Raw genomic sequence first — 72,089 nt, forward strand, 5'->3', positions numbered from 1 at the left:
GTAGAACAGCCAATAGGAACGCTCTCTTTGACCAAAGTCTCCTGTCATGGACTACACTTTCTGAAGCCTGAAAGCAGAGGCAAGAGGAGGTGCAGAAGTCCAATGTTCTCTCTGACAACTAGAACTAAAATATGCTCAAAGGATAATTTGGGACTTTTGCCCATTGAAGCCTAAGTAACACTGCCTACCCCAGCTTTAGTATCATTATTAAAAACACTGCTGAGTGAAACAGCACATTTGCAATCATTACCTCTGAGAGTTCTGGACTAAGTTAAAAGAGATTATTACCAGTCATGTTAGTTCTTATTAGTGGGAGTATTTGCACACAGCCCTTCAGTTGCCTGAGGATGCTCAGAGATGCTCCGAGAAGCTGGAACAGATAACAAAAATCACATAGTTCGGTGGAATTGGACAAGTGAAAACAGACAAAGCAACGGGTGCAGGGACAAAAAAGTGTTGACTGAGATGACCCTGAAAACCTTGAAGTGTTTAAAAAGAAGAGGATGAAGGCTTTCATCTGTTGGAAAAATGCAAAGCAGAATCATCTCCACTGCAATTTCTTTCAATGTGAGAACTCACTAACAAAATGACTTGAGTGAGGCATCCCCATGGCTGACTGCTTTAAGATGTATACCATGCTGTGGCCCTCTGTTTCATAGTCCTCTCTATATTTCCTGTCTGCCTTCATTGTCAAACAGTAAAATGAAGACATGAGCGTCCCCAAAATGCAGAAAAATCTTTTGATATATATATCAAAATATATATATATATATCAGATATGATCTGACCACATCTAAAGTGCTTTACCCGCTCTGAAAGGCCACACTTGACACGTTCCTCCTGGCTGCATCCCACTGCCTGCCTGATCTCCATCCAAAAATGTGGCATCTTTGGTGTGTCTTGACATAATGATTTATACAAATGAGGATGACGCGCACACTTTGGAAACTCACTACTCTAAAGAATTCAAGGTGTTGCTCTTGGTTGTACACAAAAAAAGTGATGGAAGTATTTGTGTGAAGAAGGAAAAACGTTGAATAAACTGGGTGTGATTATCAGATTGTTTGTTTAAGAAAGCTACAAACATTTGCAGATGCAGCCCCCCTATTCGGCCTTGGAAAGGTGGGTTTGGAGGGGTTTTTCACAACATGCAGTTTGCATACTGAGAGCAGTAATCTCAATAAGATTCATTTCTTTCTGGAGTAACTAATCTTCCTTAAGGAAGTCGTTCAGTTTCATTCAAGACAGAGCCAAATCTAGGAATGTAAAAAACATGTCTGAGATATTAAACTTGAGTAAATCTAATTTAAAGCCCCTACAAGGAACTTTCATTTTGAGTTGATTTTGGCGACCCTGTGGACAAAAACGGTAGTGTTTTGCCGGAATGAAGCCTACATTTCCCATGAGCTCTAGCGCGTATTGTCGTAAAGACACTTACCTGGCTCGCACATGTGTTTGTTTTGGGGATGAATGAAACAGCAAGAAGGGAAAACTTTGCCCCCGCTCCTATCGGGGATCCCAGCTCACCTCTGCTGCGCCCCAGCTCCACCTCTCCGGCGTAAGCGCCACTGCCGCTGGGGTAAACGCAGCGGTCGGCTGGTAAGGCTGAAGGCCTGTTTGGCGAGCACTTCCACGGCTTCTTGGACTGAGTATGGAGCGGTGCCTCGCCTCTTTATTTCTCGGCACTCACTGGACCCTGTCGACGCCTGGCTGGTACCTGTCGTCAGCCTGGATGAGGTGTTCCAGCCCCGCGGCCCCTGCTCTCCTCGTCCCCGCTGGCGCGGGGTGAATCTGCGCAACCTGCGGCCTCTGTGTGTGGCTCCCCGGACAGCTAACACCGTGGACCCGCCGGCTCCTGCCAGGATTGGGCTGGTAAATGCTAGATCAAACAAAACGTTTATCCTGAAGATTTCCTGACTTCCCGAGGATTGGATTTTGTGTGACTGAGACGTGGCTGACTGTTGGTGAGTCCAGTGCTTTCACAGAACTTTTACCCGATGATTGCTGCTATTGTAACTCCCGCCGGACTTCGGGTCGAGGAGGAGGAACAGCAACTATTTATAAGAGTCACTATAAATGTAAACAGCTAGGTAAGATGACGTGTGCCGTCTGAGTGCCGTAAATGGTTTCGTCCTGGAAGCGACCTGGGGCGGACCCGGAGACAGTTTCCTAAAGGTATGGATATACACTATATAGAAATAGCTTATCTTCACACCAATGGTCTCATTTGCTGTTGTAGGTCACGCACAGACATCAGCAGAAACGAGAGACTTTTGCATATCCAGTTAAAAGTTCCTTGTAGCAGCTTTAAAAGAACAAAATGCCACCAAAGATATAGTTCTATGTATTTGTTCATTCAAATGACAAAAGGATAAGGTACAAAAATTCAGGTAACACAGCCCGTTGTAATTCTGAAGTCGTCAAATACCACTGCTTTGTCAGGGATTTCAGCGTCTGACACCGCCAAAAGCCACCTTTCGCAACAGTATAACATACCACTGGGCAGTGTCAGTTTTTAACACGGCTGGACAAAATGTTTTGTGGTGTTATGCTGCCAGTAAAGACACAATATAAGGAGCTGGAATGTCCCTATATGGTGAGTGGGAGAGGCGGTGGATGAGTTCAACAAGCCCTGGACTTTCACCCGGGAGGCTGCTGTTTAAATGTGGAGCTAAACCCTGATGTTTTTTGGTATCCTAACCAAGTGCTTTTGTTGCACGCTGACACACCATTCTGGAAGGTAAACAACAAATGCAGGAGGACACTTAGTACATAATATGTAGACATGAATGGCACTGACCAAGCAGCGATATGTGACAAGGATTGGTAGACAACAGCAGCATGTACAGATCAAAGAAAAGTGATACGAGCACGAAAGAAGAACGTAAAATGGGATTAAGTTTTACTTTTCCTCATTGCCACATTGAGGTGATTGAGGTTTGTCCAAAAGCCGGTCACTGTATTCATACCCTTCATCGTAATGACGGGTGCTTCATCAGCTGTGAAGGTGACTACAAACAGAGTTACACTATGATGGAGCTGGAGTAGGAAGGGTCCGGTTTGAGGAAGGCCTTTGGACAAGCAACGTCTCACAAAGGTGAGATTATATGCTTTATCATAAGTGATTCATAGCACCAGGCTTCAAGGATGAAGACTGGTTGTAAAGAGCAGCACGCAGCTGCTTCCCTGAGCTTCTTTATGGAAAGCAAACAGGGCCAGTCTCAACCCATGTCTATGAAAACACTAGAGGTCTTTAACTTCAAATCAAAGCTGCAACGGTGGCTCATGTTAGATTGAATGACATACCATTTGTCTGTGTTGTGCTCCAGACTCTTCCTCTTGACGTATAAAAGCATTGTGCAATGTGTTATTACTTAGTTTCACCAATGCACCTGCAAAGACGATTTGACCTCATCGGACCTCTGTTCACTGCCTCAGGTAGCTGCTTTGCTGTTGTGATTAAATTACTTTTGAGCTTTGGAAACAAATGTAAAATATCCTGAAATCGCTCTTGTCTTTATTGTGTTACCTAACTGAATGTGACGGTGCTGTGCAGCATTATCAGTCCTGTCAGTACTACAATGGGCAGATGCCAGGCTGATAAGGAGTGTTCTCTCCAGCGGTCTGGTTTACCTCATATTTCCATCTCTTGCTTCATCCACAGAAGTCTCTGCCTAAATAATGCACCCTGCTCACTCTCACTCCTGCACATTCAAAAGGAGAAATTGTTTATAAAGTGCTGAAGAAAACGGATTAGATTCCCTTCAACTTAATATGTTTCCATGTGCTTGTCCAACAGCTGGGTACTGTCATATATCACTACTTTTATGTAAGAGTACGCCCGCTGTCTTTGGTTGCTTAAATTCATTGGTTTTGTTTCACAAGCACATTTTCATTTTACTGTAACGTGACCAAAGTGTGACATTTTGATAAGACTGACTGCTGCACTCTGTCTCTTATCCATATTTGGTGAATCTGTCCCCTTTAACGAGTGATGATTATTAATAAGAGTTGGAATATGATGTAGATCTGCTAGTCTCACCGAATGATCGAGTGTGGAAATAATAACATGCACTAAAGATCAAGTCTTTCTGCTGGGGACAGATTCATGAGTTGTCCTCCTTGTGCCAAAGTGATGTGAAGATCTGTGCAGGCAGGCCTTGAATAAACATTTATATTACCCCACTCAGCAAAACACATCTTCCAGACCCTCCGAAGAATTTAAACTATTTCACTCGAGTGTGACGAAGCACTATAATTTCCAAGAAAGAGCAAGTGGCCAGGGCTCAGAGACATACCAAAACTTTACCAGCTGGGATTTTGTTTTATGAGAATAATCCCTATATGTGCATGATATGCACAGGAACCCCGGAAGAATCCTCTCCAATACAGCTTCCTCCGTCCGAGACAGAATACTCCGTCCTCTGGAAAATTCCACTCAGCGGTCCAAGACCATGTCCTGTGATAAGAAACATGTTATTCCTGATGGCGACAGAGAAAATAACAATTTTGATTTTTTTTTAACAAAGCTGAAAGTCCAAAATGAGTTCTGAAGTTTACAAGGTTCTGCTGGTTTTGTTATAAAAACGTGACTGTCCAGCTGTAACTGACAGCTATTTCTCAGCTGGCTCCAAACAGGCGCACATTAAACTGACAGAGCCCATCTGCTCAGGTTTTGTCTCGGTTGTTGCCTCTATAAGTGGTCGGAGAAACACTCCTGAATTAGTCTGATCTTAACACTTTCAAACTGGTAGATTGCATAATAGGAAAATAATATTTTTCAGAGAGGAAGAGTCAGACTTCTGGAGACAGAAGGCAGGACTGCTGTTCCTCAACATCAATTCATTCTTATGTAACAGGTAGCAGTGGAAAAGGGAGGACACTCTTGGAGCATCTCTTTCTAACAAGCGACCAGAGAATGTAGACAGTCTAAGATTGAGATGATATGGATCTCGCAAGGTGATATGGACATTGGTGGATAGAAAAATTTTATCAATCCTATCAATGTGTATATTCCAGTGGAGGAGGAAGTACTCAGATTACTCACTAAAAGGTCCAGTGTGCAGGATTTAGGGGTTATATTGGCAGAAATGGTATAAAATATTCATAACTATGTTTTTATTAGTGTATAATCACCTGGAAATATGAATTATTGTGCTTTTGTTCAGGCTGTTAAAAGTAATGCATCCAAATTCGTACATATTCCACGCATTTCGAAAGGCTGCAATTATGTGACCACTGCGATGATGGGTGTCAACAACACATATTCATTCCAACCTCATCACATATTGACATATGGAATTTCCACGTTCAGATACAACATGCAAGGTACCCTTGACACCGTGTCATACAGCCTCTTTCAAAATAAAAGCACTACGTCAGTACAACACTGCAAATTGATGTTTTTTCCTTCAACAACAAAAGCACATGGCTGGGTTTTGGAAAAAAAGACAGGGTTTGGCTTTATAATCTTATGGGATCCAAACACGCTCCCCTGGGTGAAGGTCGGTGTTTGTTGGACCCATCCAACCCCCTGATCCAAGCCTGATTTATGGTCCTGCGTTAAATTAACGACATCGCTACGTCGTAGGGTACGTGGCTACGCAGAAGGCTCGCCGTAGCCCCCGGCGTAGCCTGACGTGCACCTCCCTAAAAATGTAACTACACGTCGAGGCGACGCAGACCCAGCGCAGACCGAGAGGGCTGTGATTGGTTTGCTTGGTAGCAATGCATTTCCGGTTACGTATTTCCAGATTGCGCCATCCCCGCCATCTTTAAACATCTTCTGTTGCGATGTAGATGTTGCAGTATTAAGGCCCATTTATGCTTAACGTTCAATACGGATATGGACGGAGCCGTCTGTCCGTGCTACGCGTTTATTTCTCTGTGACCGGAAAAGCCGAAAGCTAAACAAAGAATCAACTAGAGATGACGATAGCCATTCAGGAAAGTAACGCAGCCTCCTACCACTCTGGCGGTGAATTGCACCACGACGAAATGGAGTGACAGAGAAGTTCGAAGGGTTCATGACGGCGTCACGGCAACGACGTAGGTACATCGTAGGTATGCCGCAGGACCATAAATCAGGCTTAAGGTTGTGGATGAGTCACAAAAAGACAAGCATTTCCCTGGAGATGCGTGTTCAGAAGTGTGTGAACTTTGGGTGAACTTTGAGTTTTTCAGGAGTATCTAGCAACGAGGTGAATATTTATTTAGGAATCTAAACCATGTTACGATATGTTATAGCTTACCAGTGAGATACAGGTTATCTGTGAGATATATGTTAGGAGTATTTCTAATTGTTTTGCTGACACGAGCAAACATTAGCACAGTAATGCTAAAATAACAAGTTTTATGTGATAGTCACGGCGCAGTGCGGCAAATATAGGTTGGTACGATTATAATATATGCGTTTCCAGAGTGTTCTTCCACAGAACACAGGGAGATGAGGAAGAGGGAGAGGGAGAGGAGGAAGACCAGGGAGAGGAAGGGGGCGAGGGGGTAGAGGCGGTGCAGGAACAGCCAGGCGAAGAGGTGTGTCTAAGGGTGACAGCCGTCGCAGCAGCGCGAGAGGAGTCAACAGATTAGGCTGTAGGCTAGGCTAACCATTTAGCTGTAGCTCTGGGATAATGTTAGCCAAGGCTAGGATAATGTTAGCACGTAAACGTAGCCGTCACTTGAACTTAGACGAGAGGGAAAAGTAGTTGCAAACATGAAGCCAAAATGATTTTAAAATATCAGATTGAATTACCTGTCTAGAAGAAAGCAGGCAACCTCTGCATCCCTTGTGAAATCCTTCTCCTTCAGGAGTTCTTTCCACCTGGAATAAGCAACGCCGATATTCACTCGCGTTTTGTCCCGTCCTCGCTCATCTGATCTTTTTCTTTTATTTGGTGGCGTGGTTTCCCTCTTACGGGGCAAAACATATGTGTGGTCCTCCATTTAAAGTGCGACAGAATCATAAAAGTACAAAGCAGGTTCACGCAGAAGCGCCCCGGATTGATCTTCACCTTAAGTGTCTCCAGTGACGGCAAGTTCTAGGTAAACGCGAAAGGCGAAGCGCGTGTATCCCTTTGGCCACTGTATTCAAATATGGCGACGCAAGAAGGCAGCCTCCAGCAGACCGCGCCCTGCCTGTGTGTATATATAGAGAAATCATTCTAAGCCTATGAGAAAGCTTCCATTTGTATGTGAATTGCATTACACTTAGTAAATATATATTTATGAAAGCAATAGTTGATATTTGCTAATAAACAACCACGTAAATTACACATTGTAACTTTAAGGATGTAATGTCATTTGTGGGGCACTAATTCTTTGAATATCATGCAAACAGTTCTATGAGGATTCATTGTTTTGGTACCTTAGAATTAGCCGGTTGTATCTCCTCCACGGAGTCCAACATATTGTTTTTACAGTGGCCCAAAACAGACAAACCAATTTCTGGCCCTAGATAGGTTCATTCGGGTTTTTGCATTTTGTGTCACCATATTTCATCTACATGCTTGGAACACAGAAGTTTCAGTTGGTTGGCCTCAGCACTAGATGGCACTAAATCTTACACACTAGATATTTACGTTAACGTAGCAACTCTAGGAAACAACTGATCACATGTAGCTGCAGCTGCTTTCAGAAAAAAAAGCTAACATACTGAACAGGCTCAGAATCAACAGCAGACACAGTTATGTTGTTTTCTCATATGAACTCTGGACATTGTCTGGAGTTGACCTTCCCCCCCTTTAGCACACAACAGGAGACTGTCCATGTCAGGTGCCCTCTCACCTACTGGAAATACTCTATTTCGAGTGAAGGGACCGGGGAAGAGCATGTAGAAGGTCGGACATGATGCAAAAAGTACACTGTGGAAATCGCAGTGTTATGGTGACGTAGCTGATTTGTAACGTTTCTTGCCGTTCCTTAGATATGTCTGAAGATTCTAGCGTCGGCCCGAAAGAGCATATAAAAAATGGACATAGCTACTTATATCACCTGTTGATTTATGAACTGCTGTTTGAATCCTTGAGTTTGGCATTTCAGCCGTCTCGAAGCCATCTTGACTTTTTGGAGCAAGAAATGATCATATTTGGATGAGAGGGTGGAGCTGTGGAGGAGCAAGGGTGAATCTGACTCAGACTGTGGTGACGTCTTGCAGACAGCCTGTAACTCAAGCAGCCCTGCTCTTAAGTATGCGTAACTTTGGGCCTCGATAAAATGTAAACGGTTTCCGGCTGTAAACATGTTTATTTCTGCTGTAAATTTGGGCAGTTTAACATGGAGGTTGATGTGTATTTACTCTGTTTTGGAGTCAGCCTCAAGTGGCCATTAAAGGAACTGCAGTTTTTGGCTCCTCAGCATTGGCTTCATTTTTCATTTTTCAGTTGGTCCTTACCGACAGACGTTCCCGAATCTTACAATCTCTCTTGTGAGACACTGTCATTGCTGTCTTTGTGTAGATGATCCTTCTTCTTCACTCTCAGAGGTTTGTATTCTTCTGGTTTCACACCAGTCACATGATAGAAATGTCATCAGCACTCCCACTGACCTGTTCTGTTCACACGTGCGCAATCGGACATTACACGGACTTTGTTGTAGGGAGCTGGCAGGATAAAGTTCGATAAATGTCCGATTCAGCTGACTCGGACATTTGTGTTCTCCCATACAGCTCCTGAGGGTAATGTCTAGATAAGTTCAGGGTTGCAATACACGTGGGAAAGAGGCATTAAAGGGAAATTTTGGTTTATTTCAACCTGTCTCCTATCTTCCTAAATTTGTTTCAAGTGACTAGTGACATAAAAATAATAGTTAGCATGTTAGCTGTTAGCCTAGATACAGCCGGGGTGCATAGTAGCGTCAGACCTGTTAAAACGTAAGTGAATGGGCAACCTTCAAGTGCAAAGTTAGTCCACTAAACAAGCTTTTTTTCCACAAAGACCACCTCATATCGTTAGGATAAATATCAGAGAACATATAGAAAACGACATGTAAACGTGTTGTCTTACCTTACTGGTGTGCTGCCATGTTTGTTGTTTACCATTTAGCTCTGCTTTCCAAAGCACGGCCGAAATCTCGCGAGAACAAGCAGCAGCAGCTGGAAGGCAGAACCGGACAGTAGCCTGAAAAGTTCATTCATTTATTTTATGAAAGATTTATAGAATAATGGCTGACACTTTTTTGCCAGACTTCGACTTTGTGGAGGAGGAATTTGATTTTGCAGATTTTGATGGCCGCCCTTATTTATTTGAGCCAGAATACACTGACGAAGAGCTTTGTGAAATTGAAGAACGGAGGAGGAGAGAGAGAGGGGCGCAACAGGTAGAGGACGAGAGAGGAGGAATGGCTGCTGCAAGGCTGCGTAGCTCTGGAGATTGGTGTCGTACCTGTGAATGCTGTGCCCCAGTGCCCACAGAAGAGGAATGCCTCTGTTGCAAGGAATGGGACCGGTTGCAGCCTTATTTTCAAGGTCTGGATGTGACCGAGGACGAGACACCTCCACCTGGAGTAGTATCCAGCTGGGCTTTATCTAGAGCTTGCCAGATATATTTCGGCCGCACTTTGGAAAGCAGAGCTAAATGGTAGACAAACATGGCAGCACACCGGTAAGGTAAGACAACACGTTTACATGTCGTTTTCTATATGTTCTCTGACATTTATCCTAACGATATGAGGCGGTCTTTGTGGAAAAAAAGCTTGTTTAGTGGACTAACTTTGCACTTGAAGGTTGCCCGTTCACTTACGTTTTAACAGGTCTGACGCTACTATGCGCCCCGGCTGTATCTAGGCTAACGGCTAACATGCTAACTATTATTTTTATGTCACTAGTCACTTGAAACAAATTTAGGATGATAGGAGACAGGTTGAAATAAACTGAAATTTCCCTTTAAGGACCAGCTAGTGAACATTTAACAGTTTAAGAGCCAGATATTTCCCTCAGGAGTTGGTGGAGACCAAAAACAGAGCTAAAATAGAGTGAATATTGGACTCATGTTCATCAGGTGGACAGAAACACGACTCTAAATAAATGCTAATGTTGTTCTTTGTCTTCTGGATGTGTAAAAAACTCTTTGATAACAAATTTGAACAGTACGTATTGAATATACTCTCCACTGCTGTTTTTCAGTGATTGTTGCAGGTCTATTGTCTTAAACCCACAGATAACCCCCTGGGCGGATCATCATTAGACATTATCCTGATCATTATGAGCAGCAGAGGCTGCAGGAATATCACAATAGTGACAGTAGCTGTAGAAGCAGCAGTTGTATCAGCAGATAGTTACTGGCTGATATCCAGCCCCAATAAAAACGGCTCAGATATATCAGCCTGACCTGAGCACAGACTGTTCTTTGTTGACAGTGGAGTCTAACAGCAGCAGAGGAGATGTGTGATCAGACCCAGCCTGTGATAAATCATGACTCAGCAGTGTACCATGATAAGCAAAAGCTGTTCGAACAAGCCCGGATGACAGAGAGATGAGAGAAACTGTACTTCTGCTCCTCCTATCCGTCTGCATGTCTCTTTCTATTGACTGTCTGATCTAATGTGTGTGTTTACTGCATAGATCCATGGATGTCTACCGCTCCATGTGTCTGAGCGTTCTGTTACTCATCTTATCTCTCTGTCCTGTGCTGACTTTTATTGTCAGTCCGTCCTTCACCTGACTGTCACTGCTGTGTCGCTGTTAGACTCTTTTCTGTTTTGACTTGTCTCTTACTGCCCTCTAGTGGACGAACCGCAGAGTGTGTCAACTGTCGTGACTGAAGGACTCCACTGGAGGTCACCTTACTTTGCAGCCTGAGGGTGTTTTCACATGCAGTCCTTTTTAAACAAACGGAACTCAGTGCTCTTAAAGTGCATCAAAAAGTGGACCAACAGAAAAGGGACTCAGTTGTTTTTGTGTTCACATTGTCAGTCCACTTGAAAAAGGACTCAGTTCTCTTTCTGGTCAGCTTCAGCTCTGATGAGTCCTCTTTCTATAATATATATTATCATAGTTTGTTTTTATTTACTTTGACATGGCCTTGCACTGCAGTTATCAAGCCCCTCACTTTCAGATGAACTTAAAATTAAAGGAACACCTTAGTGTTTCTGTGGTGTAGACTGTTGCCATTTGATGTATTCTTCTTTTAACATCAGGAGATGTGCAGTGTCTTCTGTGGACTGAAGTACTCCTCAACCTGCATCCTTGCAAGCACTACAGGCCACCGTAGTTTGGCCCAGTGCAACAGCATGTGATCCAGAGGGCTTAATACAACGGCGAAGAGCAAAGACAACCTGGAACCGAGGTGGTCTGAGTTTGGTTCGCTTCAGAGCAGTCTGAGTTCTCTTGGAGTGTTCACATATGCACAAAAAATGGTGGATCACCACTTTGAGGGCTGAAAAGGACCAAATATGAAAACACCTTTAGAACACAGTTGGCAGATCTGTATCAAATCAACGGAGACAAACTGTAATTAATACAAAAATATAATAATGAAACAATTAAACTGTCCAGAAACGGCCCTGTCTGGGATGACTAGAAGGACTCGGGGGCTCCTCCCAAAAGGGCCCCTCTAGTGCGACCTGGGCATGAAGCATGGAGGTGGATGCCACTGTTACAGTAACAGATTACTTCTGATTCTCGATGTAAAGTACCAAAATGAAAGAGTCAAATCAAGAGTTTAACCCCTACAGTGTTCATTTTTAACCCTCTATAGTACACATTACAATGCAAGTTGGTGATACTTCTTATTTATTCATTTATTCATTCATTCATTCATTCATTCATTTGCCATAACCTCAAAAATGTATACAATACTTATGGAAGGATGGCAGAGGAGATACCTGCACACCAATATAACTGGGCTGCACAATCACAAAAAGGAGCACACTACCTGTAGATATCAGGGAAGCTAGCTCGCTAAATATCTTTAAAAGAAAGCTGAAAACGTATCCGTTCACTTTAGACTTTAACGCGCTCTGACTTCTGATACAGGTCTGAAACTCTTTCTTTTTACGCTTAGCACTGCTGCAACTCTTTTTCTTTCTTCTAATCATACTTGATTTTTCTATGCTTTTATGAATTAGTTAATCCACATTTTAAACTGTTTTAAATGTCCTTTTATGTTGCCTTGTTTGTCTGTTTTATGTCCATTATGTTTTCATGTGAAGCATTCAGTGTTTAAGCTGCCCTTTGTGCTTATTAGTAGTATTATCAGTGCTATTGACATGACCAGGTGTGATGAATCAGTCAGCTGGTGTCACTCTGCCTCTGCTCCTCAGAGCTGATCTCATCTAATTAGTGGCAGCAGCTGACTGATTCATCACACCCGGTAGGAATCTGTCTGTGTCTCTATCTGTTCTGTGAAGCACTCATGTCAGTAGCTCTGATGATAGTCAGGGACTGAAACTGTCTGCTGCTGTTTTTATTTTTTGCCCTTTGAGCACCTTCTTTTTGTGCACAGATGTTCTGATTAAACTGACATTTTGACTTTCTGTGTCTGTCCAGCTCAGCTGTATTGGTGTGCATGTATCTCCTCTGCCATCCTCACTTGGTTGTCCGTTGTACTGATGCACCCAAGATACACTTTTTGTTGCCCCAAGTAGGCGCAGTTTCACAGCAGCTGTAAGACTATACAATATTTGTGGAAAATATTCAAAAAGGAAAAATGGCAGACAACACTGTACCACTGAGGAACAGCCCATACGAATGAATGTGTTAAGAGTGTAAGCATATTTCAGCAAACTTTACATAAACAGTTTATAAACCCAAACTATCATAACCCTCTTTAAATCAAGACAGTGAGTTATAATTCAGTGTTTGATATTTGTTTTGCATTTACATGTTTTCAGATAGATAGAAAGATAGAGAGATTAACGAGACACTTTATTGTCCAACTCAGTGGAAATTTGTCTTTGTCTTCTCACAAAACATCAAAGGTTCATGCAGACACAATACACCATTAAAAACATACAGTTTGACAATATATATATGATACAATCATGCAGATAGGCAGGTAGGAGCAAAGAGTTACATGAATAGTAAAAGAGAGCACATCTTATAAAACAGTAGTGTTCCATGATTCATTCTGTGTTCATGTCCTGTAAGACAGAGGGAATAAAGGACTTCTTATATATGTTTCAACTGCTTCTTGGGACTTCAAATTGATGCCCAGATGGCAGCAGGTCAAACTCTTGAGTGTAATAGATGTGAGGCATCGACAATTAGGTGTTTGGTCGTCCCGCGTACAGCGCTGTCAAATGTATTGCTAAGCTGTGTCTGTGACTTGCTGATCACTTGAGGTTCACTTCTAATGGACTGGTGCACAGACGCAGGCCCGTAACAGAGTCACTGAGGCCACATGAGAAATAGAGAAGCCTCTTGGATGAGAGGTGGAACGTCTTTGAGAAACCCAAGCAAGTCCAGTTGCCTACGATGTAGACAGAAAAAGACGGTTTCAGACCATTTTTGTGGAGAGAGTTGATGGAGCTGAACCATGTGAGGAAGGCCCCTAAAAAGGGAAAACATGGCCTCAAGACAGTCATAATTGAGGATGTATTGTGTGAGTGTAAACAGACAAATATGGGTATGTCAACTTGAGGCAACACGGCACCATAGAGGATTAAAGCATGCCCATGTAAATTCACATTCATTCAGTAAAACCTAGGCTGGTGAGCCTCTTTGTGGCACAATATTTTTGGCATTTTGACTCACCATATTTTCCATCCACTGCCTACAACACAGCCTGACATTGTGCTTGTGTAATAAACTGTAAACAGGAGATAAATCACTTTCTGTTCAGAGGAATTTCCCAGGAAGAGGCTGGCAGAGAAAACTGAGCCTTGTTTACAACATCAAATGGAAAAGCTCTGATGGAAGAATCACTGTTGTGTTATATTGACAGCGTAGAGACATAGTGTAAGAGCTGGAGGGTCGAAACTTCACTGGCTTAATGAGACAGCACGGGCACAGCTGGATGGTTTCCAGCCTCGTCTGTGGCAGATGTCCGTTGCAGAGGAGACCTGTACATCCCTCTTATCTGTGAGTCATTAACTGATAAAAACTCCACGCAGCAGTCAGCACACACGACAAAAGTACAGGGAGCCACAATTCCACTGTTGATAAGGAAGTCAGCTCTCAAAATTCTCTGCAAACACGAGCCTGACTCAAAGGTGCCCTGTTGAATAGGAAACACTGAACAGTGCGGTGGATGGAAAGAGCTGACGCCCCTGCTGCATCTAGTCCTGTGAAAATCCCCTCCATTTTCCCCATTGTAAAATCTAACTGAAGATCTGCTTCATTAACTGCAAAAAAATAGTCTGATGTGATCTAATCTGTAATATATTTATTTCTCACAACACAATAAAGCTGCACAATTATAAGCCTGTATTAAAATAAGTAAAGCAAGTTTATGTTTGACAGCTGAGAAGTTCTTTAAGAAGCTATATGCTGCATCATGAGCTTCCTCTCCCTGTAATATGTTGTAGTTAAGTCTCTCTCTATTTGACAAATGTTCTGACAGCCTGTTTTCATCTCTAACCAGGACAAAACAACTGCTGTTGTTGTTATATCTGGCTGACATGCTGCTAACTTGCTTTACTTCCTCGCCCGTTGCCAGGCAGCCAGCTCTGCATGGGTATGTATGCAATAGGCCTATCTGTTGCATGGCTAACTTCCTGTCGCATGGCTCAAGTGTTAGTGCACATGACCATATTGCTAACCTGTAACTGCATGTATATTATACATAATGACTATTGCATTTTATCTTTGTTTACTGTCTATTGCTGCTCTGCATGTATGAATGTGATGCTAATCTGTGTGTTAGTGCTTCATGTTGCTAACATGCTGTTTGTTGTTGATGTGTTATTGTAACTGATGCTCTGTGGTTGCTTGTTGCTTTGCATGCACCTATCAGTTTCAGGTAACGCTGTCTTTCTCCTGTGAATTTTACCCTTTTATTGGTGTCAAAACATCTCGCAAAAGGACTGCAGTTGAAAATTAGCCAGCTGGCTAACACTGGCACATTTACTGAAGTGTTGATTAATGAGTGCTGTCCTCGTAAATAAAAGAAACGAAATGAAAACATTAAAATTCAGGTTCTGTTTTGTTGGCTTTTACATGTCTATGGCTCAAGACAAAGGAATACTTCACAACTCTATGAATGTACTTTGTGATGTAATGTACTTTATTTATATACAATGACCACAGATGAATCAAAGTGCTTAACAAGAGATTAAAAAACAATTAAAAACACAACACACAACAGATTCATGAATAAAAAACAACTAATAAAAGAATAAAACAATAAAATAAAATAAAATAAAATAAAATAGGAGTGTCACCACATTACTGAGTATTGAAAGTCATCCTAAATAAATAAGTTTTAAGTTTAGATTTGAAGAGGCTCAGGTCAGAGGCAAGACGTATGTCAGTGGAGAGTTTATTCCAGAGCCTGGCTGCGGCAACAGAAAAAGCTCGGTCACACCAGTGTTTGTATTTGTAGGGCTCTTCCAACAAGAGTTGGTTAGAGGACCTCAGAGCCCTGCCACGCTCACGGACAGTGAGCATCTCAGATAAATAAGATGGGGTGAGGCCATTAAGAGCTTTAAAAACAAACATTAAAAGTTTAAAATCAATTCTAAAACGAACTGGGAGCCAGTGGAGGTAGTAATAAAGACTGGGAGACGCCAATATACAGTGCATTGCAGTAGTCGAGTTTAGAACTAATAAAAGCATGAATAGCTTTTTCAAGGTCATGATGGCCTAAAAATGTTTTAACTCTGGCTAAAAGACGTAGTTGGAAAAAGCTTGTCTTAACAACATTGTCAATTTGTCAAATTTCAGTTAACTATCAAACGGCTGCGTAGGAGGGACGGTAAAAATAAAACTTGTAGAAAAGACTCCTGCACTCTGTCTAACTTGCAAAAGTAATGATTTAATGCTGCTGCAATGCAGCCACATTCTTAAAATGAAAAAGCATTTCTGTAAATGCATTTTAATTTTCAAATTTTATATTTCAAATTGAATTTTGGTATCTATTTGCTGGGGCATATTTTGAAAATTAAATCTCAAATATCTTTTTCTTTTTCATTTTAATTACGTGAAAGAATGAGCAGTCTTGAAGAAGAAAATTAAAATGCAAATAGGATGATTGATGATTAATTTTATTTATGAGTCAAATAATGCAGCCATGTTCTTAAAATGAAAAAGCATTTGTGCAAATGCATTTTAATTTTCAAATTTTACATTTCAAATTGAATTTTGGTATCTATTTGCTGGGGCATCTTTTGAAATTTAAATCTCAAATATCTTTTTCTTTTTCATTTTAATTAAGTGAAAGAATGAGCAGTCTTGAAGAAGAAAATTAAAATGCAAATAGGATGACTGATGATTAATTTTATTTATGAGTCAAATAATGCAGCCACATTCTTAAAATGAAAAAGCATTTCTGCAAATGCATTTTAATTTAAATACTGGTCACGAATCGCTTCCATATGTTTCTGTGACAAGACCATCATCAGGAAAATAGTTTCAGAAGCCATCTAGGAGCGGCTGTGAGTTTGCAATTAGTCACATGTGCAGGTTAATTTTTATGTACCTTCAAGATTTGGATATGTATATGGAGTCTTTTCTACAAGTTAAATATCTACGACTGCAACAATTATTTTTCTGCAATGATTAATGAATCTTTTTTGTTGTTGTTGTTGTAATATCCATAACATAAAACACACACCGTGGTGCACACATACATATCTGAGGGTCACAAAGTTATAGCTAAACCTCCCTCTGGCCCCCAAACCAGACTCACCATTGGCATATTATCTAATATACACATATACAATATATACACACACACCCATACACATCCACACAAGTGATTTAATACATAAAATAGGCAAACGCATGCAAATGTGCATTAAATCGGAGCACAGAGGTCAAAACAAGTGGGCAAAAACAGGTGATAGCATAAAAGTTAAAGCAGATAAACAATAATATCAATAGTTACAATAGTTGTAATAGTAATTAATGGAAATATTGATATAAATATATGGTAAATGATTCTTTATTCTGTAATGTGGTCTCATCTGGGCCAAATCAGATCCATCCATCCACCTTTATAGGCTTAATCCACCTCAACAGTTTTATTCCATTCCCATATTTCACTGAGGCCTAGTTGTTCCCATCCCTTTAAGAATTTCAAGGTTTGTAGTCTCCTTCAGATGTTCATCTTTCTATCATCCAGCGTGTTTTAAAATTACTTAAGATATTATAAGTGCTTTGCCAAACACTATCACAATGTTACTGATCTCTGATTTGCTGCTACTTAAGTCCCTTAAAATAACTATTTGTAAGTTGATTGTGTTTAATATTGTCATTTGTCTTCGGCTCCAAACAGAGAGCACTTTACTGGCTACAGGTGTGAGGGAGTTAATCAGCTGTGGGTGTGTTTCTGATATGTGGTGCACAGGCTGTTATCAATTATTGAGAAACACACCCACAGCTGATTAATTCCCTCACACCTGTGCACACTTGAGAAATAGGCGGGGCAGTTTCTATTTAAGCTCAGAGGCCGTTTACACGTACACAGTGATTTTGGTAAACGGAGACATCTTCCTTCGTTTGTGCCCTTCGTTTACACGCAAACAGAGATTTCTCCTCTGAAAACGAGTCTTTCTAAAAACTCCGGCCAGAGTGGAGATTTTGGAAAACTCCGGTTGTGCGTTTGCATGTAAACTGAGATAAACGGAGATAAACGGAGATAAATGGAGTTATAGGCAGCCGACAGCACAGTATGCGCTGGAATTTGCGCCTGTGTCAAAAGTGCGACCTATGTTGCTATGGTGACAATGGATGCATGGAAGGCTTGAGCTTCTCGTTACACTGCCACCTACAGGTTTGGCATGCTCTTGTGTATATATACACGGGTAAGTGTAAACAAAGATCTTTTTGAAAGCGTTTATGAAAATAGCCGGCAACGTGTAAACAGCCTCTCAGTGTTGGAAATAATGGTGATGAACACTCTTGCTGACGGGCCAGGAGGACTGACATGTTAGTGGCACTAATAAATTGTGAAGCTGAGCAGGAGCAGTGTGTGGGAGTTCCTGTTCAATGACTCAAGTGATATTTTTCAACACACCTGCATCTGAGACAGCTGGATACACTAATACTTTTCATCAAACTAAGATAAACTGTTTAAAAAGCAAAACCCTGCTCATGAGTTTAAAAAGACCAAATTGTTTATCCTGCCTGAGCAACAATTAGAAACACAGCAAATCTTCACACTGGAACTAGAGAATGACCAGCATCATTTCTGCTTTATAAGTTAATCACATTATAATTTATTTATTTCTAACTTAAAATGTTAATGCATGTGATGCTTTTGTGATTGAGCCAATAAAACTCACAGCGTGACACTTAGCCTTTTGTGTGAAACACTTTAATTATGCGCTGACAGCAGTGTCAGTCACATCTTTACAGCATCACATGGTGTTTGGTCAGTGAAACAATATGACTTCTCAATATACACACACACACAACAAACATCTGCTCTGTGTATTCTTTCACATTATAGCAAGACTGAGAGCTTTGAATATGTCTACAGTAGCAGCTCTGGCAGGCTCTATGAGGCCGTTTACCCGTGTATATATACACAAGAGCATGCCAAACCTGTAGGTGGCAGTGTAACGAGAAGCTCAAGCCTTCCATGCATCCATTGTCACCATAGCAACATAGGTCGCACTTTTGACACAGGTGCAAATTCCGGCGCATACTGTGACGTTGGCTGCCTATAACTCCGTTTATCTCCGTTTATCTCAGTTTACAGGCAAACGCGCAACCGGAGTTTTCCAAAATCTCCACTCTGGCCGGAGTTTTTAGAAAGACTCGTTTTCAGAGGAGAAATCTCCGTTTGCGTATAAACGAACGGCACAAACGAAGGAAGATGTCTCCGTTTATCAAAATCACCATGTACGTGTAAACGGCCTCTTAAAAGTGGGATTTATACTTCTGCGTCAAATCGGCGTACCCTACGCTGTAGCCTGACGTGCACCTCCCCTGAAATGTAACTACACGTCAGAGCGACGCAGACCTCCTGTCTGTCTCTGTAAGCTGAAACCATTTCCCTCAGTGGAAACAAAACTGATTTACTTTAATTTCACAGATAAGAAACAATAAATTGTGAAGACAGTAAAGCCTCCACAAAAATAGCATTTTAAGTCTTGTGTGTGATTTATCCTGGCTTCATATGAGCAGAGGAAATCTCCACTCGTCACTAGGCTAATTTATACAATGTAAAATGCCATAGGCTTGTGCTAATAACGTTAGCATGTTGTATTTGTGGGGAAAGCATGTGTAGTATAAGACCTTATGAACTGTAATGGAGCCGGGAGCCAGATCCAGGCCTTGTGATGTTTTCTGCTACCTTTTTTTAACCCCTAACCTTTTTTTACATTATTACTTCCTGTCAGCCTGAACCTTGGGCCATCACAAGTTTATAACGAGCACCACCAGGGGCCTGTATCACGAAGCGAGATCAACCTTTCCTGGGTTACTGGGTTGACTAACCCTAACAATGGCAATCAGGATAATCGGTATCACGACGCTGGATATCAACTCGGTAACTCAACCTAGGGTTGCTTTATCAAAAGCCGTGAACGCGCACGCAGCGGACCAATCACAATCATGAGAGAGCGCAGCGTCACTGAGCGTCACTGAGCGTCCAGGCCCATTATCTTTAACAGGGATCATTTCCTCCAACAAAACAAAATGTTGGCACTAATTAATGGTGCTATTAAGTGTCCGCAAATTATCAGTTTCTTTCTTATGAAGGGGTGGGATGAGATTTCGACTTCTGTCCACTCCTTTGTGAACAATCTTTTCATTGTCTGTTGTTGTTGCTTTCTTTTTTTTTTAATGTTCAAAATAAACTTTCAAATCAAAATCAATCAAATTAATTAAACTTCCCATCATGACTGGGCTGCATTTCTGTCAGCGGAGTCATTTTTTCCGAACAGCTGATTGGCCAGTGGGTGGTGCTTTTTATAGGATCAGATTCAACCCTGAACTTACCCTGCTCCAGAGCAGGATAGCCGTTCAGAGTGAGTTACCATGGTGATCTACCCCGATAAGAACTGAACTGGCTTTGTGACACCGAAAACCCAGGGTTAACCCTGAAGTTACCTCTCTAAGACATTAATCCTGCTTCGTGATACAGGCCCCAGCTCAGGGCCGTTTGGTCTCGGGGTCAAGAGCCCCTTTTTTGGGATGCAAATATTATGGCACTACGATGGCATAAATGGTCATACAAGTATGAAATTTGGTGAGGAGTATCCTGACACAAAGGGGAAAGTTGCAAAATAAGATTCTGGGGCTTGCTGCCATTTTATTTAAAAAAAAAATCACACACAGTATCCCCCCAAAAAATTAATATTTTTCATCACTTTGTTTTTAATATCACTGCTTCACTTGTACATAGAAAACTTCCCAAGTTGATAAGCTTCAATTTGAGCCTTTCTTTCTTGGAAGGTACACTTGCTTTGGTCTAAATTTGTTGTTTGTAAGGTTACCTTTGTTAAATGTTGCTGTTGTTTCTGGTTTTATATGAGCAGAGGAGATCTCCTTTAGCAGCTAGGCTAATTTATACAATGTAAAACGCCATAGGCTTGTGCTAAAAACATTAGCATGCTAACATCCGCATGATGACACATTCACGATGACAGTGTTGCAGCCATAATGTTTACCATTACCGCTATCTAAGTTGAGTATGTTGGCAAGCTAATATTTGCCAGTGATGCCAATCATGTAATTTGTTTTGCATGAATATCACTGCTGGACTCTGGGCATGTGCCTGTGTGTGGTTAGTAATTTAAAAACATTACATTTGCTGAGGGGATGTTTGCTGCTAACTGCATGACAATGTCCATTGTTTCACCTGAATCTTTGCGGCTGCACACAGAAGTAGACATTCATGCCAACAGCCAGGGAAAGACGCCCATTCTCAAACTTGGCAGGTTTTCAGAGTTTGCCTTTGTGAAGCAAACACACAATGCATGCTGGTACATGTAGGCAGAGTGGGACAGGCTCTGTGCAGGAGAACACTTATGTTTTATCAATGGGAACACAACAGTACTAAAATGGTTATGAAAATCCGAATGCATAAAAATAAATGTGCATCGTGTCGAGAGAAACTAAACGGAATTTAGTAAACTTGCTTGTAGTTTCTGCAGCGGCTACTGATGGAGTTAAATCAGGCTGCACACAGAGAAAACACTGCATGGTACACATTATGACACACAAGGAAATAAAGGAGGAAATGTTCCTTTAAGTCTGCACTGCGTTGACACAAAAGACCAACGGTGACGACAGGTGAAGCACTCAAGAGTGATATCAAATACTTATGTCACCTAAATAAACCATAAATATGAGCAATGATAGATTTAATTTTGCATATGTTGAGATTCAGGCTTTAAAATTCTTTAATTTGCATGCCTTACCTTTGTATTGAAACCATATTGTTTTATTGTCCTGGACTCAGCCAGGTGCAAGATAAAATAAAAAATAAAAAAAACTCCATGCTGGATGCCCATGGTACTTCCTGTACAGTAAAACCCCAACTGACCATATGGAGGCACTATATTCATGGTCATAAATGGAAACACTGAAGCAGCTCCATGTCTCTCACAGTTGCTGAAGGTTCATATCCCTGGACTCTTTTATCCACACAACAAAAGACTTTTTAAGTGCTCTGCGTCCTGAGTCAAAGACTTGTATAAGCTGGCTTTATTAATGTTTGCTCATTATTATCTACCAGTGAGCGTGGCAGCCACCACAAAACTGACAGAAGAGTTCCTTTTTCTCAGTGTGTTTTCTGCACATTCAACTCAGAATATCTCGCCACTTCCTGTCTCTTTCTGTTGCTGCACATATATTTTAAAAATAAGAGTAGGTCTATCAATAAAAACAAAAAGCCCCCAATCTAATTATCTGTCAGGCTGTTTCTGCATTAGAGCCCTCCAAAAATAACGACGTCATTGCTCAAAAACCAAAGTTTTGAGTCCTCTGTGTCGTTTAAGCAGCACATTTTATTAAAGCGTGCAAAAGAGAGCACACTGGTGATCACTTTAACATTAAAGGCTTTATATATATGCTGCTGGGTACTTTCATCTTTAATAATACATTGTTTATTATTAGTTAATTATATTTTGTTCAAAGCAACTAAAACAGACAAATAAATGTAGTAGAGCAAAAACATTTTGGGTTTACTGCACCTTTATACTTTATTCGACTTAACTCTGATCTGTTGTTCTCGTTCGTGGACACTTTTTTGTGCCACCTAGTGGTAGTAAGAGCACAATACACTAATCCATGAAAAAACAAGATGGCAGCCATCTCTGCCAAGTCAGTCTGCAGCCAATCACAACACGAAAGTGGACAAGGTCCAAAACCTGATCACATGTTATGGTTGAAACTTGTTAATTTAGGATTAATAGTTTGATACAGCAACAAATTTGACCAGTTTTAGGAACAGAAACAAGATAAGACGCTGTTAATTTACACATTCTCACTCCGACCTCATCCGACATTTGGTCATGGACTTTCCATGTCCAGATAAGACGTGAAAGGTACCCTGCGTGTGTTGGTTGTTGACATTCTGGGACACTGTGTCAAGTTCTACCTGTTACATTCATTATCTGTTTTCAAAATATACTTCTGTTTTTACAGGAAATAAATGCACTACATTGGTACAATGCTGCGAGGTGACGTTTATTTTTTCTTCAACAATGAAAACACGTGGTTTGGTTTAGGAAAAAAGAACAAGGTTTGGTTTTAGAAACTTACAGGATGCGAACACCGCTCTCTTGGGTGAAAGTCGTGTTTGTTGGACCCGCCCACCTCACTCAGACTTTCGCCGCCTTAACTTTCGTCATTGTCCCACCGCGTTTCCCACCTGACGCCAGCAGGCACCATTAAACTATAACAGCAACCAGCCGTGTGTCCTGCCGACGTTAAAGGACGCCTTTTTTCAATGGTTTCTGATGCACAAGTCACTGCCCAAGTGCCAGATTTCGACAACTTCAGAGTGAGACCGAGCTCGTTAATTAGGAAGTACTTTTTTTAGGACGTTGAGACTTTGTTATTGTCTTGTCTGGGACTTAATCATTAGCCATGTTTCCATCAGCCTGTTTAGATGCGCATCTAGAAGTATCGCATCGGAAAATTATGATGGAAACGCCAAAATTCGAATTAAAATCCCCTGATTTGCACAAACTAAAATATGCTCGCTTTAGCCGGGTTTTGGTTGATTCGAAAACATGTTGATTCGCAAAACGGGGGATGGAAACAGTTATGTTCGAATTAAGTCTGACGTAGCGCACCTCTCTCCATGGTGATGTCCACACTCCGGGTCGGGAAGGCGGTAATGCATTTACAAGCTGGTTGCCAACCGCCAGAAAACGTAGAAGAAGAAGAATGCGAGACTTGTTTTGTTTCCGGTTCTGCGGAAAACTCACGCGAGTTTGTAGTTTTCACCAAAGTCCGTACATTTAATGGAAACACAGATTCGTATTTCTTTTAATGCGCATTTCCCAATGATTCGAATCACTTTTGGATGGAAACATAGCTAGTGCTGACAATGTTGAGTCTTTCATACTTATTGGGTCCTACTAATCCCACATAGTTAGGAGAAATTAAAAATGCATATCAAACAAAAGGTCTCAGGAGGATAAAGTAGCAGCTGCAAAGTGTTCTGTTTCGACTCAGTACTAATTACTAACAACTACTAACAGATGCCAGAATGCATTTTAAAAAGCATCAAAATAGAAGGCTGTTCATTAAAAAAACAATCCACAGGGACGATCCACCAAGAAGCCCCAAATATCTTCAAATTCTACAAACACCCCTGGCCAAAAATATATATTATAACATCTGTGAAGCTGAATGTGCTCACTATAGAGCAGGATGACAGTGTTTCTGCACAAGGTTGATAAGGTGACCGCCATGTGACATTTGCAGGTGTCTAAGTGGGAGTGAGCTGAGCTTGCATCATCACATTTCAAGTGTTTGGATCCCTGTTTGAAACATTACACTGATCTGCATGCAAATCCAAGCAGGCATAAATTGTGCCACATTAATGTTTAGCTAGTTTATCTCACCTTCGTTATGAAATCACCCGTGACAAAATGTAACCAGGTTCAGTCTTTATCTCGTCAGCATCACAGCTTGGGGAGCTCATGTAAATGTTCATTGACACTATTCGCACCTCAACGAACTGCCAGTGTCGCAATCGAAAGGTAAAAAAACACAGCGAGGTTCAGCCAGGACACAATTAAAGAGTCAGATGGGAGATTCGTTATGAAGCCAGCCGCGTGTTGTGTGGTGCAGCGTGCCTCCAGCTATTCTCCCCTCTCGTTTAAACACAAGGTTGAGTTGACTCATTTGTTTTTAGTTTGCTCAAAGTCTTTTATACAAATTTCAGCACATAAATTTGAGTAGAAAATTGCATAATAAGGTCCTTTTATGCAAAAATGTCTCACATTTTTAGAAAAAGGTTAATTTCTTGGCAGGAAGTCTCAGAGTCTGTTATCAACCAGGGATGCCAACACTCACCCTGCACACACAAAATGCTTTGGTGCACTCTGAGATGTTCCTGCTTGCTAAAATGCTCAACCTGAAACAAAAACAGAATCTGACACGCAGCCTCCCAGTCTCTCCTCCATGCCCCTGATGCTTCCTACCCCTAATCTTGACTGCAGATGCAAATAGTCTAAAAAACGTCCCTACCAAACATTTGCATTTAAACAAATAGATAAAGGTCATTTTGAAAAGCTGCCTCCTCTGCCTGCAGTGTGAGGTGGCATGTTCCATGTGTCCCTGCCCTCCTCACAGCGTAGTTAAAGCTCCCATCGTGGCACGCCACTCAGTATGGTGCTGCACACCGGGATTCAGCTACTGTAGGCAAATACAGCTGAGGGAGAACAGAGAGGCCTCTGTCTGTGTGTGTGTGTGCGTGTATGTGTGTGTGTCAGAGTGCTGAACAGCATCATGGACACAGGTAAGATACACTCATTCATATCCAGGCTGACAGCTGCTCCTGCTGTCAGTACTTTTGTTTTAAATGCTCTAACCAAGATATTTGCTGGGAGAAAATTACTTTTTAAAATCAGCTAAACATCAGCTTTTTATTCTTTTCATGGAGAATGCATGGACAGAAATTTACTACAATCTTTTTTGTTTTTCTGTGTGACAGTGTACCACGTATTGTGACACTTGCTTGCCTTTAAATATCGGATATATTGTTTGCACCTCACTGTGTGCACCTTTGACATTATTTCTGTTATTTGGTTTTACTTGATAGCAACAGTTACAGTCAACTTAAGTTTGGTACTCTTATGGAGTGAGCCATTTTGTCAGGCTTTTACCATTTAAAAGAAAACACAGAGCATGGGGTGTTTTGCATTTGAGACAAATTTATAAAAATAAAAAGATTAAAGCGGTAAACAAACATAATTAAACAAAAGAAGGGTGTTTTAGGGAAATATACATGTCGTCAAATTTAGTGAAGCCTCCTTGAAAAGATAATTCGTACTGTTCACAAGTTTTTATATGTTGAATCTTACGGTGAGCTGTTACTCAAATTTTGCACATTGCCAAGAGATATATTTAGATTTATATTTGCTATATATTAGATTTTATACTTTCTATATTGTTACTTTAGTCCCAGTAAATGGCACGCTTTGTATCTGCCCTCCTCTAACTTTGTACTGCAAAGTTTTATTTTTCATTCTATTCTATCTATGATGTGTGCGTATTTAATCAATAGTTTACCTTTGAGAAGCAAGTTGATTTAATAGCAGTGATGTACACTTTCAAAAATGATTTACTGATTCACCTAAAGAAAATTAAGGTGACAATTTGTATGCATCTTTTTAAGTAATTCCAATTGCAGCATTATAGAGTAAATTCTATGAGTCTTTTATAATCTGACAAACCAACATAATTTGCTTTGACCTGGAAAAGCTTTATTAAGTTGAACCAACTTAATATTTATCCAGAAGCTGTGATGTTTAGTGGTCAAATTATTTATTTAGGATATTTTAACTTAATTATTTTCATTCCATGCTACTCAAAAAATGTCGTAAAATAAGCTGTCAGCAGAGTAAATGTGACAAACATGAGTTTTTTGTGCTGGAAGACTTTACACCAAGTGTTATCCATTAACCCCATGACTCATATTTAAGAGTGAAGGAATGTATCAGCAGGAACATGACGATGTGAGGTGATGCATTTCTCCAAACAATTCATATAAATCAGTGTTTGATATTTGAAAGATGCTTTTCATATCAAGCACTTGCATGTTATTGTATGCTAACAGTTGGGATTCAAATTTTGAAACACAATGTTTAGTTTTTGCAAAGTGCACAAAAAAAAATACAAATATTTCGACCTGATCCAAAGACCATCTCATATTTTCAAGAATGTCAGTGGTCGAGCAAAGTCAGGGCTTATCTAAAATATCCATTCAAAAAGCTGGGATCTTTTACATAAAGTTTTTTGCATGCAGTTTCCGTTTGCATAATAAAGTTTGCATTTTCATTGGGTTTATGCTCGCCAGGAATGCCCCCAAATCACTCCAGCACACATTAGAGATTTGAATGTAACAGCAAATGAGTTGCTCCTAAAATGCATACATGTAGAATTCTTATTAAGCTCTGTGTAATATATTTTTTTGAGTCATCCAAATCACTCCACTCGTCCCTCACTGTGAGGTTTCAGCAAGTGTTTGTTGTAAATTGCCTCTTTTTGGCAGTCCATTTGCATCGACCAAACCAGAGGCAATTTCCATGACATTTACACACCGATCCCAAAGAGTCGTTCGCCTATATGAATAAAACTGTGAAACATTCAAATGAACACACATTTGTGGGGATGGATGAAAATTTGTATGAAGTTGTGCTGCCGGCTGCGGGTCAAACTGTCTCTGGGTTTGTGTCAAGTGTGGATTCTCAAACTGTTTTTTCTGCTCCGTCTAGAATATTCTAAAAGAGTGTACCAAGGCGTTCGAGTCAAGCACACAGTCAAAGACCTGCTGGCGGAGAAGCGATCCCGACAGACAAATGGGCCCAGATACAGCGTAAGCACAATCTCCTCTAAACCGCTCTGCTTTGTCCCGTCCTGTCTCTCCCCACTTCATTTTTCTCCCAAACCAAACAGCACAGCCACAGTTGACATTCTGATGGTGACACAATTAAGAGGTCGCCTTTTAAAAATCTCCTCTCCTTGTTTACATTTTGGCTTGTTTTGTGGACTAACGATCCATGGTTGATCCATTGACCACCTGTACCTCCCTCCCCCACTGTCTCTGCTCCCCTCGAGCGCTCCCAAAGCCAATCTGTAAATAGCTGAGCACGATGAGTGTAGAGAGAGACACAAAGCGCCCAGTCCCATCCTGACCTCACAAAAGAACACTGAACACAATGCTCGCAACGGTGACGGCCATGATCTCCCAAAAACTCCCCCGAGGTGGAGGCGGGGGCGGGGTGGGAAGATTGAGGTGGACAGGTAGCACAGAGACACAGAAAGAAGGCCAGTGAAGGAGGCTGCCTATGCAAAGTGTGGTCCACGCACACCTGCCAGCCGACATTGTCCTCGGCAGTTTTACAGGCCGCACACAAGCCTGCTATTGTCTCAGAAACACACGCCAACACACACTCTCACACGCAGTCAGAGAAATCAGGCTCTGCTTTTAGACGTCTGCATGCACAAGCAAGACTGGCTTTTCACTTTCCACAAACCGCCTGTCAAAAGGCTTCACAGAGCAGCGTTTACTGTTTGTTTTCTGCTCAGCATCGGCATGTCCACTCTGCAGATATGCAGGCCGCCAATGACTCACGTAATGAGCTGACAGTGTGAGAGACAGGAGAGAAGAAACCATTAGATAAAAAAGAAAGGGTAAACATGCAACACTTTCAGCTCTGACTTTTATTACGAGAACACTCCCAGTATGTTAGTTCCATGGCCTCTAAGTTGAACCAGTATTTGTGAGTATGAGCTACACTCTCTCAAAGACCAGAGAAGTCTCAAACTTGTGATGTCACCAAGTATGGAGTCTGGAGCTGCTCCATCAGCGTGTTCTCATCCCAAATTGGCCAATACCTGCACTTCACTTTCTCAGGGGACCAATGCTTAAAAATATGATGTGCTTGGTCCTGTGTCCGGTTTGGACGTTCTAGGATCAGTGTTGGGCTTGTTACTCAAAAAATGTAATTATTACTCAGTAATCATTACTCTTTTCAAAAGTATTACTTTAGGTAGGTATTACTTTACTTTTTACTCCCTGTCAACAGTAACTGTACACTACTTGTTACATTACTTTTCCATTACACCCCTCAAAACTGGTAGTTGCATATTTCCCCAAAATTCAGATGTGCGCCTCTGTGTTAATGTCAGGGTAATCGCTGGTAAGTGTAGCTCAGGCTAGACAGCTTGCAAATTATCATAGTCTACTGTTTTCTGTTGCCTTTGGCAGTTACTTTCCCAAAGATCTGCCTGAAAGATGGAGAGTCACTCGTGGCGCAACATTTCATCCACCACACATCCAGCAACAAGCTTCATCACTTCTTTGCAGCAGCAGCAGCTGTCCACGATTAAAATCCAGTTTTGGTTGTTTAGCCAGTGCAGGGCTCAGTCTCACCTTTGGTGCAGTGTATTTCCTGGAGCTTCATGTTGCTGTGCTGTTGGTTGTAGTAGGTTTTTTTTGCAGAGGAAAGAGTTGGAGTACGACTACCTCTTGTCATCTTTCCTCCCAGCAAAATCAAAGTAAGGGGAATATTTCCAGCTGCTCAAGAAAGGGTTTCCACCTTCAAAACTAGCTTGCTGCTTTGTGATGTCCCTGCGCAGCACGACGACTATGAAAATGACTCCGCTGATGTGACTGTTGTATTTCAAGTCAGCAGTAACGTCTTAACTAGGTATAGAGTTTTGGGGTAATTGTAATATTATAACTGAAATCTTATTAGTAATTAGTTACACTACTCATTATTGGAAAAAGTACTATTATCACTGTGACGCGTTACTGCTCAACACTGTCTAGGACGGCGTTTCAATTTACTATTGTTACATGGATCGTAATTGTTTCTTCGACCAACGGGGCTCTCATTTTAGTGTAGAGCGTCAGACTGAATTTCAACGCACCATGTCAGGTCACTCACATGATAACCCTTAATACACATAACGTTATTCATCCCTACAACAGGACATACTTTTTCCTAACCTGATATGAAGTGTGCGCTGCACATGTGAGCATTTTTGATGATGGCCTCCGTCCAGTCCTTTGGTCTTATCCAAGCAGCAACCTCCAGGGATGACGAGTGAAGCCAATGTGAAGTGCCAAAAACTGCAGTTTGTTGAATGGCCACTTGAGGTTGGCTCCAAAACCGAGTCAATCCCCACAGACCCCCATGCTGAAGTGCTCAACTTTACAGCAGAAATAAACATGTTTACAACCTGGTACAAAAAACGTTTTTTGTCTCTATAGCTAATTTCCCCTTTCATGACAACTCTACAGGGGGTGAATTTTTTATAACTCATCCGTTTAAATTTTATTAAGGCTTAAAGTTGTGCATAATTGAGGGCGTGGCCACTTTGAGTGACAGGTGATGCCATCACCCGTGGCTAACTAGTTGCTGGCTGTCTGCTAGGCGTCGTCTCAGCTAACTCACAAGTCATTGGACCTGACCTCTTAGCTGTGTCTGTGCCTTTTGGATATTTTGTTTCGTGAGGGAGCTGGCACCAAGCGGGAGCATGAGCGGGAGCAGCCAACACCACAGGGCTAGCCAAAGAAGCGTAGCTTGTTAGCCTTAGCTAACTTAGCAGCTTCGAGCGAGATGGGCGTGTTTAAGCAACCAGGCTTCATTTGGCCCGCCGCTTTGCCCATTTTTGATTGGTCGGGAGTTGGGCGGAGTCAGGCACTGCCAAGATGGTGACAGCCAGAGCCACCTACTTTGAGCTTCAAACCCGCTATTCAGAAACCAATGGTGACGTCATGGTGACTACATCCATATTTTTATACAGTCTTTGGTCTTTTCACATTTAACCATCTTTGTTTTTGTTGACGGGCAGTGGCGGCTGGTTTTGAGCCATGACTCCTTCTATTCTGGCTCCCAGTAACACAACAAGACAAACGCATTTTAAGACTCCTGTGTAGCCTACAGCCCTGTGGTGTCATGTTTTGCCTCCAGCTAACAAACTGACGTCAGTGTGACGTCGGCCCTAAAGGGGTCTAAAAGGTAGGAACTCGTCACTCATAGTAAAAGCTGAATGAGAAAATTGTTTTTTAGGGCCTGTAAATGAACATTGGTGATCCACAGTGACTGAGTGACAAGTTCAGTATCATGAACACACACTGTAATTTATTTGACTCAACCCTTCATACAGTGTCCTGGTGCCTCAATCACTCACTAGCACCCAAAAAGTGTTCATCCACAGCTGATGGTTGAAAGCACCTGGTTGGGTAACTTTTCCCAAAAACTAGCATCCAGCTGTTTCAGGAAATTATTGAGCCTTTATTTTAAATTAGAAACTACATTTATGTGATGCTTTTTGTAAAGAGTCACATCTTTGCTATGTGGACTTGTGGCTGAGAGCTGCAAGATGAGATTTCAGAAAATATTGATGGGCAAGCTAACACATTACCGGTTGTGGTCTTTTCATGGGACTTTAAAATGTCTACATTTGCAAAGTTATGAGTACTAACAGCAACATGAATAAGACACATTGTCCAGACCTGACCTACAACATGTGGAGGCAGCAAGTGTCTCTGTCAGGGGTCAGCGAGTGCACAGATGAGACAATAACAGCAGCTCAGGAGGCTCCAGCTTCTGCTTTTGTTAATCCTCGAAATGCTGATAACAAACTCTCTGACTGTTGTACTGGTGTTGGTTTGGTTCATTTTACAGTTTTTCTCTTGTAGGTACAAAATTAAAAATAACAATTGACATTGCATTCGGACTCAGCTGACAAATTATTCTACTCGTTACACTTCATTTCCATCTTCAGTCTGACATTGTGTCCGCTTTAACTGATTTCTGTGAAAGAGGGGGATTCCATTTTCCCTTTCACTAGAGACCAATGTATTTGCTTGAATCTGACGTCATCTTAAATCCACGCTGATGCCAACATACTGGTTTTGTCGATGTTTTAAGAATGGAGCGGAGCACAGTAACAACAAACTGTGATGTCGGGTGATATCTATATTGTCTTTTAGCAGTGGCCGTTGTTGTTATTTCTCCTCACTGGTGCACCACCTGACAAGAGCTTGGTAACACTAGTCCAGCCTGTGGTGCTGATTTGATCTTTTTCATTTTAGCTGAGAAATCGCTTTTTCATGTTACAGTGACATATCATTCTGTCTGCTCAGTGGAGTGGGTGAATTCAAAGGTCTGAACCCAGGTGACATTTATTCTGTTTGAGTGTAATTTTAATTTCAAACTCTCACTTAAAGGACCAGTGTGTAGGATTCAGGGGGATCTAATGGCAGAAAGAGAATACAACATTCAGAATTACTGTGAAATTATGTTTTCGTTAGCATACAACCATGACCCACTGTGGATATCGACATATCAGTGGGTCCTCTTCCACAGAGTCCACCATGTTGTACCACCATGTTTCTAGAGCAGACAAACCAAACACTGACTGTAGAGAAGGCCTTTTGCATTCTTCACATGAAGGCCACCGTAGGTGAGGGAAAGTGTTTTCACAATAAAGCAACATTTTTGAAGAATTTTTGAATCATATATATATATATATATATATATATATATATATATATATATATATAACAAGTTCACTTAAGTATTTATGATTTTTTCCTTGTCTTGGTTTTAGACTTAGGTAATCCCTAGACTGTTGCACAAAAGACCTTAGAAACCAAAGCAAGGTACCTCGCTCTGACTGATCTTATCTGCAACATGACCGAGTTTATGGTGATAAACCATGTTCTGGGGATCAAATGTACTGTGCAGTTTGTGCTTTCTATGATTATACTCCTCCAGAAGTTTAATCTTTTCCTCCTCTGACCATAAGCTTCTTGATTTTCTTTTCGTCTGCCATTTTGTCACTAACTGTAAGACAACTTTGTGAGACGATAACAGGCGACACAAGTGTGAGTCCAAATAAACAAACAATCTCCATGAAAACTTTTACAGTTGTAAAATCTCTTTTCATGCAGTAAGTGAGTTAATGTTTTTTCTTAACCAAGGAAACCTTAGGGGATTCTGTGCAACTGTGAAAGTCCCTCAGCTAAGGAGGAATTAAGTCTGAGAGTATGAAGGAAACTTAAGGTGTTTTGTGCAACCAGTCTCTGATATTTACTGCACTTAAGTATTGAAAGTTTATTTCTTTGTAACATGTACACATGTACACTTAAAGAAAAAGAGGTCTTTTCCCACAACTTGAAGGATTTAAAGAACAAAATCCAGTTTTTCCTTCTTTTATCCGTCTGTCCCTTCCTCCCTCGGAGAAAAAGTACACATGCTGTTTAGGAAATGTAGCAGAGTAAAAGTGAAAGTTGAAACAAATATGAAAACTCAAGTGAAGTCAAGACTATCTCTGCTGCATTGTTTCAGCATGTATCATTGTCCTCTAACTAAAAGCAGTGTAACTGTTATGTTTTCTATCAATAACACTAATTTAATGATATTTAAAGTTGTAATTATTATAGAGTAATATCAAACTTCAACTCAGATCAGTAAATGTCAGCCATATTCTCATGACACTGGGTTGTATCTGCAGGTATCCGACCTGCAGCTCAGCTCCTCTTCAATGCCAGGTTTACTTGTATGTTTATAAATGACGCATGAAGTCCCAGTGGTGCACAGAGGCACACAGTAACTAAAGCCATCCACAGCCTCATGTTAGCTAATGCCGCCTTTTATCTGGGGGAATAAAAGGCCATTGAGAGCGAAGAGCAAACTCTGACCACAGAGTCAGTCTCCTCATGTTGGGACACGGAGAGCGCCGCAGTGAAAATATAAAGACCTTACATCATTTCACTTTGTGTGTTTGTCTTTTCCGAGAGCGTTTCTATTGAGGTGCTGTGTCCAAACATGCTGCTATTACATAAATGATGCGGGACCGTGAGAAATGAACATGACGTGACATTTCATGAGGCCGGGGAGACTTTGTGTGATGTGTCTGTGGGTCAAATGTTTCACCGGTAACCAATAAGAACTCATAACTCAAGATAAGAGTGAACTTTAATGACCCCTGTAGGGAAATGTGGTGCTTTGACAGTAAATAGTGGTCAGATAGAATAAGAAATGAAATATTTTTTTAACATAAAGTCCTAAAAGTTCAAACACTAGAACATGATAATATAAAGTAAGTAAAGGAGCTGCAGTAAAGTGATGGACAAAGACAGAAAAAAGAAACTTAATAAGAGAATATTCTCTCAAACATGTGTGTTCATTTTATCGTTAAAATAGGTGCAACTATTTTTTGAATATCTGCGTGTAACAGACTGTGAGAATATATAAATATGAAGCGTATTTTGCATGAGAAGGAAGAGCTTTTCTGTGAAATAATGTTAATAAGTCCATCATCAATACCCTCCTCCACCCCCACACAAACACACACACACACACACACACACACACACACACACACACACCGGCTGACTGTCTGAGCTTGAGCGAGCTGATTTCCATACGCAGCCTTCAGAGATGCACTGAGCCGTACCTGGGCCACATGAGGAAGTCTTGGCACTGGCAAATCACATTCAAATTCAGCCCTCAAAATTTGCTTGCCTCCCAGCCAACACAGGCTTAATATCAACTCTTTCATGTTAGCAATATGCAAACAAGAGAGCCTGTGAAACCCTGTCTGTGTGTGTCTCGCTCCGCACCAATCTGTATCTGTCTTCAGAACAGAAACAGACAGACAAACAAGTTGTTAATGGTGCTGGTTAATTATTAGAGAATATCAAATTCAATATTATGTATAACATTATATTTATCAAGTGGATCAGGGGTCAGCAACTGTTTCTATCTAAAGAGCCATTTTAACCAGAAATAAAACTCTATCAGGAACCACAAAACAAATTTGAATCTTATAATGAAGCTAACACAACCTGTGTCAAAGTCTGAATTAGCGTCCACATTGAAGGCAAACAACTCTGTCCACACTATTAGATTCTCTTTTATCCTCCAAGAAGTTTTTGGATTTTGAATCCACAGCTAGCCAAGCTTTGGAAACTAAACACAAACCACCCCTAATAAGAAGAATGTAGGAAACTCTTTGGGACTACAATAATAATACATGATTTTTTTTTTGTCAAAGTGTAAATTCATGCTGTGCACCCACACATTGTTCTAATTGAGAGCCTATCCGTTTCCAAAGAAACGAGACAGGGAAACAGGAACTATCATCAGTACTGCACAGTTTGCACAGATTGCTCCTCAAATGCGATGTTATTGTGATGATGGCATCTGGTACTCTTCTGGGGAAACAACACAATAAACCCTTTGGCCTTTTGGCTCTGCCTGCACGTCTCTTGTGATTGTGAATGTTTCCCAGTGCTGTTTAATTTCATCCTCCGCTCGATATAGTGCAAATAAGATGACACAAATGTCTGGCTGAATATGGGGGAAATGTGTATGACAGCTAAAACATTCCCATTGGATGGAATGGTGCAGCTATAAAACTGAAGTCTTGGGTTTATATCGTCACAATGTAAAGACTGTGAGCTGAGCTGGATCTCGCTGACAGGGCCAGCATGAGAAACAGTGCTGCGCATATTCATTGGGCTACACACTGCGGAAGTAAACTCAGAGGCTAGAAAACTTTTATGGCATGTGCGCCAGGTGAGCAACTCTTAGGGTCCAGTATCTAGGTATTATAAAATCCATGGCTACAACAGTAAAGTGCCCAGTCACCAGAAGAAAATGTACATTTCCACAAACCTTAGACACGTCACATTTGCACATTGTATTTGCATCATAACAGCGTTTCTAAAGTGATGTAGTATATGACCTGGCTTTGTCACTGGGAGGTGGGGGAGGTGAAGCATGGCGTGTCACCTGAGTGAAACACCTGCCAAGCTGCAGATCACTGCCTGAGACCAACTAACAACAGAACTGTTTTTTAGTGAGACATTACTGTGTTTCCTGCAGCTTATTGGCCCCCAGATGTGGGTGTTTTATAATGATCCATCGCTGCTTTTCCAACCAAGTGATTTTGATTCTAAAGCTAACCAGCTCTTAAATTTATTGTGGTGATTGGGTTGCTTACACGGTCTAATATACACAACCTAATATATAATAACATAGGAGTCACAGGGGGCATTTCTGTGTAGAATGAGTACTTCTGCTTTCAATAGCTTTAAGTAAAATACTTCCAAATAAAGTTTGGAGTACAGAACTTGTAATCTGTTGATTTTACTTAAAAGGATAGTGCACCCAAAAATGAAAATCCAGCCATTATCTACTTACCCATATGCTGATGGAGGCTCAGGTGAAGTTTTAGTCCTCGCAGCACAACTCCACCTAATGGAGGCTGACGGCGCCCCAGATTCAAACGTCCAAAAACACATAATTGAAACTACAAAATATCTCCATACTACCTCATTGCAGCCTGTAGCTCTAACTGCCTCTCTGTGCAACGTGCTCACATGTGTGCCCTTGCGCGAGACAGTGAGACATGGGCACCGCGTTCATGTGTGTTCATGTGCTTTCGCTGGTCTTGTGCAAGCTCACACGTGAGCGCGGTGCACAGAGAAGCAGTCAGAGCTACAGGCTACAATGAGGCTAAAAACAGAGTTCAAATGACGTTTTTCCAAACAACTTTTTGTGTCGGGGCTTCAGGACACTTGGATCACTACGGACGAGCAGTATGGAGATACTTTGTGGTTTCAATTATGTGTTGGTGGACGTTTGAATCTGGGGTGCCGTCCCACTCTCCCCTTGGATCTCTGCAAGGGATGTGAGGACTCTAAAATTTCACCTGAGCCTCCCTCGGCATATGGGTGAGTAGATAATGGCTGAATTTTAATTTTTGGGTGCACTATCCCTTTAAAGCTGCTAGAATTAATATTTTTACAATAATAATACATCAAATGACAACATGAAATCAATGTGAAAGGGGCTGGTGGTGGTGATGAACTGACAGTGATCTGTATCACTGGAATCTGTAGCTCCACTCTGCCTTACAGAGCTTTATATTCAGATTCAGATTCAGATTCAGAATACTTTATTAATCCCCGGGGGGAAATTGTTTTTGTTCCAATGCTCCGTGCAAAGTAGAAATAGAAATACAGCATGAATGGAAACAAGAGATAAAGATGAAGATATAAATAAGATACTAAAATAGACAATGAAATAAATAAAATAAAATATTAAAGTAGACATTAAAATAAAATAAAATAAAATATAAAAGTAGACAATAAAATAAAATAAATAATAAAATAGTAAAGTAGACAATCTGAAATATATACAATATACAATGAAATGGTTGTAGCGTTATAAATGAAATAAGAATGAGTAATTATATTGTGTGTTTTGTTTTATAAATAGCCAAATGAGTCCGATCATCAGAGGGAGGAGTTGTACAGTTTAATGGCCACAGGTAAGAATGACTTCCTGTGGCGCTCAGTGGTGCATTTAGGAGCAATCAGTCTCTGGCTGAAGGTGCTCCTCTGTTCGACCAGAGCGTTGTGGAGAGGGTGTGAGCCATGCTGAAGTATCGCCCGCACCTTCGACAGCATCCTCCTGTCTGACACTGCTGTCAAAGGGTCCATCTCCACCCCCACAACGTCACTGGCCTTTCTGATCAATATTATATCATGTTTTAGCTCAGTTAGCAGCTAAAAAGACAGGAATTCCCTCAGGAGTCGGTAGAGGCCAAAAACAGAGCTAAAAGAGAGTGAGTATTGGAATCGCAATCGTCCTGTAGCCAGAAATAAAACTCCAAATGAATGCTAACATTGCTCTGTAATTACTGGATGTGTGAATAAGCATCTGTTTGCAAACCAACCTGGTCTCACTCCGAAATCATCGAAATTCGGCTCTTGGTCAGTGACTTCCGGTGTCAGACACGGATGAAAGAAGCCATCTTTTCATGTCCGCATGATACTCAGCCAAATGGCACCAGGCAGCGTCAGGGATAAATGTAGTGGGACCACAACGAAAGGTATGGCAGCAGAAGTCTGATAAGGGTGAGTGGGAGGGGTGGTGGATGGGTCCAACAGCCACTGACTTTCACCCAGAAGACCAATGTTCACTTCCTGTATGACTGTAAAGCCAAACCCTGTTCTTTTTTCCTAAAACCTAACCACATACACCTGTTGGCTATGCGTGCCCACGTGCGTTTGTTGTTGAAAGAAAAGAATGTCAATCTGCGTGTTGTACTGACATACTGCTTTTATTTTGAAAGGGACTGTATGCAAACTGTACATTTCCAATGAAAAGCAAAGTGTATTTTGAAAACAGACAATGCATGTAACAGGCAGAAGTTGACACGGCGTCCCAGAACAACAACCAATGCACCCAGGGTACCTTGCACATTATATCTTGACGTGAAAACACTGTAAGGCCTAGACACTGGCAATGAAGGACCCCTCAAACCTCAACGAACCTCAAAGACCACAGCTGACGACCCAACCAGCAAGTATGTTCTGAAATAACTCTCCACACTAGCAAACAGTGGCCGTCTGTAATCGTCATTCAGAAAGAGAAACTTGAAGACTGTCATGATGCTATTTAGCCAGTTAGCACATTAACAACACAATCCAATGTTGAAAGAACAGAGCATATTATCTGTGCACCTGTGAGCAATGACACAAACCATCTGGAAATGTTTCTGCTAAACAGCTCAGTGGCTAAAGAAAAATAATCTTACCTTATGGAACAAGTTTGTTTTGGTCTCACTCCCTCTGGACTTTAGCTTTTTGTTTACTTTCCTCACTTTCGTTTCTCTGCTTGCGCGCTGAGCTGAACTGCCAATCACAGTGATTTCATTCACTGACAGGCTCCGCTGTGGCCAACAGAGATTCAGCATGCTGAATCCGCCCAAAAAAAGCAGACAAGGGCCGACAAGTAAGCAGGCAAGAACTGACAAGGGCAACAGATGCTCACACTGACCAATGGCTGACTGTCAGCTTGGTGTGTCAGGGCTTTTACGTGCCCCCCCAAAAAAAGGTTTAAGTGTTAGATCTGATCACATCTTCCACCCGTGAGCCAGTGTGGGTCCTGTTCCAAAGGTTAGTGATAGTTAGTGATAGTTTGCTTGCTCGTAACCAGTATCCAGAAACCAAAACAATAAAAGGCAAAATTAGAGAAAGGTCTGAGAACAGAAATTTGTGCAGCAAACACTTCATATTCCTATCGTGGTGATTGCCTCAGATGAATGTGTGTGATGAGGCTTCCACTGGTTGTCTTTTATCTACTTTAAGTACATGGCTCGGTGCCAGATCAGTCAGTTTCTTACTTTCACCACATTTTTATTGACTTTCTGTCAGGACTTCCCCTCAGACGACTTCTGTATGTTTTCATAATATCCATCTGTCGAGTCATTACCAGACTGTATGTTTCTGTTTGACTTTTTTTTCTTACCTTTATGTCTGTGCTTTGCATCTTTAACCTTTTACGTTTTAGTAAGTTTTATTTTAGCAGTTTGATGTATGAAAATCGATGTTACCATTCTGCAGCCTGACCTGATCACTGCTGTACGTACAGGAAGTGTACACTCTAACTATGCAAACACTGTAGGTTTCATTTACATTTATGAGGAAGGCACTCCCTTCTTCCTGTCACTCTGCAGGATATTTATCTTCACATGTAATTAAGATGTCATCCAGTTCTCACGCCTTATTTCAAGTCTTTTTTCTCTGTCACAGGGGGGATCGACCACTCCGCCCTCATTCGTCCAGATGCCAGGTGAGACGCTGCAAACAAATGTAACATCAAATATCACTCACTCTTTACTGCCTGCAAGCCAAAGCTGTCAACACAGGCTCAATTGGCTCTCTCATTATCAGCACTTAGAGGATCCTGATTTGTGTTTTGTCAGCAAATTTCAAGAATCAGGGGCGTGTAAACTTCACAGAGCCTCAGTGCTGTGATGAAGATTTCATTCATCCCAGTCTAAAAGCTTTGTATTTCCCTCCGCAGGGTCTCACATGCTGCCCAGCTACTACGGCATGAGGCGTCCTTTCATCTCAGACTCAGACTTCTGCCCGTCCACCAAGCAGTTCTCCCCTGATGTCTATTCGCCCACACTGAGTGGTAAACCTCTGGGCTGCGAGCCCTCCACCATGACCGGCTACTCCCCTTTCATTGACAGCTACTACCCAGAGACCTTCGGTGACTACCGTAGCGCCGCCGCCTTCTCCAGCTCAGGAGGATCCTTCCTGCCATCGTCTGCCCTCTCATCCCTGCTGCCCCCCTTTGGTGGAGAGTCCTCGCATTTATTCCTGGTAGGATGGGCTCCTGTGTGTGGATGTCTGTGACAGAGTAAAGGTTCATAATCATCTAAAGTAAATCTGAAATCAGGAAGAAAGGTGTTTTAATGATCATTTGGACACCTGAGGAATGTTTTAAGATAGACTTAAAAAAATACTGAAACTATCTTTTAATCCTAGTGCATGCTGGGAAATGCTCAAAAGGTTTTAAACCAGCTTGTGAAGAAAAACAAAAAGGCTTCATACTCCAGTGTGCAGGGGCGTCGTGGTGGGGGAAAAAGTGGGACTGATTACCCAGGGCCCCAGTGGGAGGGGGGCCCTTGAAAAGGCTGGAATAACTAAATTAAAATTGGCTGAATAATCGGTTGAAAGGCTGAGCTTTATTGAAGAAAAGCCGCGGACAAAATTCTGCTAATTCAGTGATAAATACATTTCATTTCTTTTAGAGTCTTCACAAAAAAGTTTCCTGTTATTTTGTTTTATAAAAGCTTTTATTGTGATGCAGCAAAATTAGGAGATCCTGTTTTTTCGAGCTGACAGTGAACATGACACAGTAAAATAAAGCAGATATCTAAAGTAAAAACAGGACTCAGGAGAGAAACTAAACTCCAAACCTCAGAGATTTAGTTAGAAGCTACAAAAGTACTGAGAGACTTTTCTCTCTCTTGCAGACAGACACAAAAGAAGTCTTGCCAAACACACGGCGTATTTCAGAAGGGAGGTCATCAGGGCTTGGCTGCTGGTTGGCAGGACGTCACTGCCCAGCTTTTGGACCTACTCTTGAGCAGGTCCATCTCTGGCATGCCTTGCGTGTCTAAACATATCATGAGAAAAACAAATCAGCACGGCATGGCGGGACTTGGCGCGGCCAAAAGCAGTTCTGGGAAAAAGGTATTAATGCAGAGCTGAGGGAGTGACTGCTTAAAGCCACAGTGTGCATATATTGCATTCAAATGGAAAGCGCACTCTAGCGCCTCACTGTTTCAAACGTGTATAGCAACAACGGTAGCTGCTGTGTACCAAAAAGCTATGATAACACTGATGAAACCATGTCATCCAATACTTGATGGAGTATTCATTCAGGCTCCTACACAGACACACACGACGCGAGTTGACACCACACCTTCTCACCAAGCTGGCTGTGTTTACAACGTAGGACTGTTGGGGAGGGTGTAAGTCGAAACAAACCAATCACGTCTTGTCTTTTGACAATTGACAAGTGGCTCAACATCACACACCTCATCCCTCTCCTCGCATCACTGCGTAGCTGACAGTGAGTAACAGCTGTTAGCGGCTGTTAGCTGACAGCGGCACTGGCCGCTAACAGCCAGAGATGGGCAAAAATACATCAAAATGTATTTTGATACAAAATACCCCTCAAATAAATGTACCAAAATAAAATACAAAATACTGGTGTGAGAAAATGTATCAAAATAAAAAACATGTATTTTGTATTTTCAAATACAGAAAATACTTTTTCTTTTTAGCAGCTACCCGCAGCTCTATAGGTCACTCTGTCGGTCAGTCCACAAAGCTTTTCATGAATAACTCAAAAAGTCCTTGACCAAAAATGCTCAAAATTTGCATACTGCAACTAGAGACCACGAGTAACTGTACCAGAAAGAATGCCCACGATTCGTCCATAGGTGATAGGTGGTGCTATAGTAACCGATTCAAATCTTTTTGTGAATAACTCAAAAAGTCCTTGACCAAAAATGCTCAAAATGTACATGCTGCAATTAGAGACCACACGTAACTATGCCAGAAAAACAACCATGATTCAGCCATTAATGGCGTGATAGTAGCAAATTTGGTCACAGCTATTGTAAATCTGCACTTGTTTTCTCACAATTTGGTATAGCAAAGTATTCAGGTTTGGGCTAGTGTGGGTCCATCCACGTGAGCAGCATGCCTGGCAAGTCTAGTCTAGCTGTGCTGTGAACTGTCCACCATAGGTCTAGCCAAACAGCAGCAAGATACTGTAGCTACTGTAGCTAGTTCACTTGTTTGCTGTCTGACTTGGAGCCTTTGGAGCCCTGTGTTCAACTTTTTTCAAATGAAAAAGAGAAAAAAAATAGCTAGGGACACGTAGGCTACCCTAAAATATTATTTATTGATTCAGATTTAGATTCAGACGACTTTACTGATCCCACGTGAGGCAATTTATTTGTAGCATACTCATCCCAAGCATCAACCACAACAACATACAATTTCCTATGTTATGCACAGTCCAGTAAAACAGACCACTAGGTCATCGAAGGGCACATTGAATGGCCCAAGTTTAAAAAAACATATAGATAAAAATATTTTTTTTAAAAAATTAAAAGAATGTGTGGTCTATTATTTTTGTTTTTGATTCGTGGAGAAAGTATTTTGAGTATTTTAAATACTAATAATGCTTTTTATCAGCTTTATCAAATACAAATTGCAAAATACTCAAATGTAATTGAAATATGTATTTTAAATACAAGTAATAGAAATACTGCCCATCCCTGCTAATAGTGGCTAGCGGCTAGCGGCTAACAGCCAACAGCGGCGCTGGCCTGTGATTGCGTTACCTTTCTCCTTCAGCAGCTCTCTCCACCTGGGAAAGGCTACCCCGATGTTGACCCTCATTTTTTGAATTCGCTGGTCACGTTGCCTTTTTGATTCCCTTTTGCGCTTTCTTGGCGACGAGGATTCCGTCTCCCGTGATGCTGCATATGCATGATCCTGCAGTATGCTCAAAGAGTGGGACTTTGTTATGCTGCAGCAGTGCCGGAGTAATAGCGAAGCACCTCTTGCTCCTCTCCTTCTGCTTCTCAGTCACGCAGTGCTGGTCTGGCTCTCAACGAAAACGCAGAAGGCAGGGCTGTATGTCCTCTGCCGGTGGGTGTATTCTCAAGATGGCGAAACGTTATGGAACCCCCAGATGACTTATTGTCCTCTGTGTGCCTGGAGGGAGCTAAAAAAGAAATCTGATGCTGGGTTACCTCATCAGATTACGATTGAGACTTAAAGGTCCAGTGTGTTGGAACATTTTCTCATTTACTTCCTCAAGAAAATCTCAGATTTGCAAGTACTTGGAACAAAAAGTGGATAATTCATAAGTGGATATTACATGTTATCTGCAGCTGCTCAAACAACAAAGTGCACATCGAGGTATACTCCACATATTCTAGTCTTTGAAAACTGAATAATTCAAGCCAAATGCGTTTTTCACATATTGGTGTTTTGTGTTTTTTCCCCAAATTAGAAACTTATATTTTTGTTGCCACCATAGAAATGTAAAAGTACAGGAGCAGTGGCCTACAAGGATTGAATGCTGTGTATGAAAGCGTTGTCAGGGTGCTTTGATTATGATCCAATCTAGAGATTGTAATTATTTTAGTTCCAGTCACTCATAGTGCAGGACAAAATTCAACACTACTTATATGTTGTGTTTTTGCTGCCTTAGAATGAGCTGTAAATACACAGAGAGTGAGGACTCGTTTATATAGATCAGTATGTTGCACCACCATGTTTCTAACCTGACCAAGTGCTTTTATTGCCTGAACTTAAGGTTATTAACCTAAAAACAGTTTTTACCGATGTAGTAAGATAGTTTTGAAAAGACGCATTGCATGTAACAAGCCTCTATTGAGACACTGTTCGAGATCATCCAAAACAAACACAGGAAGCAAGCTAGCACATCATATTTTGACATTTGGTCCTCTAACAAAGCGGCAGTAGTCTATTTGATGAGCTGGGATGAGAATATGTCAAATAATCCACTGAATTTCAAATGGAGGGAGAATTTTTCTCAACCTACAAAGGACAGTTTAATCCTTCAGTCAATCTAAAACAATCAAAACCAATTCAGCTCCTGGAAAACACCTCTTGAACTTCTGGAAGTTATCAGAAAATAAAGGAAAGCAGATGTTGAACAAGCCAGGTGAAGTCACACTGGTTGCACTGCTTGACACTACTAAATCCCAAATTCTCAAACATCGTCAAACATGTCTTTTATTTCCTTTCTCTAGACATTACAGGAAACAGGATATCAATGAAAGTAGCACACAGACTGAGGAAGAATATAAATGACATCATGCCATAACAAAGCACTCCTGTTCTGATATGAGCCAACAGTCTGACGGTATCTGATGGTGGACGCTTCCTTTAGCCGGCAGAGGAAATGACTGAATAATTTGTCCTCTCCTGTCTTGTCTTCCTGCCTCAGAGAGACTCGTGGGAGCAGTCGGTCCCAGAGCCAGTATCCCAGGTGGATCCTCTGTGTCCAGACAGCCTGGCTTCAGTCAGCGTCCCGCCCTCCATGCCCAGCCCTGAGCCTCCAGGGAGCCCCTCCCAGTACCGCTCCCCCAGCCGAGGCTCCTCCATGGGCCCCAGCTCCAGCAGCCAGCCCTACACCCTGCACCCCCTGGAGGACGCCCACTACCACCCATTAACCACCAGCAGCTCCTACCCAGTCTCCTCCACCTCCTTCCCCTGCCCACCATACATGAGCACTCCCATCAGCGACCTGGTGTCCAAGATGGTGACAGAGGAGGCCGCTGAGAGTCACGTTGGCCTCCCTGCCAACAGCGAGGCCCCATCGTCCTGGGCCAAAGAGGACGGAGTGAGCGGAGTGAGCTCCTGGTCGCCCTACGAGATCAGGAGGGCCTACTGACTGGATGATGGGTCAGAGGGTCACAGTTTAGAAGAAGGAGGTTTCACAGACAATTAAACGATGAACTCAACAAGCACTTGGCAGTCCAGAGAAAAATCAGTCAGCTGTGGAGTGTTTTGGAGACAGGACGATATCCATTTATTTACAGAGAGAGCATTCAAGTTGGTAGATGTGTTGGTAGGAGCTGGTTGAAGAGCCTACTATTTCGTAAACAAGAAAAAGTGTGACTTTTTTTTTAATTTGTTTGAAACAGAACGGACTAACAAAACACACCATGTGCCTTAAAACTGAAAAACAAACCAACAAAAATGTAGTTTAGCTGATTAAAGAAGGTCAACTTTCATGTTATTAAAAACTGTTTGAGCATCTTACAAAGAACCATAAACTTCCAGCTTACTCCATTGCCAGTGGGTGCAGGCTAAGAGTGTCTAGTTGGAGTTAAAGTCTGATTTAAATTATATACTGTACATATGTTCACATATCTGTGTTTAGCTGAAAATAAACATGCAAGTAGGATTTCAAAATGGCTGATCTGGAGTGTATTTATTGCCACAATAACCAGGAATTCAGCAGCATGGGACAAGCCTCTGCACAGACCTGCAGTAGCCGTGACACCTTAACGCCACGTGCTGTGCTGCAGCATCTGAGAGCTAGTTTGCATATGAGCCGAGAAGGTAAAGGGATAGTTTAGGTTTTTTGAAGAGGGGTTGTTTGGGGTACTTATCCATAGACAGTATGCTAAATACAGTTGATGTCAGTTGGCACGCCCCCAGTTTGGAGAAGCAGGCTGGAGTCTGACATGGAAGCTAAGCAATGTGCTGCTTTGAAAGGGTCAGCAACAACACCTTAATAAGTTTGCCACCCTAAAAAAATCAGTAACTGTTTAAATGTGGCTATATTTAGAATAATTTCACCACTTTACTTTACTGTAGACAGTGATTTCAAATGAGCAAATGAAGCTGTTATATTGCTCTCTTCAAAGCCAGACTCCATTGAGAAAAACAGTGATTTAACACTGCTGAACACAGGAGCTGCTGGTCTACTGCTGCCTCTAAAAGCTAGTTTGTTTGTGTCATTGTGTGACTGCGGCTGCGATCGTTAGCTCAGATTCACCAAAGTCACACAATAACACAAATCAACTAACCGATTGAAGCAGCAGTAGACCAGCAGCTCCTGTGTTCAGTGAGCTAAAATTGTTGTTTTTCTCAATGGAGCCTGGCTTTGACCAGAACATAGATGGGAACTGAAGCTGAAAGGGAAAGCAGTAAAAATACTCTAAATATACAGTACACTTAAAATGATATTGATTTTTTTAGTTGGTTAAAACATGTTTAATCACTGACCCCTCCACAGCAGTACATAGCTTAGCTTCCATGTCAGACTCCAGCCTGCCTCACCACACTGGGGGTGTGCCGACTGACATCTACTGTATGTAACACACTGACTATGGATAAATACTTCATACAACCTCACATCAAAAGTCTCAAACCATCCGTTTAAGCTACATGGCTAAAAGTAAAGGATAAATGGCTTTAAGGTTGAGCTGGCAGTGATGAAGAGGTAGAAGCATGGAGGCAAACTCACTGAAAAAGTGACCAAGAGTAAATATATTGACTGCTCCATTATCACTATGTCTTGCATGAAAAAACATTGCAGCATCCATTTTATAGAAGACAGTGTTCATGAACATCTTCAAGATATAAGAAAATCTAAAAGTTCTGCTTTCTGGAAACCAAAGAACAGCGAAACCGCTGTGTAGCATTCAAAACCACCATATAAACAATACTGTGCTGTGTAAACTATGGCTGTAAATAGATTTAAGTGTATTTCCTGATGTTGAATAATAATATTTGTTGACATCTACGCCAGAGTAAAGCTTCCATGACATATCTTTAAAGTTAAAAAGAAATGACAAAAGACAGAACAAAAAGTGAGACATAAAGGCTCCTTTAATGTTTCGTCTCATCAAATGCTACAAACACACATTTTTACACATTTCAGGGTCCATATGTGTGGTTACAGCGACTTGTGTCAGAAATCATTGAAGAGGTTACATATACTCATGCACTAATACAATAACATTAAAATCAATATTTGTGAAGCATCAAGTGGAATTAAACATGATTTAAAAAATTCAAATGTGACACACTGTTGGTATAAAGTTTTTATGAAATACAAATGATTCAATAATTACTATGTAAAAACACCCAACAGTGTCTTATAACAAATGTCTGAACTGTTTATACATTCACAGATATGTTAACACTGTTTAGAAAATCATTTAAAACTGGTGATGACATGATTATTTATTTATGATAAAATGTTAGAAAACTTACATGTTGTCAGCTGTCTGTCTACACACCCAAGCTTTATGAAGGAGATATAGTTTTCAACAAAGACAATACTAATACTAATACTACTATGACTAATAATAATAATAATTCATAAAATAATAATAATAAATTGGATTTTCTGGATATTGAAAGACACTTTACAGCGAACAACATCAAAACAAAGAAAAAAAAAATGAAATTACAATAAATTCTGATGTGATATACTGTCAGTATAAAGTTTTTATGAATCACAAATGATACAGTAATTAGCCTAGATAAATAGAATGGATAGAAACACTTTAATAGTACCTTAAAACAAATATATGAACTGTGTTCACATTCACAGGTGTTAAAACTGTTAAGAAAATCATTCAAAACTGGTGACGACATGATTATTTAAAAATAAATATTATAAACGTTACATGTTGTCAGTTGTCTGTCACCAGAATGTTTACGGAGTACAACAACAAACCAAAAATAACAAAATAGAATAAAACAAAAACTAAATTACCTCACAAATATCCTTATATCTGCATACAACTACAGCGCAGTGTGTTATAAACCATTTAATAATTATTTGTATAAACTGTTTATAGATGATAAATATGGGGGTAAAAATAAAGTCTTATCCAAAAGGCCTTAAGACATAATGTCTTTAATTTGCAGGCTTTTCCAGTCAGGCAGTGAGTTCAGATTTCTTGTCTCAACAGAAACACTAAAGTCTTTTTAATGTTCGATGTATGTGGAAGTCATTTTTAATGAGCTTCTATTAATATGAAACACCTTTATTTTAATTAAGAAACTCATTCCAGCATTGCTCTGTATGGGATTGTGTGTTGTTTTTTCAGAATTAGGTGGAATAGTGGTTGAATTTAAGTGTATATAAATAAAAGTTTACTGTGTGTGTCTCTACTAGAGCAGACCATTTTCAAAACTGTATCTGACATGGATTTTAATTTTCATCAGGAATTACATTTGTTGTGAACATAAAAAACCTTTAATACTAGCCAGTTCATGCTGTTAGACCTATAAAAGTAAATGTATGATACACACAGGGTTACAGACCGGGGAGACGTTGTGCTCTGACACCAGCAGGTGGCGCGCCAACACCGCAGCTGCAGGGGGAGCAGAGGAGCCGCTGCTCTGCAACAAGAGGGAGGAACACCATGACTGCAATGAGACGGAGCAGAGAGCAGAGGATGAAGGAGCTCATGTGTGTCAGGATGAGAAGAGGAAACCTTAAGAGATGTGCTTCGGATCAACAGAGAGTGTCAGAATATGAAACACAAACATGTGACATGGGTCAAAATATTATATATATTATATATTGTCTTTACAGAGTGGAGACACAGCTGCTGCCACTGAGTGCTGCTGTAACTTATATCAGTGTTAGGCTTTCATCTAGCTGTAGTTATAAAAGGGTAATTATAACAGGCATGATAACTACAAAAAACTAAATAGATACAAAATAAAATTATAATAATAGCCTAATAATATTATTATTAATAATAATGGGGTTTAATGAATAAATGAATTAATGACTTAATTTCGAGCAATAAATAAATTAAATTAAAAACAAAAATCATCAAACATGCTCAAAAAGGAGCAGGAAGAACTACACATTGATGTAATATAATCCTTCCCTCTTCTCACTATTCATCTCTCTTTTAAAGATTAAATTGTCATCAGCTATCCCAAACTTATTTACAACCATTAATATAGATAAATAAACAACAATCTTAGATATTAAGTATATAAACCCCATCTTAACTTTACTTACACCCCAGTTAACACCCAGCGATAAATAAGATAAAGACATTCTGCATATGATTTGCGCACTGTGACCTGAGAGACCTGACAGCTCCAGGTGTTTACAGCTGTGTTTGATTTTGTCGTTATCACTGATAATTTAGTGACTTTTCATGAGCAAAATACTCTAAAGTAATATATATATTGTAAATTAGTGTAGCATGTTGCACAGGCTGGTGTGAATGTACTGTTGCTGTCTGATGCACTGATGGAGCCACCGAAGTGTTGAGTGCAGCCTCATTAAAAATGATTTAAAAATAAATTTGTTTTAGTTTTAATCAAGTGTGGTGAATTTGGATAGAGGTGATTTAGTGCTGAGGTAAGAAGGTGTATTAGATTTAAATATTTATTCAAAAAAGCTGTCAAGCTGTGGGGTTCTACTGGGAGCATTCCTGTATTCCACAATTATTTTTTCTTCTTAATAATTCAAAGTGTATAAATGATAATATAGTAAAAGTTTCAGGGTGCCGAGTCTTGTCCCTGCAGCCTTCAGCAGGTGAGTGCACTCACAGCACTTATGGAGCAGCTTAAGGCCTGCGATGCCAAAGATGGCTGCTGCCCTTTGCCACGCCCACTTCTTTGCCACTTTTATGCGTTTTTCTCAGAAATAAAGCATAAATTTATGTTTGAATATACTGTTGGCACGCAGAGAGGCCGCAGTAGATGTGTGGTCGCCGATATAAGGTGAAGTTTGGTGTTAAAGCTGCGCACAAGAAGCACCTAGTGCTGTAGTGCTTAATGAGGGGGTGTGATGCTCTGATATTGCAAAAGGAGGATAAAATTAATAAAAGTATGCTTTCTTTTTGGTCAAAGTGTAAAATACTATTATATTACATTAAAGTGGAGCTTATACAATGTCTACGCGTAGTGATTTTTGTTGAAAAATCGATATAACTCGGTTGCCTCTGAATATTCAAATTGAAAGTAACGCGCAATCAAATCATTGTCAAATCATTGAGTTCTAGGGGTTTTAAATAGTAGGCATGGAGGGAGAAAATCTCAAACTAATATGTCCCCAGCTATATTACAATATTGTTGTATGCTCTAGCTCTGCTGTAGGACATTTGTGTTGAGATTTTTGGAGACTTTTGCACAAATTTCGTTCTTGGCCATTTTGCTGAGGCAGAAAAGGACGTTGTGGAGTCCCACAGGTCTTCTCCAGGGAGCCTCTCTTCATCAAAGTCATCATGTCTGGTGAGTTTCACGTCGGATTTTCCTTTGGAAATCATTTTGTAGCATTTTCTCCTGTTAGACAGAAAAGAGAAAAGAGAAAAAAGGAAGAATGTTTAGTGGCAAAATTAAAAGCACACCTGAGTCACATGCAAAGTGGGGGGGGGCTTTTTCCCCACATATGCTCATTTTGGTCACAAATTTTAATCTTATATGAGATGACCACGAGTGAAATTAAACTTAATGTGATTAATCTTTGTACTTAAATGCCACCTGTTTGTGATGGGAGGATCAGGAGAGTCGGCTTTTCCCATTCAAACATTCTTGTACAGCTTTACCGACTTTTATGGATTTATTATATGTTCAGTTTCTGTGTTAACCGTCTGTTTGCACATGCTGCGACATGCAGACGGTCATTTATAAGACATTTTATTCAAGATTAATAACTTCTAGATGTAACATTTCATCCGTAAAGCTTCTCAGCCCGGGCTGCTCGTGCGTAACAGGACGTTAGGAGTAACCGTGTTGGAGTGGGATGTGTCTGCTGTGTAATTTTGCCCCACTATTTGCCACATTTAAGACAAATCATGAAGTAGCATTTAGCTGTATGAATATTTATCAGATGATGTCTCGCAGCAGAGGCTTAGTCTCGTTATCAAATCGCCTTTTTCCAAACGGCTCGCCACTCCTGAGTGCTTTAAATTACGCCTTTAGGAATAAATTACGTGCACCTATGCGAGGCGTTCTTTCTGGGTTCCTTAATCAAGCTTCACCTATAGGAAAAATACGGCTAATTGTTCTCTGAATAAACGCCATAGAGTTTCACTCTTTCCAAAATCGGGGCAGGGATGATTTGAATAAAATAACAGAGATTGAACAGAGCTTCGGTTTATATTATAAACAGCATGAGGCTGAAATTGCTCCCGAAAAGTTCCACCAAACAACAAACCGAAGCCCAAACTGTGCTTGTACTGAACGTCCGGACAACGTGGAGGTGACGTGCGTAAAGCGTATAGACTGTTTACATGAATAGTTGTTACCGATACAAACTTTACTCCCCTGTCGACGTTTACGCACATCTGTAGCTCAGATCAACAACTTCAACACGGTTACTAAGACAAGATTCGAATTTTAGTCACCGATCGCTGCACACAGACTCTTCCCAGCTCTTTGTTTGTACGTTTTTACGCGGTCGCCCCGAGCGCCATTATTCAACTTTACCAAGCGATCCAACGCGTGTTCCAGCCTCCTGACCGATCCAGATTCGCAATTTTAACATCCACTCTGTCACCTATGCGTTTATGATCATAAATATATACTTACGGTGGCGTATTTTGTACCGATTTCCTTTGTTCCTGGTCTGGGCGGAGTGGCCGCGGATCACACACAGGCTGCAGTGAAAGGGGTCTGCTGACGGCGTAATAGGAAACGCTTGTGGTGCCGTAAAGAGGCAGCCCTGACCGGGAACACTGGAGGACGCTGGGGTCGGGACAAGTGGGTGAAAATACCCGGAGCCAAAACGCGTATTTTGCGCTACAAATGCGCTTTTACGCACCGCGAATTCGGATAAAACTTCACATCCAAGCACTACACACAGTTCAAACCACATTTTGTTGTTTAATATAAAATTATATGTGTGTGTTACCAACGTTCTGTGCCACAAAATCCCGCATCCAACATTTTATTAAAGTGCAGGACAACATGGCGACATGATCATTTGATGGAGAGGTTTCAGGTCATTCAGAAAACATATCTGACATTTCATTTTTTGTGGATTTGAGGGAAGAAAACATGAGCTGAGACTGAGGGAGGAGGAAGGAGGAGGGAGGGGGTCAGGCGTGTGGGAGGGGGAGAGGAGTCAGTGTCTGCTATTGTCTCCTCCAGGGGGAGAGTGTTTAGTAAACATGACTGACATGCTGTTTTCTCCACGCAGATAAGCCAAGGGTGTACCAGGGCGTCCGAGTGAAGACCACGGTCAAAGAGCTGCTCCAGAGGCACAGAGCCCGGGAGGCCAACAGCAAAAAAGTTAAAACGGTAAACCTGCCTCCCTCACTGCTCCCACCCCCACTCCCCCTCTGCCTCCCCCCAGTACACCCCCACTGTCACTGTCTGACAAAGCAGGAGAGAAAAAAAACTGTGCAAAGCAATAAACTGCCCCTGTAAATGATTGACTGCCCTTCCAGTTAAAAAAAAACACACCAACGTCTTTTTAAGGCCATTACGCACACACACTATACACACTGTGCACAAACACACACGTTTGCAAGGAAAGCAACACCAAATGTGAGAACAAAATTATATTTGTCAAAGTCAAATATGACAAAGTGTCTAACGATCCTTCTCTTTTCTGTCTTCTTCCTCCCGACCAACAGATATACCAGGCTTGCTCCAATCTCCAGGATCTCTCCTCTTTTCAAAGTAAGTTTAGCTGCAGTATCCAAGTCCACAAAAGTTAAATGAATCGATTAAAGCTACACACGCAGCGACCTAAATATGAAGTAATCAGAAGCTACACCCGCAGTTTCGATGCACACTTTGCAAAACCAAGTCAAAATCTGTTTGCACTTTGCAATGATCCAAAATAAAAATCCATCCATAACCGCTGTGAATCCAAAATGTTCAGAACGATGTTGGAAAAATCCACCCTGGCTTCAAGAGGATACCTAAAACAGATCAGGATTCTGTATTTGGATTAATCTAAAATAAGCAAAGTCAAAAGCAACAACACTCCTTGATGACAGACAGCAACAACCTGCCATGAACCAGGAACAAAATACTCACATGAAAGCCCCAGTCATGACCAAATGCTCAGAAAAAGTCTACTTGGAATGCAATTCTAGTCATCTATTGACAGCTCAAAACTTTCCAAAAGTGTAGGGTCCCCTCTTATAAACGAACACATTCAAATGTGTTGGCTGATGTTGTTGTGACATCACTCTCTGAACTTATAGGCCTATTTAAATGTCTTCCTGTGGTCTGCATACAGAGACTACCTTACACCATATCTGATTGCGCTCTCCCCTCAACCACTGACTCTCTATGTGGGCAGATTAGGGAAATACATATTAAAATCTTTTAATTAAAATGCAGCATAAATCGTGAGTGGAGCTATTTTCACACTTTGGTGCACAGCCGATGTGTAGGTTAATATATATCACAGGCATGTCGTGCGTAAACTGCAGCCAGTGAGACTAGTTTTCATTTTTATAATATTTTTTTTTGGAATATTTTTAATCTAATTTTTCTATTTAATTCCGTCAGGTCGCTATGTGGACCCTCCTCCCACCGCTGCCCCAGTGGACGCGAGCAGCTGTGGAGCGCGAGCCTTCCAGCTGCGCACCGCCCAGTTCCCCGTGCCTGACAGCTCGTGCAACAACCTGATGCAGCAGAGCACCTTCAACGACATCCAGGAGCAATTCGGCGACATGGTGTTGCCCGGCAACGGCTACAGTGGCAGTAACAGCAACAACAATAACAACAACAACAACCACAGCCCTGACAGCGGCTACAACGCCTTCCTGCCTCCCCATCCCACCTTCCAGCTGCCGTGGTGCCCTGGACTCTCCTCTGATGCGGACTACTATGGCCCTGGGATGGTAGGTTTCGCCCACTGACACCAACCAAACTCCATTCAGAAAACAGCATATTTTGATATAAGTAGTTGCCTTTGGCTTTAACTGCAAAAATATTACTTTTATCCTTATCTATAGACTCTTTTTATATATTCGGCACAAACATAATCTATCATGTCATAAATATTTGCTCCAAACGGATGTATTTTTTAAGAATAAACCTACATTAATGAGCAATTTCTAACGCTGTACTAAACATTAAATTGTATAGTTTTAGAATAGAGGTTTGGCATGGCTGTATCCCCTCACCAGAGATCTGCTGAGGCTTGAGTTCAGCATGTAATAATTATACTTGTGTGGCCTGTAGGTAGATTTAGAGCAGCTAATTTTGTTTGCTTGATAGAATAATTCAATGGGAGACTATAACTGTGCTTGCTGTGTCAAAACAGCCTAAAAATAATAGAGGAATAATTTAATTTCAGAAGCACAACAAAGGAATAATTAGCCTAATTCACAGTGAAAACTAAAGCAGTATCAACACTCACAGGCAACCCTGGTGAGCCTGTGGCCTTGTGCCAGTTTGACGTCCATCACCTGACACATCTGCTCAAAATAATCCTCACCATCTTCTTCTCCTTCTCCTCCAGGCTCCCTGCTCCCCACCGGAGTCGCTGAAGCTCTGCAACCCCATGGATCACAACAGCTACTCACCGCAGGACTCTTTCTCCTCCTCTTCCTCTTCCTGCTACGACTCACCCACCAGGATGGAGTCCAGCTACCACAGCTTCCCCTCAGAGCACTACCACTATCAACACTGCAACCTCCAGGACTGTTACTGCCTGTCCCACTGCTGGCCGGGCCAACAGGAGAGCTTCTCTGCCCCCGAATATGCACCTTACTACAACCCCACAGACTATCCATACACCTGTCCTGCGGAGGAGAACTATTATAAGAGGGATCTGATGAGCTCTGAAATGTGTTACAATATACTATGATGAGACCGTCGACAGTATTGTTTGTCTTTGACTGTAAATATTCTGTTCAAGTAGCCAGTGAGGCTGTTTGCTGTTTGCTTGGATGGTCCGCTGTGCATTTCACTGTGTGCTCTGATTGGCTTTTTGCTTTGGTGGAATGATGAATGCTGAATGGATGGAAAGGCTGATATTTTTGTATCGATGACTCTTATTTTACTACTAAGATTTATTTTCATACACGTAACTTGTTTCGTTAAATAAAAAAGTGTTAAATCAACATGCTTTGAATTCATTTCTCTTTCATTCACACTTTAATAAGCAGAGTGTAAGTCACTCACACAGGAGCAGTGTCAGTTATATTTCTGTTTAACATCACAGACTTGGTGAAGTTAATCAGATCTGGTCGTACAGGTTTACTCCCTGCAGTTATCTTCCATGTTGCTCTCTGTCAGGTCTCTTTCATTTGCACCTATCTGCAAAAAAACTGCAAAAATGTGGGAGGAGAGTAAAAATCAACAACGCAGGTTGATGACATGTCGGGGCTGAACTGTGCTGTAATGCAACACTTTGTGCTGGAGTGAAGGAATCCTGAGAGATTTGACTGAACCTGCAGAAAGGAAGTTCACTAGTAGTAAAAAAGGCAAACACAGTGCACAGAGAACAGGTTTCTGATGTGTATTTATTGAGAAGTTACATCTGAACATGATAAACTGAGCACCACATATATGCATCATTTACTGTACAACTTAAGATAAGAATTATGACTTAGATTTTTGTCCAAACCAACAACTTTAAAAGGCACAAAAGGTCAGAGCTTCCATGAAATAACCACAGAGCAGCACCTGAAAACAAAAGTAAACATGCTGTACAACACTATACTTCTCCTCAGCTTATATAATCACCACATGGCCGTCTTGTTCCTTGAGCTACTTGCTCAGCCTCAATAGTGATAGGTTCCTTGAAAACTTGACATAAATCTGTTAAAGTAAAACTCAATGAGCAAAGCAGCTAAGGCTCTTACTCTCTAATACAGAGAGACAATTTTGTTTTCTGGCAGGGCCACGCTGAGGACACTGAGGTTGTGTCTGCGGTGATGTTTCTGCAGAGCTGGTGGCTTTCGTGACATAAACGGGGCTTTATATGTCATTATTAGTCTGGATTGTTTTGGTGTGATGAGATGTCTGCCTTCTCTCCAGTATAATGGAACCAGATGGCACTCGACTCGAAGCACCAAAAAACAAACGGAGAGAAAAGATGAACTTCAGGCACTCATGTTTGGAGCACTGAAATCAAGTTAAAAAGCCTTTATTAAAAAACATGACTTACATTAAAACTCACTGGTTTTCATCCAAAGGTCTTCATTATGGTGCATTTCTTTTGCACCCTGCAACTTAATTCGAATGCATTTGTTCCGGCCTGAAGTTCATCTTTTCTCCCCATGTGCTGACCCTTTTCTTCAAGAGCATCTTAATTTTTTTCTTGAGTTTCATATGACAAAGATATTCCTCGAGTACACCACTGCCTTCTTCTCCCACCAAACAAAGTACATTTAAAAAATGTAGCATCAATGTCTCTTTCCAGAAATCATGACCCAGTTACTCAAGATAATCCACATACCTTGTTGTGAGCAGTTTCATGTAGGAACTGTTTTCTTTCTACTGAACTACACCGATGAATCATGTCACTGTGCAGAAGGAAGAGTGCATCTACTCACTGAAGCTTGTGACAGTGAGAGATATAAACATTAGTGTCGTCCTCCTCAGCTGAGCGTAAGTCAGACATCTCTACGGTTGATATCTCCAACACTCTGCAACTCACGCCGAAACAATCTTGAATGCTAAATAGTATGAGGAAAAATATGTATTTTTGATTTGAGGGTGAACTGTCCCTTTAAGGCTGATTCTGGCGAACTAAAAATACCAAAAAATGTAGTGTTTAAGGCACACAAAAAGCATTCCCCTCCAGCGTTACATAAGCTACCCATGAAAAGGGCACAGAAAGCTTTGACGCAACATCTGGACCATAATCTTTTTTTTTTTTTTTTTTAATTTAAAGTTTTTTCAATTTATAGAGACAAAACATAACAGATACAAAAACAAACAAGCGACAAGCAAGCAGACAAGACAGAATCACACACAGAATGAACAGGGGGGAGGGGGGACGGTACATGATACTCCAAGGCAATGTCAGGGTAGTGATGAAGTGATGAATGTAGAATAAATAAGATGAACAACAAGGTGTAAGTTCATATGTCTAGAAGGACAAAAAATAAATAAGTAGCCTACATTTGCATGCCCTCATTTCCTCAGGAGGGAACATAATTCATATATGAAATAAAATACATTTTATCAGTTACATGAATAAATAAAACATGCATCTTTTGGATACACAACAAAATGTAGAGTTCAGTGGGTGGTTTGTCAAAACTTTTAGGATGGGTGGGATTCTTCTGGGGGGGAATTTTGATCTCATTGAAATCATGACATTTATTTGTAACACTGCAAACATTAATCTCAAACACCAGCTTTAGCCACAACCATCCACCTCGGCAGAAACATATGACTTCATGACCTCAGGATTTCTAAGATCAGTCATCATGAGGATAAGGCATCACATGACCAAGGCCAGTACTGTGTGAGGACAGGAGCATGTGATGGGAATCAGTGTCTGCTCCTGATAATAAAACACTATGTTGAATTCACATAGTAAGTGTTTCTTTACACAAGAGAAAGTTCTGCCTTTGCAAAAACAAAACTGGGATGATAATAATCTTAAACTTATTTACCTCCAGGTGATAAACATGTTGCTGCAACAAACCTTCCTCCCGCCCTCCTAATTAAATACCAAAATGAATATGAATACACATACATCAGGTCATTCAAATGTCTCATTCTTTATCTTATTAAATACATGAATAAATAAAATAAAATAAACTATATATATTATTTGTTTATTTATTTTTCTGTGTATAGTTGTGGGGGTTTTCTAGTCAGGCCTCTGCTCCTCAGAGTTGATCTCATCTAATTAGTGGCAGCAGCTGACTGATTCATCACACCTGGTAGGAATCTGTCTGTGTCTGTATCTGCTCTGTGAAGCACTCATGTCAGTAGCTGTGATGATAGTCAGGGACTGAAATGTTTGCTGCTGTTTTAACCACTTTTTTTGCACTTTGAGCACCTTCTTTTTGTGCACAGATGCTCTAAATAAACTGAATTTTTTTGGCAATGATCTCAGCCTGTGAACCTTTCTGTGGCTGTCGAGCTCGGTTGCATTGGTCTCCTCTGCCGTCATGATTTGTAACATGAAGCTGCTTCACTTTTTTTGTTTTTTTAATTGCCTGACCTCTGTGGATAATTCAGCTCTCGATTAAAAACCTCCTGAACAATGAACACTGAAGAAACTCTAGCCGGGAGAAAAGTTTTACCAATCTGCAATTCACTGCCAGACGCCACCAAGTCCCCCTAAATCCTACACACTTCAACTTATACTCAAGCCATGATGCTTTTTTCTAGATCTAACAAAGTGCTTTTGTGGCCTACAACTTCAGGAAATGAACCTGAAAACAAGCAGCATTGTAAGTTGATTTTTAAAAGACACAATGCAAGTCACAAGCCTCAGTTGAGACGCTGTACGTAAACATCCAAATCAGACGCAGGACGCGACCTAGCACGTCATATTTTGGTTATTTCTTTTTAATTTTTTTGCCTTAATTTGATAGGACAGATATAGCGTGAAAGAGGCACTAAATAACCTGCAGCAAAGGGCCGTGGGTTGGCATCAAACCTGCGGCCACTGCAGCAAGGTAATAGCTGCCTTGTGCAGGGGGCGCCCACTCTACTGGGTGAGCTGGTGGGCGCGCTAAGCACGTCATTTTTTGATGTTTAGGTCCACTAACAAAGCAGCAGAGGGATGTTTGATGAGCTGGGATGAGAACATGTTGAATAATCCAGTTAATTTCAAATGGAAGGTGAAGTTAATCCTTCAGTTGATCTGAGAAAAGAAATAAAACCATCAAATTTGAAGATGCATGTTTTTTAATATATCTTCATCATAATAATGGAGCTGTCAGACTGTAAGAAGAATACATTGGACACCAAAGCCAAGGCCAGTCACCCCAAGCCCCAGACTCACAGGTGGGGTCAAGGGGCAGACAGGGGACACCTCCCAAAACACACCCACCCCAAACACCCCCCCTTCCCCCCTGCAGTGCAGGCAGCAGTCAGCAGCTGATGCTCCTCTGCTGTCAGGGCCCATGAGCCTGGCAGAAGTTTGCCCCAGGCTGAGGCCATTGTTAAGCTTATCAGCAGCATACAAAAACACATCATAGGCCACTTATTCATCTGCATGTCGTAACATGGTGAGTAATTAGCAGAAAAGAGGAGTAATTTGAAACAGAGAGTGAAATGATTACTGCAGGCATTTTGCAATGTCAAGCCTTCCTCGCTGCATGTTCTCACACACAGGTAAGGGACTCCACGTGACGCTCATTCTTCTGCTACTGTTGTCTGAACAAATGCTGCACTTTGAGTAGAAAGTGACGTCTTTATTTTACAATTTTAAGCGAGGGCAGTGTTTCTTAAATGAGGCCTCAGGTGCTTCACACCTCTAGATGTTTACCTGTGTGTGAAAACCTGATCCTGCGCAGCTAAAAAATGTAAATGCGTCTGTCAAACCCTGATGGATTATAGCTCTATTTGGGGCCTGCTAACAGCTTCTTTTAACATTATTAACCCCCCCTGAGCCCGGCCAAACGCTGAATGTCAAGGCTGCAATCGCCTCGGAGGCAGTGGGCTGCTGCAGACAGAAACAAGGTCAGGGCTGTCAGGCATTAAAGTGAAAGGGCCGGGGAATGAGGGGCTCCTAACTCACATCAGTGGAGTTTGAAGAGATCAAGATGTGATCCACCCCTCACTCTGATCTCTGCTGCTGACACCCCTCTATTCACCTCCAGGGCCACTCCGCAGGCATTGTTAAGACTGGCAAGTGGTTCACCGAGGCCGCATGAGAGTGTGTGTTGACATGCTTCATCCCTTCAGGTGTCTGATAAGGCTCTAATAGCCTCTGATGAGAAAGCAGAGAATTAGTGACTCACACTGTCTGGCCTTTTGTGAAGTTTCAATCCAATTATCACAACACCATGCGTCTCCATCGCGGTTATCTCTCAGCGCTCGGGGCTACTACACAAAGACGAATTAGTAAATTAAAGCAGTCTGTTAAAACAAAATTCGAGGCAGCCCATGATGGAGCCTGTGCTCCAGGAGCTGCGCCCGTCACAGAGTAGTGACCATAGACTGTTGCTGTGACAGCTGAAATTATAATTTACTGTTCGATACAGAATTAACTGAGTGTTTGTGCAGGAAATGCTGCAGAAGTTTACTAAAAGTTAAGTTTCCATGTAAATTTAGCACAAATTCTCATCGAATTTTCAGAAATTCAGCAAAGAAAATGTAGATTAATGGTTACTGGTCCAGGAGACAAGATTTCTCCTTCGTCATTGGTTCAAGGTCCACAGAGTTTAACACATTAAGCGCCACTTGTGTTTGGCCTTATTGTTTGCTGTCTCTAACAGAGACTTTATCTACAGCAAGAGTCACTTGCGGTCCTTTCAGAATGGACCCATGACCCACTTTTGGACCGTGACCCACCAGTTGGGAACCACTGGATTAATGTTTCCATCCACTGCTGTTATGTGAATATCATGTAAGAGTTGAGCGCTGATTCTCCAGTCAGGTGGGTGCCATTAATCCATCGCAGAAGATGAAGGGACAACATGATGTCGTCATTAAAAAGTCGAACCTCAAATGAAGAAAAACCATGAGGAAAATTCAGTGGTAAGTATTTTTGCGAGTATCTGTATCTACTTGAGTTTTTAAATTTCTGTCAACTGTCACTTTCACTCCACTACATTTCCTCTAAGTATCTTAGTTACTTACTATAAAACAAGGGAGGACAGGAGCAGTAGTGTATGGGAGTTATGACGGGCCCAAGTGCCAGATTTTGCATAGAAACAGCCACTGTGTTTTCCATAGTATCATCACATGATCAAATATCTATCCATATGAATTATCTGTGAAACACTTGGAGTATTCTGTTTAGAAGTTGGCTTGCGGACAAAAATGTGAGGAATGCCTGAAGGAAACTGTTGGTGTGTAAACCTGCCCTGAAAAACTGTCTTTGGCTTAAAAGAAAAAAGATAAATGCCTTTATGTATTTTGTTTTGACGGACAATGATGGATTTAAACAACAAGCCAGAAACAGTTGTACAGGGAGGGGATATTAGATATGCCATTATCTAATTTATAAAGCTGTTATCTGGTATTTTCAGGCAAAAATTCTGCACAAAATACTGCCGACAAGAAAAATGCTTTTTGGTCGGGGTATGGAGGAAAATGGAAACTGTTGTTTGCATTTATTTTGGTTCCTCATGTGGCAACTTTTTGGACATCTATCAAAAGATGGCTTACATCAAGTTTGATTTTTTTTAACCATTATTGCCCCCAAACAGTAATGCTCTCCAGGATATGGTTGTCCCATATACTATGTCCTCCAACTGCTCTACTCTCACTGTCTATATTTACGTCCCTGGACAGGAGGAGGAAGGAATGGACAGACATATGGAGGAATGAGAAGGAAGGAACTGAACTTTATTCTTTAAATCCTTTAAGATCTGAAAAAGATTTTGTTTTTCTTTAAGTGTGATGTACGCTCCATTTTAGGGGGTGTACATGTTACAAAGAAATAAAAATTCATAATTCTCAAAATTCTGACAGATTGCTTTTTTATTAACAGCACTAACTTGTACTTTTACTTTCAATTCATAAGTACATTTAATACCATAATGTTACTTTATTGAAGTACAGTAAATATCAGATACTTTAAGACTTTTACTCAAGTAATACTCCAATAGGTGACTTTAACTTCTACCAAAGTCATTTTCAGGTAAGATATCTGTACTTTTACTCAGGTATGGCTTTCAGGTTCTTCGTCCACTATGGAAAAATGTGATAGAAACATGACATTTATGTTTCTTTCATGTATTAAAGGTCTAGTTTGCAGGATTGAGGGGGATATATAGTCAGAAATGGAATATAATATAGTAAAAATGTTTCTTTAGTGTATAATCACCTGAAAATAAGAATCCTTATACAATTAGCAGCCCCTCTGCAACGAGCAACATCAGAAAAACACTTATTTTCCTAATGTGAAACTGTTTTATTCAGTGTTTTTCTGATTTAAATCTCTGAGTCTGTCTATTTTTTAAACCAAGAGGCATGTGTGGATAATGCATCTCCTAGAAAACACAGAAAAGTTACTGGAGAAAAAGGTGAGCACACAACAGCATGTGTTGGGCGAGCCACAGCATGGAAGAAACACTGATTTGTATAAGTGTTTCTTATAAGTTTTACCAGTTTAAATGGCTGATTCGTTTGTTCTGGAGAAGAAGAGACCTCTGTGGATAATTCAGCTTCTGGTAAAAACCTCCTGAACAATGAAAACTGAAGAATTGCAACCCTCACCACTGGATGCCATGAAACCCTGCCTGAATCTTACACACTGAACCTTTAATGTGAGGAAGGTTGCAGTGTCATTATGGCTCCACACAGATCTGATGTTTCCATGTGCAGCTAATCTTTTGTCTCTTCGAGTGACAGTTCAGTCACGTTTAATGTACATCATGATTTATTCCCTCAGTCTGCTTACAGAGCCAAATTATGAAAAAAATGTTTTTTTTTAAACAAAATTCCTGCATTTACAATCAGTTTTTATACACAAATCAAAAGTATGCACAACAGCAGCTTGGAGGAAACAGACTTTGTGCCGGCCATGCAAGGAATCTGATGAGCGCACTCATGCGAAACAAATTCCTTCACGGAAGAGGATTTGTTTTCACAGATTATCTGTCTCATGTTCTTCTCTCAGAATACAGGGACAGTTTCAGCAAACATGACACAAAGACTGTCGTGGCCAGCCCTAAACTTTAGCAGCTACTGGTTGCTAATTGGCTGAATTGTTTGGACGTGTGCTCAGAAAATGACTCCCAGTCTTTATCAGTGCTGTACATCATCATATATTTATCTTCTCACCATTGTCTGTAATGTCTGTATAACTTCTAATACACACAGCCATGCACACAGTCGAAAACTCTTTGCTTCCTAACATCAGCAACACCTGTGCTCACTGGGATGATCTTAAACACCATGGCCTGCCTCAGCCAGTGACATAAGCCACCTGGTGGCGTAGTGGGATAATACAGCTCACACAACTCAAACATATGGCTCCAACAAAGATATTATTTCTTTATATGAAAGGTTCCAACTGTAGCTTCAACATATTGGGAAGAGGTCTATGAAACGATACCAGATGAACTCAGAGACATGTTTTAAAGAAGAGTTTCTTGGCAGGTTTTACTCTGAAACTTGGCCGTCAGCTTTCACTCATTATCATCACTCTGCATCCGGTAAAAAAGCAGCACAAGTATGTTAAATATTTCCCTACTGGAGTCTTACATCATTAAAATGGCAAGTCGAATCAAGTTATGAAAACTAAACATGATTAGTTTTGTCAACTATTTGACGTGTCAAGTGTGTACTTGACCCCTGGTGCCAGATAAGCTCCCCTGCATGTGTCAGAGATGTGTAGAGTGCGGGGCGGTAGTTAACCCAGCTCTGAACTAAACCAACAAACTGAAAATCATAAATCTAAAGAGGGGTTTTTTTTGTTGTTCTTACAGGCTGCACTTCACACCTCACATTCCTGAAACTGGATGCAGTGTGTCAAAGTTAAACATGGGGATTTGTGTGTGTGCGGTGTGTACTCCACAGATCCTGTTGGCGAGCGCCTGCTGAACCAGCACTTGTGGAAATCCCCCTGCTGAGACTTGGCAGCACCTGATCAGTGCGAAGAGACGCCCACCCTCAGGCCTCAGCACAGCTCTTCACTCAGCTTTTATTTGCGGGTTTTTCAGCATGCCGACAAAGACAACAACTTTTTTTCTTGTCTTAGGTTTAAGAGGAACATTTTGTCTCTATAAAACATTATCTGTATTCATTTACAGGCAAATTTACAGGAGACCATTGTTCACTTGGTTATTAATCTACAGGAGCTGTCTCTTTCTCTCTGTGTGTTCGTGTGTGTGTGTGTGTGTGTTAGTATCTGCCAGTGTATGGCCAACACTGTGCTGATTTGAAGCAAAAATGTTGCAAGAAAATGTTAGAAAAGGTCAAGATTGAACTTTAATGTGTAACTTTTAAGTCCTTTTTAAGTCCTGAAGTGCTGTGGGTAAACTCATGACAGCTACCGATCATGAATCCATCTCCGTAATAACTTCATAAACTCCACCTGGTGATGAAGGCTGTGTCAAAGCTCTAATAAAGCTAGTAGGGGCGACCTGTTGGAGTGTGCGCCCCATGAAGGCTGTCCATCTTCAGCTGTGTTGTCAATAAAGGCAAAAACCTGCCCCAAAATAATAAAAATTAAAGCTAACATATGGTCCCTGAGTCCTGATTCTTTTGTGAAATTGTTGGAAAAGCAAAATCACATTTTTCTCCTCTAGCCAGCCTGTAGTCGTTCACATTAAGTATTAAGCATTTGAGCACTCATATAAATTACCCTATAATAATGTACTAAGTCATGAGAATGAGTGGTATAATTAAAGATATTACACTGTAATAACCCTGAAGTCTTGATGTGTAGCCTCTGTGGGCTGGGGATAATAACAAGGCAAGATAGTAACTCCCGTCCCAGACTGCAGTCGACTGTTACACTCACATCTGTCCCCCATAAAACACCAGCAAATTGAAAGAACCCTGCACCGGTGGCATTGTTAGGCCCGGGTGTCCGAGGCTTCAGCCCTGATATATACATACATATATATATTTTTAAGAATAGGAATATAAAAACATGAGGAACTTAGGTTAGCAAACTCAGTATCTTTGTTTTATTAATGTTATTATTGATTAATTTCTATTACACACTCTGTTTCTGTCTCTGTAGGTAGTTTAATCTATAATTATACATTATGATTTAACAGTTGATTATATTTTGCATCAACAATCTTAATCTGTAAAGCAGACAAATAAATGTAGTGGAGTAAAAAGTACAATGTTTCCCTCTAAGATGTGAGGTAGTACAAAGTAGCATAAAATGGAAATACTCGAGTACAAGTACCTCAAAATTTTCTACATTTTAATGATAGCAGTTGTAAAGTATTCTGTTGCTACTCAATACTAATTACGAACAACTACTAATATTTTTAAAACCACAATTCATTATTTATCTAATAAAAGTTTTTAGTGTCTGGGCCTTTACTCAGCACGACTGTAGGGGGCACCAGCTTCATTTCAAACAGACTACATTAGAAACAGGCCTTTATTTCTCATTCCCTCTGTTTTTATTTCTATTTTTAATCCGCTGCCCTGTTAAATTTATTGTGTCACTTCAAACTCAACTCTTCCTGTATCTGTTTAAAAATAAAAGCCCCTAAAAGGCTTTTGTGTGAAACATTTGCAGGAACTTCTGGAGGATTTCATGCTGTAGTTCAAATGTATCTCCTGCCACCTGGTGGCGCTTTGTATGTTACTACAATAACAGTCCGGCTGGCACATGAACAGCTAAAATTAAAGTAATAATAATAAGAATAGGAGAGGGCTAACCTGATGACACCACGCACGTTGTAAAAGACGACCAACATGCAGTCTACCAGTCACGTCAAGATTTTATGACTCCACAGTCGCCTGATCTGACATAGTGACGTCGGAACAGACAAAAATGTTGAGTAGTCTGAACCCAGCATTAGCTATTGTTCGCTGTTTTTGTCCATGCAGCACGTGAATGTCCAATATTTACTCTTCTTTTAGCTGTTTGGTCTCCAACAACTGAGAGAGATATCTGTCTGTTCACCAGCTAATTGCTAACTTTGATTAGCGCTGATCTCGCTGCGTACAGTCAGTTTACCAGAGCTTTTTCTGTCTTTGTTTGTTCAATTAGTGCAACTCTAATATTATTTGACTGCAACTGACAGTTATATGCAATAATAACTACTAGAGTTGTAACACTAAAATATATTGTGGAAGTATTACAACTTAAAACATAGCATGCTGCACAGCACATGAGCTGACAAACGAATGAATGAGATCAACTTTACTAATTAAAGGGGAACATCAGAGCATGTTCACAGGTGTTAGGGAGTACTGCATGTGTGACAACAGTTTCAAAGAGAGTTGTGTAAAGTTTGGGTAAAGAAACTAAACTCCTGCAGTGTGAAGGTAGATGGATCTTTCTTCTCGAAACTGAACAGCCTTTAGGCCTGAAAACGTGTAGCTCAGCGTGTGATGTAAACAGTGACGTGGGAGGGAAGCCGCAGCTGGTCAGTCTGTCGGCAGTTCTCTCATAAGTCGGCCCGTTCTTCACCGTCCCCGTCATCTGACAGTTAATGGCCTCTTCGTTTGTGAGGACAAGGAGGGCGCGCAATTCCTTGTCTCCCCAGTTGCTCATCTTTACAGTGTCTGTCAGGTTTGCGTTTCCCTCTTGCTACTAGCTGCTCGCTAATTCCTGCTATCAGCTGTTTCCTGTTTATCCACCACCAGTGGCTTGCACGTGCAGCGTCATCAACAGCTCCTCCCACAAGTCTTCAACAGCCCCTCCCGTTGCAGAAGGCCGCCTCGGTCTGTTTAAACTAAAAGGGTTCCGCCAATATGACTACCCTACGAGGCGGAAAATTGGGCACCTCTGATCAACTCGTCAATCCGCCTCTGTGTGTCTAAACACTCGCAGCTGGCCGGCAAAACGGCCCAACATTCGCGGAAAATCTGGCAGTGTAAAAGGGGCTAGTGTCTGTATCTGCTCTGTGAAGCACTCATGTCAGTAGCTCTGATGATAGTCAAGGACTGAAATGTTTTCTGCTGTTTTTAAATCATGCTTTATTATTTTTGTGCACAGATGTTTTAAGTAAATTGTCATTTTTTTGCATTGATCTGAGCCTGTGAACCTTTTTGTGGCTGTCCAGCCCAGTTGCATTGGTGTGCAGGTATGTTCTCTGCCGTCCTTTCTGAGTCTTATAAAGTGCCTCATCGTGCAGGATGAAGCGCTTGGCACACAAAACAGAGTTCAACAAAATGCATAAATAAAAGGTTTTACCTTCTGAGTTGATTAATGACGAATGGCCACTGTAAAACACAGCAGAATGGTGCGGGGCATCGGCAGGATTCTATTTCATATGCACAAGAACGTCCCGTCTGCAATGTCTAGGATTCCACGCTGACAGTCTGCTCAGCAAGTGAATAAAGTAGCAAGATAAAAAGAGATCGATTCATGTTTAATGGGATATCTCATATGTAGGAGTTAACATCTCGTACCTCAGAGATAATATTCTGGTGTAAACTTAGGTTTTGGCCAGCATTGCCAGCATTTTTTCTCAGGGCTTCTGCAAGCAGTCACACTGAGAGCTTTTTCTTTTTCATCTCATAAATTGTACAGTTAAAGATGTGCAAAGGTCACCATGAGGCTCCAGCTGTATCATCGCAGAGCACAATATATGTACTGTGCCCTCTGGAAGTCACACTAATGCTCCCAATCAGACTGGATGTTCTGCAAGGCACAGTGACGCTGTTCAAGCTGAACACCTTTATGAGACTCCTTTGAAGTTTTATGATCAGATTTATTGGATCAAATCCTTTGTGTCTCGACACAGTGCTGCTTTTGTCCTTGTTAATATCTAAGCAACAGGATCAATGCTTTCCTATTCAATCCTACAAATGTGTGCCAGGTGGCAACAATCCTCCAGTTGTTGGACAGGGCAGATATGAAGCATTAAACTTTGGCCGGCGAAGTAAAATGTTATCAGGTCCAAAGTGAAGGTGGATGGTGAATAGTGTAAATAACATCACTGCATTTCGCAACAACTGATAAGTGAACCCGTCACCTGTCTGTATTCATATCAGAGGGTGTTTCTTTATTGAGTAAATCAAGGGCTGTTTACATTCATTCATGTTTCCCGCACAAAACCCCAACACACACCCAGGCCTGATAACGGACACTCTGGATTGGCAGGTCACGCACTGTGCAGCCGCACTGTGAAAGTGCTATTTACACATCAAACAGGCGGTAAGTGGAGAGTGAACACACCTGATGTGAGATAGTGCCGTGTTTCTATTTGTGAAGTAGGTTAGTCAACACTATCAAAGTCAGAGTTTTCATATACTGTAAATAAATCACTGATTTCAGCTCTTCTATTTTTGCTGGTCAGCCCAGACAGCAGGAGAATATGTTGGCATGTACGATTCTACAAAGTATGTCACATTTGCACGTTTCATATGTATCAGTGTTTCTAAATGGACATAGTGTATGAGCTAGACAAGACAGGCGAGCTGTGTGAAACCAACAAACAGCCTGTTCTCACTCCAAAGTTGTCTGTTGTTTTGTCGGTGATTTCGGTGTCACACACCCATGCCAAAAGCCACCTTTTGCGAGGGAATGATACTCCACTGGGCGGCGTCAGTTTGTAATACAGCCAGATGGAACCTTTCGCAGTGTAATGTTACACTGTGGGGCGGCTGTGGCGTAGAGGCAGAGCGGGTCGTCCTTCAGTTGGAGTATCGACAGTTTGATCCCTGGCTTCTCCAGTCCGCATGCCAAAGTTCCATCAGTGTGTGACAGTGTGTGAATTGTTACTGAGTTGCAGGTGGCACCATGGATGGTAGCCTCGGCCACCAGTGTGTGAATGGGTGAATGTGACATGTAGTGTAAAAGTGCTTTGAGTGGTTGGAAGACTAGAAAAGTGCTGTACAAGTGCAGTCCATACACCGCCGGTCGACTGCACGGCACCAGTCCCGGTGTTACGACATGCCACTGTTTGGAATCAGTTTGAAACGCTGCTGGTAAGACGTAATATAAGGAGGTGGGAAGTCCCTGTATGGTGGGTAGGAGGGGCGGTGGATGGGTCAAACAAATCCTGGACTTTCACCAGGAGGCTGTTGTTCACTTCCTGTATGAATGTAGAGCCAAACCATAATGATTTTTTCTAATACCTAGCTCGTAATATGTAGACGTGAAAGGCCACTGACAAAGCAGCGATATGTGACGAGCTGGGATGTGTCGGTGACACCTAGACGAGATGGCTGCCCAGCTGCAGACCACTGTTCCGGACCAGCAAACACCAAAACAGACTGTCACTGGTGTTTTTCCAGCAGCTTTCTCGGCACTAAAACCTGGGTGTTTTGTGGGACAGCTGTGGCTCAGGAGGTAAAGCTAGTCATCTACTAATTGGAAGATCGGTGGTTCGGTAAGCGGCTCCTCCAGTCTGAATGTTGAAGTATCCTCGGGCAAGATCCTGAACCCAAACTTGCTCCTGATGGCTGTTTCACCAGTGTGTGACTGCGTAGGAATGTTTAAGCTGAGTAGCACGTGACACTTTGCACTGTAGCCTCGGCCACCACAGTGTGAGTGTGACATGTAGCGTCATTGCCATTTTTTCAGCAGCTTTTTTAGCCCCCTGTCACTGTGTTTCCAGTGACTTTTCAGGCATGAAGAGTGGCGCTCTATTGCCAAGACATAGCTGCTTTTCCTGCCAGGATAGTGCCACAAAAACCAGATGTTTTCTACCAAGACATAGCTGTTTTTCCTGCAGGGATTATGTCCCCCAAACCAGGAATTTTAAGCTACAACATGATGTATTTCTAACCAAAGTTTCCATACACATGACACACTCTGTTTGATGTCTGGTAGCTCTTTCTAAAACTCTGCAAAGGCAGTGGTGCTTCTTATGCTACTGTAATGGTTTGTTCACTTAAAAGGCATGATCAGTGAACCAAAAATGTGTATGAAAAGCAACAGTCTGAACACAGAGTTCAGGTATTTTCCAATATACATAGACATCTAAAAATTGCCAGTGGGTATAATCATTAACCACTTCTTTACCACAACATTCCTGGCATTAAGACTCTACCTGCATTGCTGCCCTTATTAGATAACTGTAGAGATCTTATCTGTGTATGAAAACAGTTGAAATGCCAAAATGTGAAGAAACAATAACATGCAGGCTCCTTCAGACCCCTGCTCATTTTTATTTGTGGCCTGCTATCTTGATCTGTGGCGTCTTGGGCTGTTTTAGGGATAACCTTCTCATTAAGTGTTCTTTGAGAGCAGAGCAGGAAGAACAGGCCTCGGCATGATTGCACCGGTTCAAGTGTCAGGCCTGCTGTCGATGTGCCTGCTGCAAAGGGCTGTTTTTCTTCATAGATGAAGACTGAGATAAATCAAATGTAGGAGTAGCAAGGGCAGTAATGACAGCAGGTAATTGGCATGTTTTCTGTACATGTGCAGGACTTCGACGCCCCCTGGCCTTCCAGGAAACCCTTTGGAAAGCTGTTGTATGATTTCAAAATGACCAACCAATATCACTTTTGTTTTTTAAATCCAGTTTGTCACTGTTTTAGTCCCAGCCTCTGTCAGCACTGTCATTTTCCTGCAGTGCACTTGTCAGAGATCAGTCAATTGACACCTGTTTATATAAAGATATCTGGTGTTGGTTCTTTAAAGGAAATATGTGCCATTTCTGGAAATACTTTTACTCTCTTTCTTTCTAAGAATGTAATGAGAAGACTGATGCCCCTCTCATAATAATCTGAGCTAATCATGTTTCCCAAAATGGTAAAATATACCTTTGACCTTTTGGGACACAATGTTACATGTTTTGCTAGATTTGCCATAAGTCAGAGCAGATGGCCTTGACATGTGGGGTCCCACAGGGTTCCACTCTGGGACAGCCTCTTGTTTAATGTCAATATGCTTCCATGAGGCCAAATCACACAAAATAATAAAGTCGCCAATCATAATTATGCAGATGACATGCAAATATACACATCACTGTCACTAGGTGATTGTAGACCGGTAGAACGTCTGTGTCATTGTATTGAGCAAATCAGTGATCAACATTTTCTCCAACTCAACAGAGATAAGACCGATATCATAGTCTTTGGGCCACAGAAAGAAGGACAGTGTCAGCTCTCGTCTTGAATCCATCTCTCCTATATCTAAGAGTCAAACAAGGAACCTTGGTGTTATCCTGAACTCAGAGTTAAATTTCCACAGCTACATCATATCAGTAACTTCATCTGCCGACTACCATTTGAAAACATTGCAAGAGTCAGAGGAATAATGTCAAAGCAAGACCTTAAAGGCTCACCCATGCCTTTATTTCCAGTAGATTTGGTTACTGCAGTGGTCTGTTTGAGGCCTGCTGCTCAGGTCCTGATAACTAGGAAATATGACCACATTACTCCAGTTCTAAAATCCTCACACTGGTTACCTGTCATGTGGAGAATTGATTTCAAAATCTTGCTGCTTGTGTATAAATCATTTTGTGACTCAGCTTGCACCTTTCAGACCCTGAGGACATCTGGGGCCGGCCGACTGACCGTCCCAAGAGTCAGAACAAAACATGGTGAAGCAGCGTCTTGTTAACATGCAGCACAAACCTGGAATATCCTCCCAGATGATGTTAGACAGTCCGACTCTGAACACTTTTGAGTCAAAGATAAAACGTTCCTTTTTTACACTGCCTGCTCTACCCTGTAATGACTGCAAACTTATTTTTAAACTCAATTTTTAACTCAATTTTAAATAATGTTTTTATCTTTGCACATCTTTTTTGCACAATTATATTGTACAGTTACTTATTAATTAATTTAACCTTTTATATCTTTTCACTTTAAAATTTAACTGTAAATCTGAATCCTTTATTATGTTTTATATCTTATCACTCTGTAAAGCACTTTGAATTGTCCTGGTGTATGAAATGTGCTATTCAAAAAAGGCTGCCTGGCCTTGGGTACACATGGGTTAAACTTTCAAAGTGAAAAAGAAATTATTTCAGGGCCTTATAGCCCATTCTGTCGTAGCTAGATGGCTACAGGAGACATGAAACATTTAATGAAGCACTGCTGTTGGTGCCACACAGCTTATAAAACAATCAACATAATGTTACACTGAAATCCCAAAATGACATATGTCTTATTATTCTTGGGTTACATCCTGTAAAGATAAGTATACTGTGGCTCTTAAATTTCAATTTAAGAAAAAGTGTTGGACATGATTTGATAGCATATTAAAAGTTTAAAAGAGCACTTCTGCCACTTAGAAAGGAAAATAGACTCTTTGCCTTTGAATTAAGTGTTGACAAGGTGAGTCACTCTGTGTTTTTCTCTTGAGTCACTGTTATAAATTTGTTCTCTATGGCAACCTGGCATCGTTCTCTGAGCTGATTGTGTACTCAGACTTTGGCTAGCTAAGTTGCGCAACAAAGCTTACTGCTGGGGCTCAGGAGGTAGAGCAGGTCATCTGGTTCAAACCCCGGCTCCTTCGGTATGTATGTCCAAAAGTCCATGGGTAAAATCCTGAACCCTAAACTGCTCCCAAAAGCTGTGCTATTGGTGTGCAAATGCTCTTGTGAGTAATTACTGTATTTTTGTTCAGTGTAGATTAGATCCTGATGAACAGATTGGCACCATGCATGGCAGCCTCTGCTAACAGCCCAGTCGCCAGAAGAATGTTGCAAAGAATGCATCATACATTTCTGCAAACCACAGATACATTACATGTGTTTGTTTTATACGTATCATGAAAACATTTTTAAAGTGACATGATGAGTTGACTTTGCCATCTGGAGGTGGAGGGGATGGTGGATGCTGTTGATGTTTCACGACATCGCAACCAACGTTTGGATGGTTAGGTTTATAAAAGACATCATGGTTTGGCTCTACATTCAAACAGGAAGCAAACACCAGGCTCCCACATGAAAGTCCAGGGTTTGTTGGTCTATTTCTCATTTAGGACAATAATGGCTGAATTACCAGCTGGGCAAAGCAGACACCTCAGAGACCTTGACCAATGGAAAAGCTCCAGGATCATAACTTTATTTGGGAATATGTCCGACTAAAACAAAATATTAGCCACAATGGGCCCTCACATGAATCCTGCATGACGCTAAAACCTTGTCTTGAAGAGGGGCCTTTTTAGCTTTAAGACATTCACTATTTCATTTGTTCATTATTTTACTTAATACATGGTGGTATTTCTGGAAACACATTGTCATCATAACTTGGAACATGTACACGCCAGGTATCCTTCTGTGTTTGCTGTTAGCTTTTCAGGATGGCGTGTCAATTTATGCC

The 72,089-nt window shown here is 41.2% G+C and overlaps 2 protein-coding genes and 1 long non-coding RNA gene across 6 annotated transcripts; 2 read left to right on the forward strand and 1 right to left on the reverse strand.

The window, feature by feature from the left end:
- The first annotated feature begins 14,501 nt into the window (after positions 1-14,501).
- Positions 14,502-44,584, forward strand: pou2af2 (POU class 2 homeobox associating factor 2). 3 transcript variants are annotated; one of them, XM_033632156.2, is made up of 5 exons: positions 14,502-14,609; positions 27,001-27,101; positions 38,856-38,895; positions 39,130-39,434; positions 43,618-44,584. In XM_033632156.2, the coding sequence occupies exons 1-5, from the start codon at positions 14,606-14,608 to the stop codon at positions 44,062-44,064; spliced, it is 897 nt and encodes a 298-aa protein (XP_033488047.2). In that variant the 5' UTR covers positions 14,502-14,605; the 3' UTR covers positions 44,065-44,584. The 3 variants fall into 3 exon arrangements, with proteins under 3 accessions (XP_033488047.2, XP_078023651.1, XP_033488046.2); XM_033632155.2 differs by lacking the exon at positions 14,502-14,609 and adding an exon at positions 24,810-25,022; XM_078167525.1 differs by lacking the exons at positions 14,502-14,609; positions 27,001-27,101 and adding an exon at positions 24,809-25,022.
- Positions 44,585-45,995: 1,411 nt separating this feature from the next.
- On the reverse strand, positions 45,996-51,294 carry LOC144462762 (uncharacterized). Its single transcript, XR_013490986.1, has 2 exons — positions 50,700-51,294; positions 45,996-49,451 (listed from the first exon to the last, which is right to left on the reverse strand). It is a non-coding gene; the product is annotated as an uncharacterized LOC144462762 (long non-coding RNA).
- LOC117259135 (pou2af1) lies at positions 49,271-54,199 on the forward strand. Of its 2 annotated transcripts, XM_033630370.2 has the most exons (5): positions 49,271-49,400; positions 51,310-51,410; positions 51,749-51,794; positions 52,638-52,972; positions 53,596-54,199. In XM_033630370.2, the coding sequence occupies exons 1-5, from the start codon at positions 49,394-49,396 to the stop codon at positions 53,941-53,943; spliced, it is 837 nt and encodes a 278-aa protein (XP_033486261.2). In that variant the 5' UTR covers positions 49,271-49,393; the 3' UTR covers positions 53,944-54,199. The 2 variants fall into 2 exon arrangements, with proteins under 2 accessions (XP_033486261.2, XP_033486262.2); XM_033630371.2 differs by lacking the exons at positions 49,271-49,400; positions 51,310-51,410; positions 51,749-51,794 and adding an exon at positions 52,375-52,515.
- Positions 54,200-72,089: the final 17,890 nt, after the last annotated feature.

The sequence above is a fragment of the Epinephelus lanceolatus genome, chromosome 4, assembly GCF_041903045.1.
Source record: "Epinephelus lanceolatus isolate andai-2023 chromosome 4, ASM4190304v1, whole genome shotgun sequence".
Lineage (NCBI taxonomy): Eukaryota > Metazoa > Chordata > Actinopteri > Perciformes > Serranidae > Epinephelus > Epinephelus lanceolatus.

Excerpts from the sequence above, each read along its gene's own strand:
- pou2af2 (XM_033632155.2), top strand. Across the intron at positions 27,102-38,855 it reads CAAATGGGCCCAGATACAGC|GGGGGATCGACCACTCCGCC; the intron begins GTAAGCACAATC and ends TCTCTGTCACAG. Across the intron at positions 38,896-39,129 it reads CTCATTCGTCCAGATGCCAG|GGTCTCACATGCTGCCCAGC; the intron begins GTGAGACGCTGC and ends TTCCCTCCGCAG.
- LOC117259135 (XM_033630370.2), top strand. Across the intron at positions 51,411-51,748 it reads ACAGCAAAAAAGTTAAAACG|ATATACCAGGCTTGCTCCAA; the intron begins GTAAACCTGCCT and ends CCCGACCAACAG. Across the intron at positions 51,795-52,637 it reads GGATCTCTCCTCTTTTCAAA|GTCGCTATGTGGACCCTCCT; the intron begins GTAAGTTTAGCT and ends TAATTCCGTCAG.